Genomic DNA, 72,089 nt, shown 5'->3' on the forward strand with positions numbered 1-72,089 from the left:
GGAGAATTTGAAAGGAATGACGTAATGCACGCTCCGGCTTGTTCAGTTTCGCTTTGTCTGCCATTACTACGCCAGATGCTTAGTGAGCAACAACTGAGCAGGATCTTCCAGAAATTAAGAAAAGACCAGCTTCTAGCACTGCCACAGCTCCAGCACAGACTCCACCAGGTAAAAGAAACTTAAATCTTACTTGAGCGCTTCTAAACGAGCGAAGACGGAGTCCCCCTCTTCCGTGCACGCGAGCCACAGGGACGAGTTTTTCACTAAGCTGCATTACGCCCAAGGCCTGTAGGGGGCGCTGTTTCGCATAAAATGTGCAAACTCCTTAAGGCACCTTTAACGTTACCTCAAGCTCCTGATGAAGGATGGACATCCCATAACAACCACGTCTCCTCAGCCATTCAGGTACCCAAATCCTTTTCTTTTTTTTCAGTTTCAGCACAGAAGACAGCGCACACAACTGCAACAACTTGCTGCCTGCTCGCCGTCTTGTCATGCACGCTGTGGTTGTCAAAGGAACGCGGAACCTTGGTTTTTCGTTGTTTACACTCGAGCACGTCGAGCCGTCACACGCCGACTGACGAAGGCTGGGCAATTTTATCGATTCTGTAATATAAATCGATATTTTTTTTCGCCAGAAAGTATCGATCTTTCAGCCGCAAGTATCGATAGATTAAGTCTCATTCAAATCCCGCTTGTTCCGTCCGGCACTCTGCTCGCTGCCCCCTCCCCCTGCTCCGTCTGCTTTGCAGGAAGAGCAATTAGGTCAGCCAGCCACTGGTGTCTCTGCAGCACTTCTAGTAAGTTACCCACAGAAGAAGAAAGAGCAAGAAGGATCGAGAAAATGGCAGAGAATTTAACTCCAGCGCCGCCGTGTCTTAAGCCCGAGCGCCCCCCAATTGGGGGCCTGGCAGCAAACATTTCAGAGATTGTCTAATAATATGGATTATTTCTGACAGAATGTCATGATGCTTAAACAGCAGAGCCTGGGCTAACCAAATATATCAGCCATTATAACATTAAGGCTATTATAAGGCTAAATGAATTATGAACCATATTCGTGATCGTGTCAACCCACTCGCCGAAATATTGATCGTAGCGCAATGAAACATGATACAATTCACACAAACAGCCTCAGACGAGAGCTGAGACTCCGCTGATTACAACCATAACACTCAAAGCCCTCTAAAACCACAGAATCCGCCAGAAAATGCCACTAAAACAGCCAACAGCAAGATCGCGTTTTCAAACTGCGGTAAAAAAAATCGCCTCTTACCTGGACTTTTGTCCATATAGAGTCCGAATTATGCGGTTATTGTCCATCGGGATCACTTAGCTTAGCCACTTAGCCACCTCTGACGTCAATCCGAGCGTAAACTGACCCTCAGTTAGCCTCAAGGAGCTCTGTGATTGGTCAGCGCCATACAGTTTGTCTGCGCCATGACGGTGTTTTGCTTGTTCTGATTGGCTAACAGAGCTGTCAATCACATGTCGGTGACCCCTGCTGCATTCTATTGGCTCAGACGAGTCTAGCGACGTACAGGGTGTCTGTATTCACGAAGCTGCTGCCAGGGCCGGCGCGGGCTTCTCAGGCACCCTGGGCAAGCCCGACGCGAACGCCCCGTGGTAGTGTCGCGGGGGGGGCACAGTCGCCAATAGTTGTCGAGGGGCGCGAGCGAGCGAACCAAGCAGTGCGCTGCTCAAACGGCCTCATCAAGCGCCCCCTATGGCTCGGCGCCCTGGGCAAGTGCCCCGGATGCCCAGCCTAATTGCCGGCCCTGGCTGCTGCGGAGCTGGGAGCCTGTATACAGAGGAGGCTTTACGCACGGAGCGTCCTGCTGAGCGTAAACAGACGCTCTCTGTGAATTTCCACTGCAGTCACGCCAGAGACTGCTCTGTTTGGATGTTTTGAACCTCAGCAGTGATATAAAAGTGAAAAATAAAATTTGGTACATTAGAAAATTCAGATTTCACAAATGGCACCACAGTGTGCCCAAGTGTGCCATCGCCTGACCTGTCTGTACTAAAACCTATCAAATGTTGTTCTGCTTCACTTTCACAGAGTCAACCTTTGCAGAGAGTGTTCACATATTTGTCTATGATCTGATGGAGGTTTAGAGCTGCAGCTGGATTTTTCCAAAGAGATGATCACATTGAAAGTGCTTTTTTTTTTAGGCGAGACTGAACATTTTTCATTTGTGCTGTGTTCCATCTTCAGTCACACTTAACCAGTAACATAAATACTGATATTTACACATCTGGACAAATCTTACAAGTGTTCACTTTATGAGGAGACAGTAACCACTCAAATAGGCCTAGTTATTACAGTGTTACACTCTTTTAGTTTGGTATGTAATTTTCGAGAAGAGGCTCTGAAAAATAGCCCAGGGCTTAAAGGGTTACATCAGATGTTTTAAAAAGTTTTAAAAAGAAGAAAGAAAGTGTTGATTTGGACAAAACTTTTGCGGTTTGCAAGCTGTGTCACACAAACGTCAAATACTCAGGAAATACAACGAACCTACGGGCGCACCTCAAACGTCACCAGTGAGTTAAATGTGTTCAAATGGCACATTGTTACTTGAATTATTGGCTGTTTTCGAGTAACCAAGGTACTATGTTTACTAACTGGGTGGCTAGAGGGATACCCTCAGAAGTTAAATGTGAAGTTAAAAAAAACTGTAAAAGAAACTGTTCAGAACAGGCCACTTGCTGCAATTTTCAATGTGCACTGGAATGCTGTTGCACTTTATTCACCTCACAAAGGCTTGCAAGCCACAGTTTGCACTGTTTCAATTAAAAATAAATTTTCTCGCCACGTCTTTGATTCACTTCGTGCAGCATTTGCAAGCTGTAGACTCTCTCTGCATAGTCAGAGCCATATATTGTGTATTTGATGCATTCTTTTTTCAGTTCGGTTAAATCAATCCAAGTCAATGGAACAGTAACAAGATGTCACCAAAATCACACTTTCCCCTGAAAATCTTGCAGAAAATGATGTTAGTTTAACAAATCGTATCGAGTTGCATCGAATCGTATCGGATCATATCGTTGGCCGAAAATCGTGATATATATCATATCGTGAGCTGAATATCGTGTATCGTATCGTATCGTCAAATGAGTGTATCGCTACAGCCCTACGACTGACGCCGTGGTTGTCAATCTTGACCGGCAGCAGTCGTACAGTATGAGTGCACATGTCGTCAGGTCAGATAGAGCACGAGTGACGAACCCAATCGCACAGTGGGACCATTTCTCCGACAGTCAGATTTCTAAAATCGCACAGTGTCCGCACAGCATTACATGCTGTTGTGTCGACCTCAGCTTCCAACCCTGCAGTCTCCACAATCCGAAAGGTTTGCTATCCACACACTCAAAAACTGAATGGCAATGAACCGGAGCCGATCAAATGGGGAAGAAACCACGAGCAAACAGCCAGGGAGTGGTATGTCACACACAGCGCACGCACAGCGAGCTGGAAGTGGAGAACTGTGGATTTATTATCAACCCCTCATTCCCTGAGTCGGGTGCCACCCCAGATGCCTTGGTTTATTGCGCTTGCTGTGGGGAGGGCTGTCTCGAAATAAAATGACCTTTCAAGCACCGGGACCACAACCTGCTACAGGCCTGTGAGAACAAGAACTTTTGTCTACAACTGACTGATGGAGTTCTGGAACTGAAACATACACACCCTTACTACAGACAAGTCCAAACCCAGATTTTTGTCACCAAGTCACAGTTCTGTGACTTTGTTGTTTGGACAAACAAAACGTGTGTAATAGCACGTGTCCTGCCAGACGAGCACATGTGGGGTCAAGTGTTACCTGTGGCTCAGGGTTTTTGTTTTTTTTTTTTACAACGTTGTGCTGCCCGAGCTAGTGGCCCAACATTACACACATGACACCACACAACACAGCATCGCACAAGTCACCCCTGCTGCAGATTGCACACAGACATCCACTGTCAAAAGAAAGAAAAAGACACGCTAAGCCAGGGGTGTCCATCAGCAAACATATCTGACACTTGTAAATTCTGTACATATGCATACATATTTTTGTGGGTTGTTTTTGTAAGTTTCATGCCCATGTTTTTTGCACTACTGTTTTGTCATAATTAACTCATTAACCGCAATAAAAGAACTACAAACAAAAGATTCTGCCTTACCTTTGAGGAACTTTGAACGACGAGGTTAAATGGGAAGCAAAATATCTGTTTACAGAATGTAAAGGCAAAACTATGTGCTTGGTCTGCTTAGAGACCCTATCTGCAATGAAAGACTTTAATTTAAAGAGGCTGTATCATGCTTTTTTAGCTAGTCCAAACCCTAGAAATGGCATTAACATGGTAATTAGGGGTGTTTAAAAAAATCAATTCGACAATATATCGCGATACTACGTCACGGGATTCTCGCATCGATTCAAAACACGTCCATATCGATTTTTAATTATGTATTTTTTGGGTAAATATCCATTGCAGCTTCTTTTTGTGTGCTGTACTTTTACTCCCGGCCACTAGTTGGCAGCGCTCCACACCAGGAGCTTTGCAGAGCCACCAGTCCGGCAGAGCAAGAACAGCATCTCGCGAGAGCTATCCCAAGTGGCTTCTTTACACTACGGTCTTGCGGTATTTTGTTTACTCATGGTCTTATGGCGGGTGAACTGGAAGACGCTCCGAGGAGTATTTACAAATCAGAAATATGGACGCACTTTGGATTTTACAGCAAGGACGGAGGTAGAGATAAAAGCCACGCCATCTGCAAAATGTGCCTCTCAAAAGTAAAATACTGCGGGAACACCACCAACCTCCGTGCTCACGTTGCAAGGCACCACCAGGACGTAGAGGTAAAGGGAAAACAAGCGACTTCCTCGTCTCAACTTACTCTTGAACAAGTAACTTCAGCCAAATTTGCCTCAAGCTCACCGCGTGCTGCAAAAATAACACACTCGGTGATCTACTACATGTGTAAAGACATGCGCCCTCTGAGCACGGTGGAAGGAGATGGCTTTCGTTTCAATGTGAACACTCTGGAACCCAGGTACACAATACCATCCCGCCAGCACTTCATTGATGTCGCTTTGCCCCGCTTATACAAAGAAGAGAAAACAACTGTTCTGGATGAGCTTCGTTTTGCTGAGCGAGTTGCATTAACATGTGATGCCTGGACATCTAGGTCCACTGAGTCATATGTAACAGTAACAGCACATCACATTGACGAGTGGAAGATTAGTTCTCACGTGTTACAAACACGACCAATGTATGACAGCCACACGGGAGAGAACATTGCTGCTTTGCTGCGTGAAGTTGTGGCTGAATGGGGGCTGAGAGCAAAAGAACCCGTGGTTGTTACTGACAATGCTCCCAACATGGCTGTAGCTGCTCGACTGGCAGAGATGGATCACATTAAGTGTTTTGCACACAGCCTTAACCTGGCATCGCAAAAAGCACTCAAACTACCAGCAGTGGCGAGGCTGCTCGGCAGAATAAGACGTGTCACTGGATTCTTCAGACACAGCACCACTGCAAGTCACCAGCTCCAGCTCAAGCCCAACTGCAGCTACCACAGCACAGACTGATCACAGATGTGATCACCAGATGGAACAGCTCCTATGATATGACTGAGAGGTTTTTGGAGCAGCAGCCAGCTATCGTCGCAGCACTTCTTTCCAATGAAGTGAGAAAAAATTAAAAGGAAGTGTTCACTCTGACTGAGGCTGACATCACATGCGCAGAGGAGGTACTCAAAGCACTGAAGGCAATGAAAGATGCTACCAAAGTGATGTCTGAGGAGGGCATGCCAACTCTGTCAGTCATTGCGCCACTTCATGCCAAGCTTGTTATGGAAACAGAGGAAAACTCTGAAGATTCACAAACTGTTAAAGACATCAAGGCTGCAATAGCACAAGATCTGTCGAAAAGACATGCCAATGATGAGACCCTGTACATGACATCTGCTGTTGATCCACAATTCAAGAACCTGCCCTTTCTGCCTGAAGAAAAGCAGAGGCTCATCTACTCCAGACTGACTGATGCTATCGTGACAGAAAAGCAAAAGCACAGTGTAAGTAAATAAAATATAACCTTTTTAGTTGATTGTATTATGTAATGTGAATTTTAAAATCTTGTTTTATGTTTTTTAGCAAGAACAACATGAAGAGGATCAACCTGCTCCCTCACCAGAACCTGAGAGTCAACCCATTCCCGACATGCCACCCGTGAAGAGGCCCAGAGCATCATGCGCTTTAGCTGATCTCCTTGGTTCCACATTTCCTACTCAGAAAAATGACACTGAAACAAAAAGAGATCAGGAAGCTGCAGAAGATGAGGTCAAGATGTTTAGGATGGAGTCCCCCTTGCCCCTGAATGGTGATCCGCTCAACTGGTGGATGGAACATGAGGGAGCCTATCCTCATATTTCCACTGTAGCCCGTCGATTCCTCTGCATCCCGGGCACAAGCGTCTCTGCAGAGAGAGTATTCTCTACAGCAGGAGACATTGTAACGGCAAAAAGAAGTGTGCTGAAAGCTGAGCATGTTGACCAGCTTGTGTTCCTTCAAAAGAATCTGAAGAGAAAGCAGTAAAATTCTGATCATCTTGTGTTCCTTCAAAAGAATCTAAAGAGAAAGCACTAAAATTCTGTTGTGTTCCTTCAAAAGAATCTAAAGAGAAAGCACTAAAATTCTGTTGATCATCTTGTGTTCCTTCAAAAGAATCTAAAGAAAAAGCACTAAAATTCTTTTGATCATCTTGTGTTCCTTTAAAAGAAATAAGAGAAAGCACTAAAATATGTTGATCATCTTGTATTCCTTCAAAAGAATTTAAAGAGAAAGCACAAAAATTCTTACTGAAACACCTTAAGTGTTTTTTTTTCTTGTTGTAAACATCTACCTCTGTTAAGTTGCACTAATGTTAGGTTGCAATACAATCCATCACACAGTGATGGACCTGACCTCAAAACACCTTGCTGAGTAACAGTCACACAGAAATGTGACTACGTGCACACAAAGTGAGCTGTATCGGACGCAGACATTCACAAGAAACAAACTTGATGTTCAAGGGTAAATAACTCTGTTAAGAGATTAAGAATTGTTTTTACTTTGCCACTAGTTTCAACGAAGTGCTGTTTTGAGAACAAGACAAATACTGAACAGAAGTTATTTTGTTAAACTACTGACCAATTTCTTGTGGCACAATTCAAAGGAAAATGAGTTTTTTCATGAATGTATCAAAGCCTCCTTCAGGGAGTGATTTTTTTTAATTATTTTTAAGAAATAACTTGCATCTGAAGTAACTCACTACTTGTGTAGTTTTTTATGAGGTACTTTTTACTTTTACTCAAGTAAATATTTTTATGAGTAATTTTACTTCTACTTGAATCATAATTCTATGAAGGAACAGTACTTTTACTTGAGTACAGTTGTTGCTTACTCTGCCCACCACTGCTCATGACAAACTTCGTTTTTCATCTGCTCTGCTCTTGCTGGTGTGTGTGTGTGTGTGTGTGTGTGTGTTGGGGGGGTCGCGGGCGGCAATCTTGGCAAAGACTTGGTATTTTAAGTTATTATACATCATATTTGATTAATTGTAAAATTATTGTAAATTATGCTTCTTGAAAAATTCTTGCCAAAAAAAAAAAAAAAAATTCCCTTTCCCCGGCTGGGGGCAGGATGATCATGACAGGGTACTTTTGAATTCATTAATGTATTTTCCGCATAATGTGATTAACCGCGATTAATTGCAGAAAGATTATGCGATTAATCGTGATTAAGAAATTTAATCGTTTCCCAGCACAAATTTTTTCATTGATAGGTTTTTCTTTGCAGTGCCATGCTGTGTTATTAGTTATTAATATGCATGGACTAAAGTCAAAAATTCTTCCGCTTGTTCACTTGGGGGCGACAGTAGCTCAGTTGGTAGAGCGGGTCGTCTTATAACCGGAAGGTTGGCGGTTCGATCCCCGCTCCCGCAGGCGTAAAACTGGCGTTGTGTCCTTGGGCAAGACACTTCACCCACCTTGCCTAGTATGAAAGTTGTCGTTGTGTCCTTGGGCAAGACACTTCACCCACCTTGCCTAGTATGAAAGTTGTGAGAGTGAATGGTTGGTGGTGGTCGGAGGGGCCGATGGCGCAGATTGGCAGCCTCGCTTCCGTCAGTCTGCCCCAGGGCAGCTGTGGCTACAATAGTAGCTTACCACCACCGAGTATGGTGTGAAAGGGTGAAGCGCTTTGGGCTCTGTCATGCAGGGTAAAAAGCGCTATACAAGTGTAGTCCATTTACCATTTACAAGCCTCGTGCATACATCTGTACCTGTACTTTGTCGCAAGTCCGGTTTTAACCCATCTGAGCACCTGAATGTCAAACATGTAGACCAAAGCCAGTCAATATGGTTTATGGCCCTAACACAGTATAATTAACCCAGGGGTAGGGCTGCACTATTATGGCCAAAATGATAATCACAATTATTTTTGTCAATATTGTAATCACGATTATTCCCCACGATTATGCATTGTTAGGTAAAAGGTTTTTTTTTTTTAATTAAACAAGTCTTCCATTTGAAGACGTGTGTCTTCAGCACTTCAAAGTCGGGCGTGCATGCGCACATAAACGAAGTATTTTAATTCGAATCTAAACAACTACATAGGACCACTTCAATGTTGTGAACGATCCGATTTTCCTTAGAAACGAACATACACAAGCACCGACTAAGTATTTACAAATGTTTGACCAGACCTCTGTTCTGAAAAGAGCTGGACTATGACTTTGGAACCTGAACGCCTCACAGCTGAGCGACTGTCACCTGCTGCATCCTGAGAGCAACACGATGATGACTGAACAACAAGATGAAGATAAAACAACAAGAGAACAGTGAACAGCCAAGCTAAACCCAGAAATTTAGTACGCATAATCAAGAAGTTTTGCTCGCGTTTTTCTGGAGGATCTAAAAAATAAGACACATGAGCGATTTGCCTGCTCTCTTGAGACAAACACCCCAGAAACAAAGCAACAAAACAAGGTTTTCCACACTGCAAACAAGATGCAAGGCTGCTATAAAATGGGACCACACTCCACTGGCTGACTGCCTAATGCCTACTATCTGACTCACTCAGCCCTAGTCTTCATGCAGGCCAGTGGCGGGATGGATTAAGCACCGAGCCCAGTAACCCGGTTGACTATTAGCAAGCTAACAGCCACCTGGACAGTTCTGGAGTGCCCCCGAGCAACAGCTCTAACCACTTGCTGCACAAAAAAAACAAACTAAAACAAAAAAGGGTCGATGTGGACATCTAGTGGCCCTCATTGCTTGTGCCTGGCAGGAATATGGTTCCCAATCAGACTACACAGCCTTCACCAAGTCAGCAGAGCAGAAAACAAATCTCAACAGGCTGTGTGCCAATCGAAGCTGTTAAAGGGGCTGTATCATGCTTTTTTAGCTAGTCCAAACCCTAGCTTTGGCATTAAAATGGTAATAGTTTATTTTTGGAACTAAGGAAAAGTCATTTTGTGTGAAATAAAATACTTTCTGGGGCTAATTCTGAAACCCGGAAGAGAAAACTCTGTTCCACTGAAAATCCCGCCTCTCCCCCTGTGAACTTTGACTGACAGTGTACTTCAACCAATCGGAGCTTCAAAACAAATATGTTATGCGTTGGCGTCTGTAAGGGTTAGCCCCTTAACTGTGCCGAACACCTCCTTTTAACGCTTAATCTGGCTGCACATAAACTCTCCCTGGGAAACAAAACATGCATAAACTAAGATTCCTGGACGAGCCCCATTTGTTACTGCCAGGCCCAGGGCAGACAAGAGGGGAGACAAGGAAATAATAACCATGAACAAAAACGCTTTATTCAAATGAAATAGACCCCAGTCTCCTTAACTACATCAGATTATGAAGGATAGAGTCAGTCGTAGGCGGATCGGTGCAGCGTCTGCAGTGATGCGGTCGTTGTATCGGTCCATTGTGGTGAAGAGGGAGCTGAGCCGAAAGGCGAAGCTCTCGATGTACTGGTCAATCTACAGTCCCACCCTCATCTATGGTCATAAACTTTGGGTCATGACCGAAAGGACAAGATCCTGGATACAAGCGGCTGAAATGAGCTTCCTCCGTAGGGTGGCTGGGCGCTCCCTTACAGGTAGGGAGAGGAGCTCAGTCACCAGTGAGGAGCTGGGAGTAGAACCGCTACTACTCCACATTGAGAGGAGCCAGCTGAGGTGGCTCGGACATCTGTTAAGGATGCTTCCTGGACGCCTCCCTGGGGAGGTGTTTCGGGCATGTGCCACCGGGAGGAGACCCCAGGGAAGACCTAGGACACGCTAGAGAGACTATGTCTCTCTGCTGGCCTGGGAATGCCTTGGGATCCTCCCGGAAGAGCTGGAGGAAGAGTCTGGGGACAGGGAAGTCTGGGCATCTCTGCTGAGACTGCTGACCCGGTCCTGTATAAGCAGTGGAAAATGGATGGATGGATGGAGTCAGTCGTTTCAGCAATGTGTGGATGTTGAAAGTGGAGCAAACCCACAAGGGGCAGGGGGGTACTGCTGCTTCCTTTTAAGCCTTCCAGTGGCCCCGCCGTGTTCGCCAAGTAACTCAGCTCCTCCCAGCACCACCCTCCACCACTCCCAGAAGCTGCTCAAAGAGCAGAGTGAGACACCTCCAAGGGGAGCCGGAGGAGGAGGAGCTGACATGCTACCAATGCTTCACGATCATCCTCCATTTTATTTAACTTCCACACTTTTTCTGCCAACATAGAAAAATTTGTAGGTAATCTCAGTGGAAATTTTTCTCATGAGAAGGGCTGTGCAAGGCGGCGTGGCTAGTAAAAGAACGTCACTCTTCCACACAGAGTTGTGCAGATGCATCAAGCATGAAACATGCATTAGTGTCCTGATCTAACATGGACAAATGAAAAAGAAATTATTAAAAAGGCATCACTTCTCCTTTCCACAGCCTCTCTTCTGAGCTGCTCTCTCCGGGGATCAATCACAAATCACTAAAACTGTCTGCAGACCCTCGTTTTGTAGGATTTACACTTGCTGTTCTATCACTTTTAAATTACGGCCACAGTCAGATTGGTATTTCAGAAGATAAAAACCTCTCTAAAATAAGGGACTTCAGGATCTAACCTGGTCCAGAATCGGGTGAATCTCTTTAAGTCCAAGTGAATTTTCCTTCATGCACTCATGGAGGCTGTCAAGTTTCTTAAACTCAACACAGCAATGAGTCTTAGAAGATGCAAGTGTCAAACGTGAGCAGAGCCTGCTTCTCTCAAGGTTTGTAGGATCTTCACCTGGATCTTCAAAGATGGCACCAAAAGAACGCTTTAATTGTAGAATTTTTGAGGAGATCAGAATTCATATTGACCTCAAGCACCACAAAAAACAGCAAAACCTCATTGTATGGGCCATCTCAGAGAAGAATCTCATCAACTCTGACGTGACCATCCTGAAATTCATCAAGAATTATGGAGCAGCCTCAAGCAAAGAGAAAGGTTTCTGCCGTGTGGGACAATTTTCATCTTGTGTTGGAAAATAAGGTAATTATTTTAATATCCCTGTTTCATCCTGTTCCTCTCAGTTTCCACTTCATCTGTCTGAACTCAAATTAATTTCAAAGTGACTCTTAGTTAGAGCCATATGAAATCCGTGTTAACGGAAACGCGGAAATGACCAATAAAAACAGAATTGGAATAAAACGCGGAATATTGCGGAATTGGTCCTAATCTGGCCTGAAATTCAGTTTTCGGGAGAAAATGGAACCTTATAGTGCAAAGCAAACATGCCGGGGGGACCACCCAAGCTGTTGCAACGTGAGCGTGACTTCCACAATGCTGCTAACATGCTAAAGCTGCGTTCCCAACGCCAAATGCTTCCGTGATTTTGCGTCAAAATACAATTGAAAACAAATGGGAACGCGCATTCCAGCCGCGACGAGTGTCATTGTGTCAACATTTAAAATGGCGGCCAAGAATGAAAACATGCCCAGCACCTCAGGGATTTCTACTCAAACCTTCTACGGTAAGAGACTCCTGCAGGTAAAAAAAATATTTTGGCATCAAGTAACACCTAATAATCACTGTAGTTGTGAAAATTTCCAAGTATTGATTTTGGATTGGGAGGATATTTCCAGATGTCCACTGAAGTGGACTGTATGCGTCACTGGATTTATTTTCACCTCCATACATGCAATTGCTGACAGTATATCACTCGACAATGCTTCATCTGAAGTAGTTTTCTTTGGTCTGAACCAAAATGTTATGCTATTAGAATGGAAGCTGCATTGTATATATCAATATCTATGTTTTGTGCATTATTCATTGCGAGTAACAGTCACAATTTATATTTTACAGGCTAGTGCCGGGCGTGCCAGGCCCAGCCAGGCCTACAAAATTGTGGAGGAACTGCTTTCTGACTCAGAAGATTCACACTACAGTGACAGCAGTGATGAAGAGTGGTTGCCAAGTAAAAAAAAAAAAAAACTCTAGATCAATGTGAAAGTGCATCTGAGGAGGAAGGACCAGACGCAGAGGATAAGGAGGAAGAAAGCCCAGATGACATGGTAGCAGAACCTGATTTGGAAGCAGAGAGACCTGTTGACACACCAGCACCACCTGCAAAAGCAAAGAAAAAACAACAAAAAAGACCCATCTGGAAAGATGTTGCACAGAGATGGTCCAAGAAAGATAAGAAGATCATCACCATTGACAGACCATTCGCAGTGAAGGTGTACAACGATTATATGGGAGGGGTCGACCTGATGGACCAGATGATGGCAATCAGTGACGTGCAGTCAGGGTAGGCAGGGTAGGCACTGCCTACCCTGGGCTGATAGGAAAAAATTAAATCATTCCATTTTAATAATTCTTTTTTCCAATTTTCTTCAATTGCTTTATTATTATTTTATATATAATTTCTCAAATTTTAATTTCCAATATAGTAATATAGTACCTGTCGGCTTGAAAGTTACAGCATTTAGTGCTTTTCACAGCCCAGTAAAAATGACTCAACACAGACTCCTCCTTGCCAAGCAGAGAAGCTGCACAAGTAACTTCCCCTTGCGCTGTATTACAGTGAAGGACACACCCTCTCCTGAAGGCACAGCGCTGCTCTGCCTTTATCTGTCGTATCGTCGTAATGATGTGGGTTCGCGCAGGCGCAGTCGGTTTCACCATCTAAAAATCATGTACACAAAAAGGCAGATCGCTACGCTGCCTTTTTTACGTTACTCTGCTGTGCCAATGCTCTACGTACGTTCACGGAGAATTAGTGAATCGGTCCTTTTCAGGTGACGTCACTCTGTTGCATTGTGGGATTGAATCGCCATTTCGCAGGCCATGGTCTCACTCTGTGATTCACGTCTTTGAGTGCGGCATCATTTCTCAGAAATGGGAAGATCGTGTTGCGTGATAGGCTGCCATAATAAGTCGCATCGACGGAATGGGAGCAGGACAGAAGGCAAGCTCCGTTTTTTTCCAGTTTCCCACATGGAAAAGAAATGACGGGGAGCAGACTGAGGAAATAAGGAAGAGGCATCAGACGGCGGGGGTCGCAGCAGTGACATGAAAGAGCATCACTTTCCACTCCATATCTGCCAACATGGTTGTTTGCTCTCGACATTGTCATAAAGGCAAGTAAGCGAGTTTATTTGTTCTAAAGCAGTGTTGCTGAAAATGTGGTTTCTTTCTGAATGAAGTCACGTTAGCCGCTAACGGTTAGCACACCTGCGAACCAGCTTCACCAGCTGCGAACCAACTTCACTTGTGAAATCCAGTCAGCGGAGGAGGGCAGTGGAGAATCACTTAATGCTACATCTGTTAAAGGTGCTGTAGGCAGGATTCGGCATCTCCACCATCTTGCTTAGGTTTACCTAAGCAAGATGGCGATTTGACCCATCTAAGATGGCGATTTGAAACCCAGCACAGCCAATCCGGTCCTGTTTTCTCTGACATCATGAACTTACGCAAGTTAACCCCCTCCCACAACAACGTGCGACGAACGCCCCTCGACCAATCACGGTTAGAGCCTCAGGGGCTCTTCTGATTGGTCAAAGATACCTGGAGCTGTCGAGATTCCTTTTCAGCTCAGAACAGAGACAGATGGAAACGCTGCGCCCTCGTGGTAGTGCAATTATGCTACACTCCTAAAGGATTATCAATGGATACTCTAACATTTAATCCAAAGAAAACAGAAAAATTAGCACTGACTAGCAAAATCCTGCCTACAGAACCTTTAACTGTGATAACTGTGTGAATGGCATGAATTAGGGGCAAGAGGAGCGGCACATATGTGCAGTAGAGCTTTGAGCATGTTGTTTTTGGTTGTTGCTTTCAGGTGGTCTTTCATTAAATGTGTTGGGGTGTGGGCCCTGTAGAGAGAGAGACGTTTCAGCACCGCAGACAGCTCCGCGTCCGAATTGTCGTTTTCTCACTCATTTTGCGTTTCGATCACAAACAAGGAACGCGCTGTGTGGGCATGAGATATAAAGTTAATTGGGAGAGTCTTGGGACTGCTATTAAGTCATTGTTTAAGCTTTTTTAATGGTGTTATACGATCTTGATTTTGTTAGAGTAAGCTGGCACTTGCCTGCCTACACATATAAATTGTCATTGGTCTGTCCGTCGCAACAGTCCGTTGCGACTGTCTGCCTACCTAACCCTGGAGCTCACGGCACGTGCCTGATGGCAATGTATCCCCACAGACGCAAGAACAAACACTGGTACATCAGAATGTTCTTCCACTTCCTGGATGTGACCATTGTGAACGCCTGGCATCTCCTCAGATTCTCTGAATGGGAGCAGCATGGTCTTCTGCATTTCAAGGCATCTGTGGCTCGTTCATTGATAAATTCAGGCACCGTCTGCAAAAGGGGGAGACCAAGTGACACTTCCCCACCTCCTCTTCCTGTGAAGCGCAAACCTGTGACCAAGGTACCTCGCGAGGTTGGTTTATGGCCATTTTGTCTACTCCCATTTCGTCTACTCTGAAATTCCCATTTTGTCTACACCAAAACTCCCATTTTGTCTACTCCCAGTTCGTCTACTACCTTTGTGGCAAACATTCCCATTTCATCTACTTTTCTCTACTTCAACATTAGACCACCAAAATAACATTAATTATGAAAGTTGTTTAAGGAACAGGATATTTATTATGAAAACTGCTACAACAGCTACTTATCCCCCTAACCCTAACCCTGTTCTTGCTGTTTCTTCCCCTTACAATGTCGTGGCAGCTTGTTGCCTTTGAAAATGCTGAGGAACTCAGCCGACTCTGGTCCAGATCTGCAAATGTTGACGACTTCCTGGGCAAGGAGGAACGGCTGGCCCTCTTGTGCACGAGTGTGGAGGACCCTGCAGCTGACCTTAATATGACTTATGATATAGATGGTGTTGTGGTGCAGCTCCATAAAATGTCTGCAATAAAGGCACCAATCCACCGCCTGAAGCTGCCCACTTTTTCCACCAGGGACCTGTCACCCCACTTCCAAATCCTCAAGAAACACCTGCCATTGGTGGGGCTGACAGGCCGCCAAATGGCAGTCCTGAAAGACGCAATGTTTGGGGTGTGCATTGCCACAACTGATGGTGGCTATAATGTAAACTTCACATGCATGCCTAAGCGCCTGTCAGGAATACCTGATCAGAGGTACTCCCACCCAACATGGCCCAAGACAGAGGCCTTGGAAATATTAAATGGTGTGGTGGAGAGATTCAAGGGCCTCCTGAAGGGACTCCCACTGAATGAAAAGCGACGGCCGTCGCTTCAGAAAAACATTCTTTCAGACTTGGGGCATGCCAAACTCTTGATTCAAGACCAGCAATTTGTTCTGGGTGTCTTCGATGAAGCTCTCAGCACGTCAGACAACTACCACTTTGACATTTTACTGACACTGCTGCGCTTTGGGCAAAGGAGTCCACTTGTCTATGTGGACAAACTTGTTCACATGGACGGTGTCAAGTGCATGTCCATACATGCGGCATGCAACGTGACGCCACAAGACGATACTTTTATGCTTCTGTGGTCCAGGGCGGGGTTGCAGGACCTTGCAGGGACACGAGGGAAACTATTCAGCGTGTTGGGCAAGCATGAGGCTGCCAATTTCCAATCGAAACCTGGATGGCCAGGCTCCTGACTTTGCTCGGGACCTCCGGCAGTTGTGTGTCCCTCCAAGGATCCAATTCATGCAACTGTATGCTGACTTCCCCCCATGTACACATCCACTCGCCATTCAAGCATCCGGTGTCTGGCACCATCATTACTGCAGGGCTGTCACACCCACAAAATGAAAACGCAATGATGATGTGCGCTCAAAAGTACATCGACCACATGGGGGACCTTGTTGACAAGGTCACCTGTTCTGTGGCCCTCGGATGGAGATGGTGGCCTGGTTTTGGGGGGAGTGAGGAGGTCCATGGAGTCCTGGACCCAAGGCACTTTTTCCACACTTACAGACTTTTGGAACTCCTCCAAAGTCAGCCCATGGTCATGCCTTTCAAGCTGAAAGAAGACATTGAAGAGGAAGACGTTGTTGGGATTCTACACATCGTCCTCCAACACTTTGTCCAGACTCTTCAAACTCTCTTCCAGTGCCATGCTGGCAAGGGGGGCTTTGACGCCTCCTGGAAGGCATATCAAACAGAGCTGGCACTGGAGGAGATGTTCTATGGCCACCCACTGTCTCCCTGCGAAACTCAGCTGAGTGCCGCACTGGGAACAAGCACGACGCGGCAGATGTCCCTCACCTACTGGAGGGGGTTCATCGGGCTGTCGCCCCATACAGCAGCTGCTGCATCCGCCAATCCTCCTCCGCTGTCCAACTGGACAAGGGACACCCTCCAAATGGAGAGGATCAATCGCCTTTGGCCAGTGTGTGAACTTTTGGACGCGGAGCCACTGCTGGTAGGCGAGGCATTGATCCTACTCTTCTTTCAAGACCGACACAAGAGAAACAGTGACATCAACTTGGACTGCCTGACAGTGGGCCACCCCCCTCCTGGGCCCATGAAGGGTGCAATGACAGTGGCCCACCTGGCGGAGGAGCTGGCAACCAGGGACTCCTTCCCAGCACCCTTTGTCTTCCAGCGGGCCAGGCAGCTGGTACAGGGTGCTAGGAAGGATGTCGCCAACTGCCTCAAGCTGGGCTTTGCTGCAATGCGAATCAAGTACTTCCCCGATATCAAGTACAGAGATGTGAAAAAGAGGAAGGTCCTCAACTGGAACTTCCTTGATTACAAAGAGCTGTACGACGCGAGCAGCACACCCTCCATGGCGGGCCTCGCTGGTGCACTGACAGGTGACGTCATCAATGAGATCGAGCGGCAGAACCTGTCATACCGCCACAACCTCGACAGATACGTGCAGTACGGGATGCCATGGATGGAGACGAGCCTCACCCGGCTCCCAAAAGACCTGGGGCGTGCAAAAACATTGAAAATACTCACGTTCCTGTTAGGCGTGGGCATGATAATGAACTCCGACTATGTGTGTTACAAGGAGCTGGGCAGGCTCCTGACAGAAATGGATTTCTCCCAAGCCCAGCTCCAGGCACTGAACATTCAATCACGATTCCTGTTGCCGAAAGTGTACAACCTCTCCGTCTGGCGCCTGCATGACCATGTACCTTACCATATGGGCCCTCCTCCCCAACCTCCCACACGAAGAATTTTTCATGAGAGGGAAGACAAGCAGCAGCCACTGGACGAGGATGTACAGGCTGCCGACCCTGACGAGGTCCAGCCAGACACATCACGGGGGGTGTTTCTAGCTGCAAACACAAAAAAACACTGGTCAGCAGCTGAAAGGAAATGATTGACACCGCGCTGAAAAGGAAAAATGCCCAGCTGCCCCAAAGATGCCGGATCGACCTCCAGCTGCTGTACAGTCCAGCGCAGAGCCTGCAGTGGCGCATGGAAGCGCTCACGCGTCACCTCCAGGTATAGAGAATTACTGAAGGCTACTGGAGCACTGCAGCATCTCTAGAGGTGCCAATTACAGATTCAGGTAAAATATATCCTCCATCAAAGTACAGAAAACCATGTATTTTTCGTTTCCAAAAATTAATTTTAGAACGAACATATTTTCTGAATAAATACCTTTGTCCTGTGGAATGAGCAGGGTAAGGACAGGACCGTGTGGGAAGGTGTCAGTCCTGATGCGCAGCCGGGGAGACTTATTTTACCAATTTTAATATGTTCTTGATTATTACTGACGGTTAATAATACAACTATTTTGTGTGTGTTGGTGTGTGTGTGTGCGTGTTTATCAGGGAAACGAGTGTGAGTGGTGATGCTGCGCAAATGCGCACTGTAAAAAGTTAAATAAATTTTAAAACCTGATTTGAGGCATTAACAAAGCAGACATGAGGCATTAAAAGGTTCGCTTTAGCATTACTGCCACGTCATCACCAATTATTTTCGACCGTGTTGTTTCGGTGACTTTTTTCTTTCGGCCGAAAGCCGAAAATACACTTTTGAGTCATTTTCGGCCGAAAAATTTTGGTGGCCGAATTTTCGGTGCATCACTCCTCATTACACTACAGAGCCGAAAGGAGACGTTTCCAGTGTCTTTGGAAAATGTAAATTTATCGTGCCTGGAAAACTTACCAACCTCATTTTTTTTAATCGTGCGATTAATTGATTTATTGACTATCGTGACAGGCCTACTTCCTATTGTAACTTTAAATTCACATGCTCTACACATACTAGCCCTCAACCTTATGTTAGGCTAGAAATATCATTGTATTAAAACTAAAGTGGGCTATCAGTAAATTGACTTAGCGAAGGGGGGCTTGGAGATGCAGGGGGCACACTTTGTTTTGCAAATGCTCTGGAACGGGAGGTGTGGTGGGGGAGCCACACGAATTTCTCTGAAAGAGGTCATTGGAGAGTACAAGAGGCTGCCAGACAGAATCATTGTCCCTGTGACTGTTTACAAGACGGGGGGAGTAGACACAGTGGAGTGCTGCAGCGAGTGCCGTACGGGGGGAACACACTGAACGCGGAAGGGTCGAGCACGGAGTTTCTCGCCTCCCATATTAACTCATCTGACTGCCTGCACACAACGCGCAGGGGGGCGCCACGGCACCGCTAACCGAACCTGTCCTGCGCCCCGAGTAGGAGAGCCTCACTGCGCTCCAGCTGAGCATAAAAAAAAAAAGACATGTGCTTTTAGCGGTGAAACACGGTCTATTACTCGTTATTTGCCATATTGAACTTGGCCGAATTATCAGAAAAATCACGAGGAAAATGCTGGTATGAGGCACAAACTGAAATAAGGAGCGCAAATGTGAAGAAAATGAAAGTGAAACTTAAATCACGAATTTTGTCGGTGCAGCGTTTCGGCCAGCTGGGCGTTTTTCAGGCGCTAAAAACACGCAAAATAAAGTACATTTCCCTTCAAAACACAATCAGGCTTAATAAAGGTGAGTATGAGGCAAAATTCGGCGTGACTGAATTTAGGCAGATAGATAGAACGAAGTTTGAGGGAGTGAGCGCTCATAAGAAACTTCCATTTTTCATCTGCTCTGCTATTGGTGTGTGTGTGTGTATGTGTGTGTTGGGGGGCAATCTTGGGAAAGACTTGGTATTTTAAGCCATTATAAACCATGTTCGATCAATTGTAAAATTATTTATGTAACACACACATTTTGAATGGAATCGGCAGACTTCAAATGAGCCATTTTAATCGCGATTAACTCCAGGATTGGGGTGCGATTAAGAAATTTAATCGTTGCCCAGCTCTAATTAGAAATGAAAAAGAACATATGACTCAAATCCCTTATTTGGAGTTTTTGTGCGACGGCAACAACGACCGACGCAACCCACTTCCGCGTCGGAAGCGGCGCGTCCTGTGTGAACCAGGCGTTTGTCGCCCCTTGTCGGCGGGCCTGCCCAACCATGTGAAAGACTCCCTGTCTGTCAATGATAAAGAATCCTTTAAAAAATTCCTGGATCCAGACAGTGATCTGGATCATCACCAAAATTTAATCAATTCTAAGTTAGCCCAAGACCCACCTTTCCACAAAGTTTCATTGCAATCCGTCCATTACTTTTTCCGGGATCTTGCTAACAAACCAACCAACCGACATGATTACATAACCTCCTGGCGGAGGTAATGAATTAATGTGGCCTGTCCTACAGGTCAGGTTTTATGTTTGTTTTTTTTGTTTTGTTTTTTTTCCAGCGATAGAGAAGATTTGATTCAGTGACGCTTGATGCAACAAGCTCGGCAACACCAGAAGTCGACGTGAGAGGATACCAGTGCTGAATACCAGGCGGCTTTTCAGAAAACGCTGAATTGATGGATCCAAGGAACCCGAAGGCGAGCCAGAACCAAGAAAAGGAATTCAACTGAACACACCTCCCAAACTGCGGTGTGGTTCCACACTGGCACCATTTCTGTAAGTGGCCTTTGAGAGATACACGGTGATTCTTTAATTATTTAAGCAACTTTACTGCATGTTCAGTATTTAACATTTTCTCATTCCTCTTTCTCAGGAAACTGTGAGGAGGCTCCACAAGGCCCAGAATGATTCCAGTAAATGTTATGATGCATATTAAGGTGTGATTACAATTTTGTGTTTGGGTTATATTAAATTCTGAAAGTGTTGTTTCAGCTTGACCCAGTCAGCAGGCCATTCCCTCCTCCTAATCACAGACTCATTTGTTTGCCATTGTGTCTTCACCCCACAATTCAAAGGTGACCACCTTCTTGCACAGGAGGTTTCACTGGCCCATCCAAATGTGGAGCCTGAAACTATAGTTGGTGAGTTGAATTGTCTTGTGCCACTAAAACTAACTTGGAAGTTACATAAGTTTTCTTCCTTATATGCTGAGCTGTTCTACTATATGTGACCAATTTCATTAGTCATTGAACCCTTTCCTCTTCAGCCTGCTGCAAAACCTATTTTGAGACACTCCGGCTAACTTTCAGGGGCCAAGAGAATACTCCTGAGGAGAAGGGGAGGCGCGGGGTTGCTGCAGCAACTAAGCAGGAAGAGAAGAGTAAGTAAAGACTGCATCTCTACATGCTTTACTTTGACTCTGCCCAATCTAATTTGCTCAGTGCTAAAATGTCCATTTTCTGTGATTTGGCAGCTTTTCAAAGCCAGAGGTGGTGTTGTCCGTGGCAACGAAGAGGGCACATGGGAAATGGCATCCATTGACCGCATGTCAGAGGAGGAGGACGCCATCTTGGATGGAAAGCCTGTATGGGTCCGGCTTCCACCTCGAAGCTAGGAGTTGTCAGCGCTGTGTGCTGCGCTGCAAGGCAGACTGGAGGCTGATCCAAAATATCCAGCCTACCATCACAAGAGAGTCGCTGGGGATGTGTTTCGTGCTGCACAGGAGTGACCTGTTTGTGGCTCTGCGCTACTGTTGTACATACTTTATATTTTATTGTTTTTTACATTGTGTGTTTGTAGATTAGATTGTACATATTGGTGTGATTTTTTTCTACAGTTGTACATACTTTATATTTTTTTTTTCATTGTGTTTGTAGATTAAACTAAACACTGGTGAGATTTTTTTTGCAACAAAATAAATATGTATGCTCTGATAGTGTTTCATTCTTATTTATGATATAGTGTATAATAAGATTACATTAATAACTACATTAAATTATCATCATAAATTAAACTATAATAAAGTTGATATGCATATCGAATAATTCCCCCTACATACTTGACCAATGGTGGAAGGACCAGTGACTTCAAAACAACCAATCAAGTGTAAGAATAAGGCCCAAGGTGTGAGATGCTAATGCCCCCCTGCAAGAAACCGGGGGGATTATTCTGCATGGCAACTGACCATTGTGGAGCTCAAGAGGTGTCAACATTTCACACCTTTTTAAGGCCGTATGCGAGCCCTTAAGATGGTACGTATTCAGGCGTACTCAGGCTCCTACATTACAGCTGAGATACGCCTGATTACAACTTCATATGCCTGACTGCAGGAGGGGTGTGTTGCTGTAATCAGGCCTGAATACAGGTCTTTTCAAGCAGTACATGGTTGGTCAAGTGATGCAGGAAGTACTGAGACTGTTTGGTCACTCAGAATATTTCAGCTACTTATTTTGTGAATGATAAAACTGCATGGCAGTCGTTTATTTTGTTTTATTATTGTTTGTGATCTGCAGCAGCATAGCAAGTACAGAGTGTTGGGGATGCCACACAGAATTTTCTCAGTAATTGCTTTTGAATTCTAAAATTCCATGGCAGTTTTTTTGTTTTTTATTACTGCTTGTGAACTGATGCAGTACAGAGAGTACTGAGAATGTTTGAATAGGTTGTCAATTGAAGCACTGCAGTCTGTTTAGTTTTGCAATTGAAACACTGTCATTTTTCAGTGAAAAAGAAGAGCCCAGAATGGTTGATGGAAGAGAGAAAAATACTTTGAAAAGTATATTTAATTGTTTTTACATAATTCAATAAACATTGAATGTTATATCACTTGATCTTTTTTGATTTTTTTTTTAGTATTTTAGTTAAAATCCACAAAGGCATGCAGTCAATCTGAGTGGACATGTTCATAACTCCTTTAATATTTGGTGTATAAAAACAACCAAATCAGTTCTTATTTTTATGTCTAAAAACACATAAAAACAGTAACATTTTTTTAACTCAGTATATCATGGGTCATGCATCAAAGGGTTACTATTCATATTATTTTCTGAAGGTTAAATGTCGCATTTGTTCGACAGAACTGTCTTATTTCAACAAAAGCACCTCTTCAGTGCCGAGACATTATTGGGCCAAGCATGAAAATGAAGTCCCAGATACACCCAGGATGAATTCACGTATTATTTCACTTTATTGTATGTATTTATTCATAATTCTATTTTTTTTTTTTGTCGTTTTACCAGTCCTCTGCCTCTTTTCTATCTTCCTGATGTAATGTTGTCAACCTTCAACAGTCTTTCAGTAATCTATGTATCTGGAAATCTATTATATGCCTATTGTATGATTATCTTCTTGTCATTGTGCATTTTACCAGCTGTTTCAGTCCATCCACTGTCCGTAATCAAACGCACAAATGAGCACCAGCCAGGACCGTCTCCACAACAGCCGTCTGCACCCACTTCAGGCATGTTCAGCATTATTTCTGTGTTGTTTTTTGGAAATCATATACTAAAATGCCAATTTGTTGTTTTTTAGATAACCTTTGGCAACAGTTTGACATCAAAGTGGGCAGGCAGACCACAAGTGTCACAGCTGATGCCATTCAGGAGGTGCAGAGGTAGCTGGCAGAGGGCAATATTGCCAGGTCCCAAGATCCTTTGACATACTGGAACAACCATAAATGCAATATACCCAAACCTCTTCAAGCTGTCCTTGCAATTTCTCTGTACTCCAGCCTCACCTGTGCCATGTGAGCAGGTCTTGTCCACTGCTGGAAAAGTTGCACCCACAAAGCAGGCTTAATTTTAAAACTTTGGAAAAACTTGAAATAATACAATATAAAATACAATGACCTAAAATATATTATTGTATACACGAGGTCATTGAATCAATGTCAGTTGAATCTATCAATTAGGTTTGCCTGTAGGGATTCTTTAAAGAATACTCCGAAGATTTTGGACCCACGCCCTATCCCGATCATTTACAGAGTGAGATAAGCTCATAAATACCTTTTTTGTGTCCGTTCGTCCAGTGCCTGGCTAACAGCCAGAGATGGGATACTTGGACTCGAGACTCGGACTCGACTCGGACTCGAGTCACGATTTTATGACTTTTTGACTCGACTTGATAAAATCAAAAAAAGACTTGGACTTGCTTGGACTCTAAGCTCAGTGACTCTAGACTTGGACTTGACTCGAATCCTTTGACTCGACGAGTCACGTCAAGTCATAATAGTCATTTTAAAAGTGCGATGTATAAATCATTTTTATTTTTTATCGCTTCATTTCATGGGATCGCAGTGGTGAGGTGCGCCTGCGGCGGGAGCGCTTGTTTCGTGTCGCCTAGAGCACGTGCAACGGGCGGAGTTCGTTCACTTCCGCATTGACGGGAGCGCTCGTTTTCAACACCCGCGCATTCCAAGCGCATTCCAAACAACACAACAGGTCGGCCACGATTGTTTTTAATAAACTGGTTTCAACACTGCCCGCCTGGAATGCGCGCATAGGCGTCAGTTTAGGGGGAGACTTTTGCCAGGGACGTTTTTTTCTCCACTACACACAAATCCTTCACGTGTAGCCATTTTAACCCCGGTTATTTTCAGTAGTATATAACATTCCGATGCTCCCGAACGCACCGTCCGCAAGCATCAGAGACGCAAACAGACGTTCACGAGGATTAAAAAAACAAAACAAAAAGTGCGGCTGTTCTAAATGTGCGTCTGTTCCAGTGGAAGCTCCGCACAGAGCAGATCTGTCTTCTGTAACACCTGTGGTGAGTTTGAAAACTTGGTTGCTCGTTTAACCCTGTGAGTATCCCATGTTATAAACTTTATGCAAGAGGCGGTAGTCTGTTTTGAAATGTGGATATGCCCTGAAGAACTTTACTGTCAACATGCTAACAGCAACATTTTGAGGCTGTTTGGCCTCATGCTAGTCTCAGCTAATGTTCATCATCAACATACTTTTCGTCCCCGGGGGACCTGTTGCTTTTGATTAAAAAGAAATGCGAGTTTTATTGAAAGATGTGAATAGGGATGAATTTCATATTTTTATTTTTGAACTGTAATGAAGAAGAATGCATCACAGATGCTTTATTTCATTAAGGAAACACAATTTATTTTAAGATAGGTTTAAATGTGCACACTTTAGTGAAGACTTTTTCTTTTAAATCTGCCCCTTGGTTCAAATCTCACTGGACATTTAACACTGAACATAGAAAACACAGCTAAACATACTCAGACACTGTCTTTTGTCCCCGACAGAACTGCAGCTGTGAGGACTGGAAGTCCTACAGGTCCAGATTTGTAGGCTAAAAGGTAACATCATCATTTTTAAAAGTGCCCAAAAACATTGTCCTGCCGTTCTGAAGTGCTAATGAAGACATGATATCTGTCCTCCTTGTCCGTCCTCCCAGCTTGTCTCTGTGGACATGGCAGACAGCCACACTGCTGAGCCTCTCCTGGGACATCGTGGAGCAGAGCCTCGTTTTCAGACGCCGCAGAGAACTGAGGCTGCTCTCTGCTTCACAAGAGAACACTGAACCACCTGCAGGAGCCGGACCAGGGTCTGACCAGGGTCTCCACTGGGACCTCCAGCAAGAACCAGGGTCTCCTGATCAAATAAGTACACTTTGCACTTCCATACTAACTAGTAATCTGTAACCTGGGAGATAACCGGACTATTATTTTATTGTTTCTTTCTTCTTTCTTTCTTTCTTTGTGCAGACGTCACCTCTTCAGTCACCAGTTCTGTCAGCTTTGTTTATTTCTGTTGAACTCTGCTCCTGGACAAATAAAATAATGGAAAACACTCCTGAGACTGATGGTTCTCTGTGTCTAACACACCTTGGATGTTCAGTGATGTTTGTTCTTGTGTCGATGGTACAGTTAGTATTTTAATATATTTCTTTAATGGTGGCAGAGCATCTTTACCAGGGCAGAGACATGTCAGTATGTGTAGATCTGGTTCATTAGCTTGATCAGTCTAAAGCTATCTGAGGACGTCTGATGGTGATTCTTTGGATTAACAGACTGCCTCCTCTGATGTCGGTTGCTTTTCTTTTTGAAATGTTGAAATGTTGATTTGTGATTAGGTCTTTCCTCATATTTTATAAATGAAAGAAGGAAACAGAGTGACTGGCCGTACGCAGGTTGTACAGGAGGCAGTAAACGCAGCACAGCAGAATTAAAACTTCCATGAAACACCAGAGAGCAGGAGAGGAAGAGGTCATACCATAACCTGGAATATCCACTCACGGCAGAGTTTTGCTCCAATAATTAAAGCTAATAATAATAATAATGAGGATAATAAATTTTTCCAGCCTCCCAGCAACAAAGGTAAGATAATAAGGCTTCATGTTGTTCTTCCTCTGCTGATTCACCAGGTTTTTGTGACAAAGTTGACAAAGAGTCATCAGACAGACTGATCATTGGTGTTTCTGTTGTGGGCTGCCTGACTGTGTTTTTGTAATTTTTCCATTTACTCCTGGAGTTGCTTTGTGTAAAATGTTCGATTTGAGTGGGAATGGGATAGTTAGGCTTGAAGCCAAGATTGGTCCAGTCACAGATATAATGTTCTGGTAACAGCCTGTGTTCTAATGTAACTCCAACTGTCCTCCCGAGGTTTATTCTTTTATTCTGGAAATGCTTTGACCTTATTCCTATTTGTGATGAATAGAGTTAAGTGGTTTGTTTCTGTGCTGTCCCTGAACTGTAAATCCTGTTGACAAGTAGCTTATGTATCTGACATGTAGCTGATTTCAACATGAAGTTCAGCATTGTTGGGTTTGTAACTCACATAAAAGTTTGAGGCCAGAGGATTTTATTAAAAACATGACAATCACCTACAATGTGAAATAATTCTCTAAGCATCTGAAGGCAGTCACACCAAAAGTAAAATCAGTTATAGTCATCATCTCAAGCACTTCTCAAAGCAGTGGTGACAGGTCATTGGGGGCAGGTGGAGCACAGCACCTTTATGCTGTGTTTGACAGATATGGTGAAAATACCCAATCTACAAGCTCGCTTCTCAAAAAGAGTATTGATATCTCAGTCCAAAATTTCCTTAACCCGTTTGGCCCGACGGACCCGGTACCGGGTCCAACATTTTTACGCTCCACTTCAACATGTGTAAAAAGTGACTAAAATGCTGTGAGGATGTTTTCTTTCAATTGTGTCTCAAACAATAAGCCTTAATCTCACTAACTGAACGCTCAAACTGCACTTTGATGACCGAGTGTTTGATTTATAACAACTTTAAAATTCGTATGCAACATTTCGACACGCCCCCCTCACCCGCACCTGCTGACACAAAACGCTACAGAACGCACGGTCCGTCTGCTCCATCCCAAAATATTTGGTATCTTGTAAAACTACAAAAGCTGCTCTTTAAGATGACACCAGGCAGAATATTCTCTGAGCCGACCAGCTCCCGTCAGCGGCAAAACAAACCAAAAACTGATCTTCACATTTCACAGCCAGCACCTCAGATTGCATGATTCTCACACACTTCATTGCCCAATCTCAAAGCTATTCACACAAAACACAACATATTTTATTTCCTTACCGTTTTGTGGTCATTTTCCACCTATCCAGGCTCTCCTCTGACCAAAATTGACTTCATAATCCTCTAGCGAAGTGAAAGAGCGTCGTGCGCCACAATGTTTATATGCTGCCTCATGTCGCCATCTTGTGGGCTCGTCGTTCACCCTGGGAGCTCAAATCACGTTTGTTGATGTTCTACGTCTCGCGAGCTTTCCAACGATATGTTACACGTGACTGGGGGCTCATCCAGCTGGGAGACAGCTTCAAACATAACCCCACGAGCGCCGCCGCCATCTTGGATCGCAGGTGCGCCGGTGCGCACTGCAGAGTGAGACGCACGCGGATGGCAATTAGTGATTGTTTCTGATATATTTGGCAATTTTTTAATTCTGAAACATGCACATTTATCTTCATTGAGCTTTTTTACAGCTAATTGTACGTTGTTTTTGTTTTTTTCTTGATGCGCATTTTGCAGATATTATTGTTTACATATTTCAAAGGGTATAATTTTTTGTTTTCTCAGTGATATAATTGGCTATTTTTGTATTGATTATATTGTTATAAATATATTTCAGTTGGAAGCTAAATGTTATGGTTCAGCCATGTATAAAAATGTATTTCATACTGTGCACAATACTGTGCACAATTATAAGTTTCTCCACAAAAAACTATGCAGATTCTGATAATATAGTGGCTAAATGTCAGAACCAAAGGGTCCTTTGTATATATACAGACCCTTGTAGTGGAAATTAAAGGTATTTTAAAGTCAGATTCCTTTCAAAGAAAGAAAAAAAACACTTAGTGTAGTTTGGCACAGGGTGGTCTCCAAGTGGCCAAATGGAGGGTTCGCCTGGTACTATCCAAACTGAACCCTATAAAATCTATGTGCTTTGTGCTATTCTCATGAAACTTGGTACAGTTGTAGTCAAGGAGTTACTGAACACAAGCAGTGGCATCATTATGGCTGGCTTCATTGTCATCATGGAGTTTTTCAATGTGGAATCTGAAAAAAAATTCGGTGAAGGTAAAAATTTCATTTTTTTCCTCTACTTTATCAAAATTTTCTCAGGCATGTTAAAATTCACAGTGTTTCTGACACTGGAACTATATTCTCTAAGGTCTTAGCTATCAATTGAGACCAAGATTATGCATATTGTCCAAATAATGGTGGAGATATTGTTGATTTAAAATGGATAGGCATTTTTAGGCGAACCTTGCCACCAAAAACCCTAGGGTTTAGTGCCTCCCCAGTTTTTTTTGTTTTTTTTTTTAATGACTTGTTTAGGACTCGAGGAAAAAAGTTTAGGACTTGGACTCGACTCGGGACTCGACTGTCTTGACTTGGGACTCGACTCAGGACTTGACTGTCAGGACTCGGGACTCGACTCGGGACTCGAGTGCAAAGACTTGAGACTCGACTTTGACTTGCAAAACAAGGACTTGGTCCCACCTCTGCTAACAGCTGTTAGCATCGTAGTTAGCTTAGCTCAACTACGGCAGGTGAAGAGGAGACAGAGCCAGACTGAGAAAGTGGACAAAATACTCCTTCCAGTGGTCCAGGGGATGGCGTATTAGCACGGGAAGTAAATCCGAATGGTTATAAAACTTTTTAAAAGACGTGTTTTCTTTTCAATCCCTTAAAATAGCGTTTTGATACACACAGATCTGCACAAGCACAGTGCGCTCCGGAAGGATATACCAGGCGCACAGCGGCTGAGTCTATGGCTTCTACTGCTGTGCTCCGATATATCCTTCCGCGGAGCACTGCGCATTTATTTGGTAATTGTCATAGGGATACTCAAGTGCAAGTGCAAGTAGAAAGTGTAGATATTGAAAGAGTTCATGAAAATAAGTTTCTTGGTGTAGTAATAGATGACAAAATAACCTGGAAATCTCACTCAAAACATGTACAGAACAAACTGTCAAAAAGCATCTCAGAACTCAGCAAAGCAAAACATATTCTGGACCACAACTCACTCCACATTCTCCACTGTTCACTGGTTTTACCACATTTAAATTACTGTGCAGAGGTTTGGGGCAACACTTAAAGCTCGTGTCTGGAGTTTTGAAAGAATTAGCTTTTTTTAATGCAATGTCTCGAGGTTCCACCCTCCCTCTGCTTTCGTGAGCTACCAAGCCACGAGCCTTTAATTGTGCGCGCTATTGTCTGTCGGGTGAAAATGAGAGCCTCCGAGTCCTACAGCATCCTCCATGTTTAGCTGTTTACGGTGGATGTTCAGCAGACCGTGGATATATCCGAGGTAAGCGGGTGGCTGCTGCATAGCTAACTCACCTCTGCCTGGGCGAGTGCGCGTGCTCTCTGGCTGCACGTTGACTGACAGCACGACAAGGCAGAAGCTCTAAATCTATTGGCCGACGCTGACCGGCACTTTTTCGGATAACACTGGGATCTATGAGACGAAGGCGGAGCTCAAATAAATTTTTATATTCCTTTATGCCAATATATTACAGTATTGAACCAGACTGACACATTTAAGCTCTGTTGAAAAATGATACATACATTGAAAACGAACGAAAACTCCAGACACGAGCTTTAAAAATGCACACTACAATCACTATCAATACCGCCGGAAGGATAATTCATGATGCCAGTTACAGAGATCACACTAATAGACTATTTTTGAAATCAAATATGCTAAAATTCAATGATCTGGTTCACTCTCAAACAGCACAAACTATGTACAAAGCAATAAATCATCTGCTTCCTGGAAATGTTAAAAAATAGTTTTCTGTTTTGTGTGTGTTTTTTTTAACAGAGAAGGGGAGTATAACTTGAGGGGGGTGAAATATTTAAAACATCCTAATGTCCGCACAACACTAAGAAAGTTTTCTATCTCTATGTGGAGTGAAGCTGTGAACGGGTTAGGTGCGGAGTTCAAGCACTGTCTATGCATCACCCAGTTCAAAAAGAGTACAAAAGCATGGTTTTCACAGGGTATAGGGAGAATGAAGGGTGATGATCATGAGGTGTTTTTCGCAGATCATTTACTTGTTTATCGTCTCTGTAAACATGAACTTGTGCAAATATGCATATTTATGAGGGATTGGTATATGTAAATACACAGAACCGCTGACTTAATTACTGATGAAGGAGAAGGGGTAGGATTAAATAAGCATTTGCTTCATCCTACTCCTTTTCAGACATGTGGACATTGTTTTGCTGTTTTGACTGGTTTTGATTTGGGGTATTCTGTTTGTTTTGTTTTCATTATGTCTGAAATCAAAGGAATGACAATAGATATGAGTCACGGTGATGTTTATTGAAAGAGGCAGTATGGACATGAGTACTGTTGCCATGCCAGGCCAACAATAAGCAGCTTATCATGGCTTGTGACTGTCTGCACTCCCCTGTCAAGATGAGACCAAGGTGTAGCCCCGCCCCCTCAGTGACATGTCAGGACCCCAATGTTACTGTTTCAATCATGCCAATATGAGCGCGTGCAGCAGCAGAGGCAGCTGGGTGACAGTCATGATCCGACTCTTAAAAGGTAACACGCTTTCAAACTCTATAGTAAATGCTGTCGAACACCAGGACAGCGATAGGTTTCAGTCAGATTTTCCACATCAGCTGTTGCCAGCAGTAACAACGGACGCTAGAGGCATTTGGTCTCCAGGTAACACTGTCACAGCTTGATATTGAACACCGGGTCTCCAGTGTTTTTTGTGCAATTTTGGTGTCGTTACACTTTCTTAGAATGACTAAGTACAAAACAGTTCATTCTTCTAGCGTGTCTAATGACTAGATGACGTGGTTACGTATTCTACCAGAAGAATAAAAAACAAAGATTTTATTTTAAAATCACTTATTTTGGAACACGTATCTACTTCCCTTCTGGCACCCGACTTGCTTCTGTTGAGACTCACGAGGAAGTAGGGCTGCACGATATTGGAAAAAACTGACATTGCGATTTCTTGGGGGCTTGCGATATATTGCGATATATATTGCGATATTAAAAATAGAAGAATTTTCATCTGATGACCTGAATAGCTCTATTTGGGGAGATGGCCACTTGAGAGAAATACGTGGTGCTTCATACCGGTTGTCGAGCATGCGGATCATTTTTTAAAATCCCTCTTTAACGATCCACGGTGTTCAATGGCACCATGTCTTTTGCTAGGTAAAAAGTTATTGCATCCGTGATTTGTCGATGCTGTTTGGAGTTCCTATCATACGGTGTTATGCCGGCAAAGGCTTCTGCAATTGTTTTTTGAGACGATGAAGTTTCACCTGGGGTCTTTGGTTTTGCACTGGAAATACAGGAGCTTGTGATGGCGTTTCAAATAGTCCAACAGGTTTGACGTATTACCTCGTGTTGAGGCAACCACGACGAGGCACTGTCGGCAGAGGACGTTGTTTTGCTCCGTATCGTCTTTTTTTTATAGCCGAAATATATCCAAATTTCACATGTTGGCCTTCTCTTGGGGACTAAATCCTCTGTCGCTTCATCCTGCATGTCGCCTGTGTTCAGAGTGTAGCCCGAACCCCCCCTCTCTCTCTGTTGTGGAGGAGGGAGGGAGGCGGTGAGTGCTGAGCAGGAGGGAGGGAGAGAGTGGCTGTGCGGAGCATGGAGCAGCTTGCTGCTTTTATGAAGCAAAACAAAAGTTAAAAATAATAATAATAATAAAAATATTGCACATCCTGCGATGTGACTATTGCACATGCGCACATTGCGATGGCAATGTTCAAACGATATATTGTGCAGGCCTACGAGGAAGTGCTCCAGTGTGCGGAAAAATGGATCTCTGCAGAAAGTTTCCGGACCGCCAGACGGGCTCCGTAGCGGCGCCAGAGCCGGACCGCAGCCGCACCGTGGCTGGTGTGAGCCACACCACTGAATTTAATGACTACTGATTGGATGCGGTGTCCGGACCGGAGCCAAACCAGAGCTCCGCGCATGTTACACCATCACACACACAGCGGAACCGACAAGCGGAATCATCAAGGAGACAAACAATTCCATGGAATCAAGTCACTGGGAACCGGTTCTAGATTCTCATCCCTATGAGTGTGTCTGGGCGGGTATCTCCATACACACTCTGTTAATAACCAGGAACAACAAAAATCCTTCAGTAACCTAATGTTTAGAGTTACACTGAAAATACTGCTTAAAATCACAGAAGAAGAAGCTGGGTAAACTACTCTCTTGCCTCCATACATCCATTTTCTAGACCACTTTATCCTGTTCAGGGTCACTGGAGACAATCCCAGCTGACTATGAGAGGGAAGGACACGTCCTGGACAGGTCTCTAGTCCATCACAGGACAAAAGGAGAGAGACATTAATATCTTGGGACAGTTTCAGGTCATTAATTTGCCTCACTTGTATAGTTCTGGACTGTATGAGGGAGAACATGCAAACACAAGGACTCAGCCGGCATTGAACTCATGATCATCTCGCTGTGAGGTGAGAGCACTGCTCGATTCATATTTTTGGAAACCACTAGAATTCAAGAAAATACAAGATAAAACATAAAACTAAAAAACTGAAAACCTCACACCTCACAATCAACCAACTTTGAGTGTTGGAGAAGTAGCGAAGGAAATATGAAGCTCAGCCTTTTCAACATGCTCGGCCTTGTTCAAGGAGTTTGAACGATTCTATTTGGGAGTTTGTTTTCACAGTGAATGAGTGCAGCAAGTTCCTACCGCCACCCTGGATCCCAAGAGGACGGGAAAGGCTTTAGGAGCTGAAATCTGATGAACAGGAGGATCCTGCGATGGATGAGAGGAACATGATGAGGAGCAGGAAGCAGCAGGGAGATGGAGGCTGGAGCAACACAGTTCAGTGTGAACAGCCTCAACAAAAAACACAGAAGAATCATTCAGTTCCACAAATCAACACCACCACACTCAGCAGTAAAAATGTTACGCAGTTGGAAATGATGGGCCAACTCATCCTCCATGCAACATATTTATTTTACAAAAAAAACTGCAAAACAGGAAAAGATTCATTAATCGGAGCGCACTCGGTCCGTGATCTGTAACACTGCCGCATCACGACTTCTTCTGCACAATATCAGAAAGAAAACTCACAATGTAACATACTAGTACTGTAAAACACAAAACAGTAATCATGAAAACCTTTATCTTAGTCAATAACATTGTAGCCACATCTTACCACATATATCACAGTCTTGAATTGTCAAAATCACGACATACATTTTAATCAATAGCAAAACTCCTAATCAGCTCAAATCAGTTTTACAGTGCTTTTAACCATTGTACTTATTCACCGTTACATTTTCTTATTGAATTACTCCTATGAACTGTATTTATCATGCTCAGCCTATTTCAAATCAATGCTTTTAACTGTAATCCTGTTTTTGCCATGAATGACATGAACACAAATTACAACACTTTCTCTTATTGCTAATGAAAGACCAGTACTTCTAGGGCTGAAACGATTCATCGAATAATTCGATTATAAAAAAGCTTCGAATTAAATTCTATTGCTTCGAGGATTCGTTTTTCAATTGTGTACAGTGAAACTACCGTGAAACCGCTAGCGTGTAGCGCCCGGAACTAAAGCGCAGCACGTTTCCACACGACAGTGTAAGCCGCACGGACATGTCGGAGCAAGCAGATGGAGCACAGCGCGGTGAAACGACGCGAGAAATGGATAAAGCTGCGTTCACACCGCCCAATGCTTTCCGCTCCGTTCAACCAGCGACGAGACACAGACGCGTTTTGGGGCGTTGAAGAGCAGAATGAAGAAAATGCTGGTGAAAAGGAGGAAGGACAACAAAGAAAACGCCAGAAAATGTCAAAAGTGTGGGACAACTTTAAACGAAAAAAAGGGAAGAGCTCGGTGCAAAGTTTGCACTGCCAAGCGGAGTTGGTGTACTATAACAGCACCACGTCGATGCGAAAAAAAAGTGACTGAAATTGTTGTTTTGCACTCCTTCGAATGCCCTTTAAAATTTTAGGGCAGTTGTCAGTTTATAAAGGTGAATGTGCTGTTTTGGACTCAGCCTGAGTATTATTATTTTTGTTTGTTTTTGCACAAGACAGATGGCAAATTAATATCAATAGGAATTGTTTGATAATACTGAGTATTGCCTGCCGTACTTTTAGTGTTATTTAATAATCAGCTTTCATGTGCATTTTAATTAAAGTAAGGCCTAACGCCGGGAACGCACTGGACGCGGAAGCGTAGCGGAGGCGCCGCGTGCACCGCGCACGCCGGCGCTTGGCTGTTCGCACTGGAGGCGTATCTGCTGCCTGTGCTCTCCGCGCTGGTCACACATCGACTGCACTCGGCTGGCTCCGTCTGCTCTCGGTTTTCACGTTTGTTCCCTCTGTCTCGCTCTGCCAGGATGGATGTGTGTGTTTTGGTGACTGGTGGAGAGACTTTTTCTCCTCCTGTCCTCTTTTTTTCTGCATCACATGAATCTCTGTCGCTGTGTGTGTGTGTGTGTGTGTGTGTGTGTGTGTGTGTGTGAGTGATTGGGTGCGTACGTCTGTGTGTCCGTCTCTCTTGTGATTAGACCCAAGTTACAAATTATAGACAGACGAGCAACACCGTCCGTAACGAATCGTCATTTAATTTATTTTGAAAATTGACCGGATTCTCTTGCCTTTTCTGTTTCCAACTTCCTGTCTGGTCAGATCTGCTTGATCCAGCTTGACATATGGCGCTCCCGGCGCTCGTGGCTCGCGTGAAAAATAAAACGGAGCGGGCGCGCTGCTGAGCGCGAGCCACGGCACCTCCCTGGGCGTTGTGTGCGGCCAGTCAGATAGGTTAACATGGGAGGCGATCAGAAGCACCGTGCGCGGCGCTTCCGCGTCCAGTGCAGTGTTTCCCCTACCATTATATTAGGGGGGCGCCCCGCCCTCCCAACGGCAACCCCCGCCCCTCCTAGAAGGTGTTATGGCAATTTTATTTAATAAAGGGCTTCCGCCGGTGAGTTCGTTTTGGTATCTTTTATTATGCTGTACAGCAGGAGAAGTCACGCAGTCAACAGAGTAACAGAGTGAGTTCTGCCCTCGCAGGGGCGTGCAAGCCTCTAATAACTATCTGCTACGATCACTCCCAGGGGCCTTGACTGCACCCAGCCATAGACTGGACACAGGAAGACTCCCACGAGTGCCGCAGCTGCTTCGCTAAGATTATCAGGAAAAGTAAATTCTAGACAAAGCATTCATGGTTCCCCACACATCTGAGTGTGTGAGCTACGGTTGTTTACAAAAATACCTCTGTGAGCACTACAAGTGAGAAAAAGCATGCATACATGAGAAATTTCCATTACATTCCCCCCTTTTGATTAAATCAACCACGGTTTAATCAACTTCAACACATGGGAGATGCCAACAGACACCCCACATCAGTCAATCAACCCCAAATCATCAGCATCATCATCATCAGAATCATCAGAAAGGTGAGCGAACAAGGATGCAAACAGTTCAGTGGAATGAAGCAAAGTATAATGAGCCAAAGTAGCTGTGAACATGCGAGCAACCAGACAATGGACCAGGGGAATAATGCAGCAGGAGAAAACCCCCAGAATCGACAGGAAAATAGCAAGCATGCCAGCAACCTTAGTAAGCCAAGCTCGCCAGCTGCCCTCAGTCAGCCATCCCAGAAGTCCCATCCAGACAAGGGGACACCCGTTTCCTGAGAGCTCAATTCAGCAAGCAGAGAAGACAGCTGAGTGTCTACGTTAGTCATGTTCTCTGAGATGTCAGGAACCCAGGAGCAGTGCTGATCACCTATGAGAGGGCAAACCCCCCTTTCTTTTCAAGAAGGAGGTCCAGGGCCACTCTGTTCTGCAGGCCCAGGACACACATGGCCTTCTGCTCCTCCATGAGGAGGCCAAACCCATCAGTAACAAGACTAGTGAGGCTCTCATGCTGGTTATGAATGGTGCCATGCCAAGGGAAGACACCTCCTTAGAATGCTGCTGAAAAGGAGAGGGAAAGGGAAAGGGTAAGGGAAAGACTAAGACTAAGGGTAAGGGTTAGAGTGAGAAGCATTAGGATGTCGCAGCTCTGAGCCAGTGCTATTCCTGCCTGCATGCAGAAATGTGTAGAGAGAATCCTGGAGAGGAACAGGAACAAGGAACAAGGAACGGTAAAGTGTTAGTGGAGGCAGCATAAGGCTTAAAGCACAAACAGTACAGTTGGCATCATGTGACTCTGGAGCTACCGTAGGGGCAGCTCTCCACCACAGGCTGTCCTGGAGTCCTGTGAGGTCCACCATACGTCTGCAACGAAGCAGGGGGACCACTGCGGTTTGGGCAGCAGCACCCTCAGGAGCAGGAACATCTTCACCGTTGCCTGGTGGAGGGTGGACTACCTCACACAGGAGCTGATCTCAGGGATTATTCTGCCCTGTGGCTGGGAGATCAGCTGTTGGAGTCAGGGTGGTGCTGGGAAAGGCTTACAGTGACTCGCCTGGCTCCAGGTAGCTCGCTTTGCTACCTTAAAGACAGCATGAGTCACCAGCAGGACCTGGACCTGGCCACTGCCTGGCCTTCCAGTGTTTCCTGCAGAAGTCCTTCACCCGGATCCAGTCACCTGGGATCAGCCAGTGAAGAGTGGAGAGGCCCTTCAGCCAGGAGGGGAAGGGCCCTGTGATGGTCTGTCTGATCTGAAACAGAGCAGCTTCACAAAGTCCACCATCAGGTGGTCACAGGGTACTCAGGTGGCGGTGAGCAGCATTCTTCACAGCGTTCTCCTCGCCTTGCCTTGTGAGCTGCACACACCAAACACTCTATAGTGCTGTTCTGCCACCACTGAGAACCTCCCGGAAAACCACAATGATGTAACCTGTTGGGAATGATAAGACCTGATGTACCATTCCCCCCTCAGAACCACCATGTACACCAAGAATATATCACATCAGAATAGGTTAGTCTGTTAATCGAAACTCCGAGCGAGAAAAAAAACTGTCCTCATTCCCCAGAAAGTTGGTGAGAGTGTAAAGGAGGGGCTGTGCAGTCTGAAGAGACAGCTCAATGAAAACAACCTCAAACACAAGCTGCATGTTATCAACATGTCCTTCAACGCCGTCCATTCCCCCGGCGCGAATCCCAAACAACCTGAGCCTGGTGGTCAAAACAGCACATCGTGAAGCAAGCTGCTAATATAGAAGGAACATTATCATTTTACCAGAACTATCAGAACCATAACATCACAGTTTGTTCAATATCAGAAACAACGAAATGACAGGTCGAGACAGAAAAGTGAAGAAAGACTGCAGGGCCCGGGACGCTTCCAGTGCATCTGGAGTCCAGGAAACCTGCAAACATGCAGTCAGAGACCTAATGGGAGCAATAAAATCAAAATCATTTGGAATAAACTGTCGACAGCAGGAATACATTCCCAGGAAAGAGACAACCTGTTTCCTGGTGAGCGGATTCGATGTGAAATCAGGTGTATCATATGGACCGTCCGTCTCAACTAAACACCTTCAGCAGTTATTCACGCCGTAACACATCCAATACCTGTAACCACTGTCATCATCCAGGACGTGTTAATGTGACACTTGGCCTCAGTGTTACTCAGCAAGGTTTAGCTGAGCTTATTAAGCTACATAATCTTTGTTCAGTCCACAAATATTCCAGCTAAAACAGATGGAGGTGGAAGTTCCATCTGTGTCAGTGGATCTTGAAACTGACATTTGATTGAGGGTTCTTGTAGCCAATCATAAACAAACCTTCACTTAAAGGTCTAATACACGATTTTCTCGAAAAGACGAAGCCCCAAGTCTGTTACTCACTTTTTGAACAACGCCATGCGCCAGACCATCCGCCCGGCTCTCCTGCTTCTCCCAGGAAACGCGGAAGTGTACGAGCGCGAACTCCTCTTCTCCGGCGTGCACGGCTCTGTTTACAGTTTCTGCGATCCGCCTCGCTCATAAATAAAGCTTTTTTCCCGAAACAGTTACAGTTTCATTATGTCAGACTCGCCATCGGTAAGTACTAGCTCAGAAGCTCACCGGCTACATAAACACTCTGAATGCGCATGCGGAAAAGGGAGAAGCTGATTGGGCGCAAGCACGTAGAACCGCCTTACGAAAGCAGCTCGTCAGAATGATTGACAAAAGGACCCACCAATTATTTAGGTGATCCACCCAGAAATCAAAATCATGTATTATACCTTTAAATAAGTCAATCAATCAATCAATCAATTTATTTTTGTATAGCCCAGTATCACAACAACAGTTGCCTCAGAGGGCTTCAAGATGTTACATTTGTCGGTAAAAGTAAAAACAGTGAATAAGCATAATGGTAATATGTCAATATTTACAGTAACGAGACAGAACGAAGCAACCACCGCCTTCGACCCTCACATCCGGCAAGAAAAAACTCCAAAAACCCAGTGGGAAAAGAAGAAATCTTGGGGAGAACCACAGTATGGAGGGATCCCTCTCCCAGGGACGGACAGCTTTGGCAACAGCTAGCATGAGACAATAAGAAGTAAAGCCTAGGACAATGTTGAGGACAGTCCGTTGGACGGTCCAGCACAAGAACCACGGATCCCAGCAGTAGAACCGAAGCCAGTCCACGGGCAGGACCGACAGGGGTGTCCTCCCGGTAAGTTCTCTTGTGTGTTTAGCATTGGTATATTTTCTCCATAATACGTACAGATAAACATAAAGTTCACAATATTAAAGCATGACTTCTTAAATAATTTCACTAAGACGATGAGCCTCACAGCCTGTGGTCAGAGCCACAGCGCTGTGGGGGAGAAGTGACCCATAAGGGAGGCAGCCTGCTGCCTCTTCTTTCTCCCTTTATCAGGATTGATCAGTTCTGTTGACCCACTAATATTTCTCCCTTGAGAGTGACGAGACACAATCATCACCATTTGAAAGTTGATAAAATAACTTTGGGAATTCCAATTACCTCTCTTTTTCTCTGTCTGTGTGGTGTTGTAAGTGTCCGTGTGTGTGTGTGTGTGTGTGTGTGTGTGTGTGTGTGTGTGTGTGTGTGTGTGTGTGTGTTCATGCTCTGACCTCGGCGATCAGCCAGCAGTCAACATGTCGTCATCACGTCGGAAGTTTCCACGTTCGTAATCAAAACCCCATCGCCTCCACAACCTCCTCAACCGCCAGCCGCCCCGCCTCCAGCCTCTGGAGCAGCTCCCTCCATTATTGTGTTCACTGCTTCCACAGCCACAACAGTTTCTCCTTCTCTCCTGCATTAAAAAAAGTCTCAGCAGAAAGAGAAGAACAGAATCACCGCACATGTCCTCACAGGCTCAGGAAAAAAACAATTTCTCCCTAAATCTGTGTCAATCTGAGTCCCTCTAGTTGTGTGTGTGTGTGTCAGTACTTCCCGCTGCCGTGAAGCTGTTCCCCTCAGGTCGGTGTGGTGCGGCTGGCAATGGAGGATCGGGATTGTGGATCGGAGCAATGGGGGTACCTGCAGGAATTTTCTAACAAAACAAACAAATGCTTCCCAGACAAAAAACAAAACAAAAACACATTAGGATATTGTTTTCTACTAAACAATATGATCGGTGCATCTTCAACCTCACATCATCAGGATGCTGTTTCTCAGGCCTCTGCAATTGTTTCCTGTTCAGCTGTCCTCAGCTCCTCAGCTGATAAAGATGCAGCTACTGAATGAACTGTTTGTTTTACAGTTCGCTTGGAGGGTGATATGTTGAGAGAGATGGCGAATATTGGAGGATCAGCAGTCGGCTGAAATCACGCGTTGTCGCACGAACCGTCCCAAATCATTCCATTGCCCATCGCGGGCGTTTGGCAAGGGAACTTTGGAAATATTTGTGAGAACCTGAAACATTAAACAAAGACATCTGGACAGTAGACAGACATACAGACGCTGCGCACTGAGTCCTGTCAAAAAAATGTTGATATAATCAAATCACTGTCAAAGTCCAGGAAAAAAACATTGTTCATAGTCAACATCACGTCCTGTATGCACAGTGCATATAATATGCACTGGGGTTTGTCTGAAGTTTTAAATTTGCGGTTGATGTGAGCACCATCTCCAGTTTGATCATCGACTGTCAGTCAATCAGAGTCATCGGGCAAAGTTTAGACAATAAGAACATGTTGCATCTCAGTGGACATGGAAAGCTTTCTTCTATTACCAGGAGTCAACATCCAATTCACCGTCCCAGAATCAACCAAGTTTATAAAAATAAACTAAAATAAAAATCCCACAGGTTTCCGTGTTATCTTGAGTGTGAGCATGGGAAACCTCAGATGTACATCAGTAATTGTGCATGAAATACAATTAATCAATGTGTTGTTTTTTGTATTCTTTTCAAGCTCTGCTACTCTATCCTGACCCTGTGCAAGCTGTGTATCAGTGCAAAGCGCTTCTTCATTGCGGTTAGCGGGTTGTGTGTTGTTTTGCGTACGTCACCCATGCCATCAGTGGTGATTTCATCTTCTCAGTCAGAATTTCCTCCGTCAGTCGGATGAGAATTCAGCGTGACCCGGTGTCCCCCCTTCTTGTGCTCCTCTGCCTGGTTCTCCACACCATCGTCCATGTCCACAGTTCTTATGTGGGCAGTTACGGACCCAGTGTCCAGTCTGTCCACCAGCTTCACCCTGGCGCCCTCCGTCCCCGTCAGGGTGGTTCTTGTAGCTTGAGCCCTGAGGAGAGTTGCTTCGGAAGAACCATGAATGATGTTGTGCTGTTGGCTCGGTTTTTACTTCCATCATTCATCCAGGAGGTGGTGCTTTCCAGCGCCGATGTGTTGGGAGTGTCTGACAGACCAGACCACTCCTTCAGCAGGAAGCCGATGCAGAGGTGGAGTTTGACACGTCAGAGAGGGTGGGAGTAGAGTAGAGCAGAGGCCATGATGGTTGGATGGATGTTTGAAGGGGAGGAGTCCAGTCACTTTCCTCACACATCCGACGTCCAGTACGAATCAACCTCGAAAGAGAGCAGATGGCACGGAGACACATGTATCTGTAGTAAAACCCTTTCATGTCCCTCATGATGTTTTCTCTCCCTGTTCTCTCCCTAAGCGGATGTCCCTCTGCTTTCTATCTCTGCTTCCAGCTTCACTCATCCAAAGTGACTTCTCAATCTTATTTTTATCCCTGGTTTTCCTGTTTCCCAGTGAACATTTTAGCAGAACCAGTCACTGTCTCATGCTCAAACTTGCCCCCTTTGGGGAAACCATTCACTCAATTCTCTCACACGTCCCACACACTCGGGCCCATACTTTCCTGACATGTCATTACATATTGGGGTGTCTGGAGGACTCTCCACTAGGAGACCAGGTACCTCCAACCTGTCTATCAGACGTACTCTGACAAACAGATGAGCCTGGGCAAAATGACTCCTCTCCCGTCCGACACCGGTACAGGGGACAAATGACCCCTTTCCGGTCTCCTAGTGGTCAACAGATCTGTTATCCATTTTCAATTGGACGTCTCCAACGGCCTTTTCGCCTCTACGGTCCCAGCCCAGACCCGAGGGTGCAAAAGTGCTAAAAAAACCCTCTCCAATCTCTCTCCCACTCCAAACACTAAACACTCTGGGAGGATTGAAGTTTTATGCTGTGTATTATAGTGACCCAGTCACTCGCCCTCCAACCAGTCCAATATGGAAAGAACTCACCGGGTGCTTGTAGGAGTTTCCCCGAAAAGGAGGGAAACCAGTTCATGGATCCTAGCGGTGGTCCAGACGGTAGGCTCAGACCCAGTCCCCATAGAGTCCGTCAATGGCGGCGGGGCTGCAGCAATTTGTCCGCAGGATGGCCAATCACCAGGTCTCTGTCCTCCGCCGGATTCCACTCGTAGGATCCTGTTCGTGACGCCAACTGTTATGGCAATTTTATTTAATAAAGGGCTTCCGCCGGTGAGTTCGTTTTGGTATCTTTTATTATGCTGTACAGCAGGAGAAGTCACGCAGTCAACAGAGTAACAGAGTGAGTTCTGCCCTCGCAGGGGCGTGCAAGCCTCTAATAACTATCTGCTACGATCACTCCCAGGGGCCTTGACTGCACCCAGCCATAGACTGGACACAGGAAGACTCCCACGTGTGCCGCAGCTGCTACGCTAAGATTATCAGGAAAAGTAAATTCCAGACAAAGCATTCATGGTTCCCCACACATCTGAGTGTGTGAGCTACGGTTGTTTACAAAAATACCTCTGTGAGCACTACAAGTGAGAAAAAGCATGCATACATGAGAAATTTCCATTACAAAGGTCAAGTTAAATTAAAATAATTGTTACTTTTTTACACGCAAACTTTAGTTTTCCTGCATAAAGGCCGCTCCACATGCTGTCCTTATACGAGATGCGCCACTGCAAACTAGTGTTTGTGCCCCGAGTAGGAGAGCCTCACTGCGCTCCAGCTGAGCGTAAAAAAACAAAAAAAAAAAACATGCGCTTTTAGCGGTGAAACACGATCCATTCCTCATTATTTGCCATATTGAACTCGGCCGAATTATCAGAAAAATCACGAGGAAAATTCTGGTATGAGGCACAAACTGAAATAACAAGCGCAAATATGAAGAAAATGAAAGTGAAACTTAAATCGCGAGTTTTGTCGGTGCAGCGTTTCGGCCAGCTGGGCGTACATTTCCCTTCAACACACAATCTGGCTTAATAATAAGGTAATAATAAAGGTAAGTATGAGGCACAATTCGGCGTGACTGAATTTAGGCTGTCTTGGAGATAGAATCGAGCTTGAGGAAGCGAGCGCTCATAAGAAACTTAATTTTCAAACCATTTTTCATCTGATCTGCTCTGCTCTTGGGGTGTGTGTGTGTGTGTGTGTGTTGGGGGGCAATCTCGGTAAAGACTTGGTATTTTAAGCCATTATAAATCATATTTGATCAATTGTAAAATTATTTATCTAACACACACACATTGTGAATGGAATCAGCAGACTTCAAATGAGCCATGTTAATTGTGATTAACTCCAGGATTGGGGTTCAATTAATTGTTGCCCAGCTCTAATTACAAATGAAAAAAGAAGAACATATTAAGACTCAAACACCCCCCCCCCCCCCCCCCCCCCCCCCCCCCCCAGGATGGGGCCAATCCTAGGGGAAACACTGCAGTGCATTCGGGCCGTTAGCTCTCTCTCAGGTATTTTATTTATTTTTTTATTTAAATAATTTGTGAATTTAAAGTGCAATGTTCATCCTAGCAATGAGTGTTCCTGTGAAGTTCATTAACTGTTACTGCAAGCATTAATAGAAGTTCATTTTTTTGTCCGTGGTGAGTTTTATGCTTGCCAAAATAAAACAAAAAGAAATGTTGAAAAAAAATATATATATACATATTATCCAATTAATCGATTAATTGTCCAAATGAATTGATAGATTAATTGATTAAAAAAATAATCGATAGCTGCAGCCCTAAGTACTTCTTCAATCCAAAATACACATGTGAGCAATATGGACTTCCAACACAGTTTTACCACTTAATAAGCACTAATACTGGTCCACATATATACTTTTTAACACAGCTTTCTGACTGCAAATAGTTCATTTTGCACACACTTCTCATGACATGACACATTCACTCCGTTTCACATAAGTTCTGGCCACAAACTCATGATCAAACCACAGTTATATGCATCTTTCATTAACCCACTTTCATCACATGAACTCAGAACATACATGAAACAGTTCTATGGCTCATCGCCACCATGTGCCACGGACTACACGTCCGCCATCTTACATGCAAAACGTGGCGAGTTGCCTTTACCAACTGAAACGTTTTAAATTCAGCTTTCAACTCGATAACCATTACATTCTAAAGCATTTAAAATCTTCCCCACCTGTTGTCTAGTACCTGTATAGATTTTACAAGCCAGCTTACCTACAAAACAGAAAAAGATTCATCAATAGGAGCGCACTCGGTCTGCGATCGAACACTTCCGCGTCTCACTGACTTCTTCTACGACGTCAGCTACTGATGCACAAAGTACCGAGCGCCCCCTGCTGGAAAACCCATACAGCACTATATTAGGGCTACATTCTGCAGATTGACACGTGTTATTATCTAATAATCTTCATCTCCGTGGCTGTTGTAGAGCGTCTCCATAAGCTTTCAACATTTCCATGTTATCATTGCTTATTCTGTATTTCAACCCAGAGGTTCACTCACCTTCACTTCCTGCAGGACGCTCCCAGCAGGTGTTTCGGATTAACTGGTCCCCCTGCTAATTGGTGACTGACTTCTTCCAGCATCTCTTTGTCGCTGCAGAAAGCCGAAGTTAAAAACTGACCTAAGTCCGGAGCTGTCCTTCAAAAGTCCGTTACACCGCGTTTACAATAAAGTTTAAATTGTTGTACCCCTTGTTAGTCCTTGTGTTGGATAATCGGACACGTGCAGGACGTGACTGTCAATTAAGAGCAGCTGCACGTGCTCGTCCAGATTCTGCTACGTCACTGAGGGGGCGGGGCAACAACAGCTCACAACTTTATTAAACAAGGGAAAAATGCAAATAACAGGACGGAGAATTAAAGACAAAGGAGTATCTGAAAGAAGGACTGACACAAGAAACACACAATAGCAAACAAAATAAAGGAAATAATCAAGATGGATAATCTTTGGAAAGAATCAGTCATGAACATCCAGTCAAATAAAAAAAAAAAAAATCAAAAAATAGTTTCAGTCTCATCACAAAACAATGATTAGTTTTGATACCAGATCTCAGTCTTCAGGCATTAGATGGGTTCACATCATTTAAGATCTGAAAGTATTGCTTCTGCTTTTGGAGCTCAGGAAGATGAATGACAGGACAGCTAGAATGAACATATGATAGCTCTGAGGATTGCTTCGGTCCCAGATTTAAACATTTTAGGATTGCTAAATGTTATATTTCATTCAGGCCGAATTCCTCATGCGATCAGAGACTGCCATTACCACCCAGGAAGTAAACTACAGACCAAATACCTTCTGTAATCCAGCTCTCCTGAGACAACGATCTGCTCTGCAAATCCATCTGTCATTGCTTTCACTGTTTCCCGCACATTTAACACACTGGAAGAACTTGGACCAGTCTGGATGAAACTCTTCATGGTGGGTTTGGTTCACTCACTGTCAGAATCATCTGGACTTGATGAATGGATGAAATGTAATGTGACATCCTGCTGTGTGTTCATTGGCACCATCTCCTGTTTCAGTGAGACGCTGATAGACATCCTGCTTCTGTTTCAGTCACTGGTTCCAAATAAATTTTTACTGTTAGTAATGAAGACATGATTTGATCAATGTAGTCAGTATCAGACATGCTGGAGACAAATTTCATACAAGTTTTCAGACATTGTGTTTCAGCAGGCAGGTGTTACATAAGAGCAAAAAGCATTTTTCCCCAACAGATTAGAAAAAGTGAAAAGTTAAATTACTCATTAAAAGAAACAAAACCCAATGGATTCATTTCAACATCCGCCCAGAGGATTGTCATATTTTTCTAAATAAAAAGCAGTAATGTAGAAAAAGCGCATTTCATTTTATTCCTGAAGCTCATTCTGTGACCAGGGGACTGTTGGTCAGACTCTGGAGTTAAACACTACTAGAAAACACACTGACTGAAATCTTTTCATTTCTTGAGTCAAACCATGAACAAATGTTCCTGAAGCTCCGTGTCCACAGGGTCTCAAACAGGAATGTTTCCACTCCACTGGAGGAGATCTGGTGGTTCTGGGCTCAAGCTGGCACAGCCACATCGGCCGCACCAATAATGCTGTGATTTCAACTTAATGAATTTGGCTATCAGTAATAATTAATGATGATCAAAGGAAATAATTAATTAAAGAATTTCAGATGTGATTTTCATCAGATAACCTTGGGGCACCACGTTTAGGAGGAAAAGATAGCCAGTTCATTGTAATCAGTCTCATAAACTATTAATAATCTAAATATTGATCCAAATTCCAAATTAAAAATTTATATTTTCAGTCACATTTTATTTGTTTATGATTTGTTGAAGAAAAATATTTTGGTTGATTTATTGGCACATAAACATATTTATTGACCCTCTTTGAGCTACACTTGAGTTTTAACTAACTTCTATTACACATTTGAATTTGAGTTGTTTTGTGTTTATTTTTACAAAGGAAGGGTCAGAATTTGGAATCACACCTTTTTTCATTTCATCCAGTCACCAAATCTGTTCTTGTTTTCTCTTTTACTTTGACCACAAGGGGGCAGGAGAGGTAAACGTCAGTTCTCCTGGTTCAGGGCTCCAGGTATCATGAGAGAACTCGGGCAGCTCGGAGGGAGTGTCGCAGAGCTGAGCGCAGGTGGAAGAAGGACAAGCTGCACATTTCTTTCCAAATTTTAAAAGACTGCTGGCACAAATATCAGAACACCGTTAAAGGCACTAAGACAGAGTATTTGTCAAACATTATTCTGGAGAACCGCCATGACCCACGTGTGCTGTACAGAACGATAGACTCTGTTCTCAATGCCCCACAGCCTGTCTCTGTAGAACCATCCTCTGAAACCTGTGAGAACTTTCTTCAGTTTTTCATTGATCAGGTTGTTTCCACCAGGGCCCTGGTTTTAACACCTGACCACGATCCCTCTGATCCTGTTCACTGCTCTGGTGTATTTGATGAGTTCGAGCCAGTGACCTTATCATCCTTACAGGATCTGGTTGCTCACATTAAGCCCTCAGGTTCACCCCAAGATGCCGTTCCCCCTCATCTCTTTAAAGACATTTTTCCCTGCATTGGTCAGCTTGTCCTTGCTCTCATTAACAGCAGTCTGTCCTCTGGTGTTGTCCCTGTACATTTCAAACATGCAGTGATCCAACCCCTTCTAAAGAAACCTGGCCTGGATCAGGCTGTCCTGGTTAATTTTAGGCCCATCTCAAAGCTGCCCTTTACTTCAAAGATTCTGGAGAAGGTTGTCTACCTGCAGCTGAAGAACCATCTGGATAATCATAACATCTTCGAGGTCTTCCAGTCTGGGTTTAAACCCATGCATAGCACCGAGTCAGCTTTACTCAGGGTTTTTAATGACATCCTCCTGGTAAATGACTCTGGTGACTATGTGGTTTTGGTTCTGCTGGACCTGACTCCTGCATTTGATACTGTGGACCACAATATCTTGATATCCCGACTGCAGCACCTGGTCGGCATGAGTGGTTCTGTACTGCAGTGGTTCAGGTCCTACCTGACAGACAGAGCTATGTGTTCGTCTGGCCAGCTCTGAATCCTCTTCCACTCCTCTGTCATATGGGGTTCCACAGGGCTCAATCCTGGGGCCACTGCTTTTCTCTATCTATTGCCACTAGGGTCCATCCTGAGAAAGCACGGCATCTCCTTTCATTGTTATGCGAACGACAGCCAGATCTATGTCACATTAAAAAAGAAAGAAGCTTTCACACTAACGCCTCTACTCCGGTGCCTGGAGGACATTAAAGCCTGGATGGCCCTAAACTTTCTAAAATTTAATGAGAGGAAAACAGAGGTAATTGTGTTTGGTCCCAGTGATTCCTGTGAACCTCCACCTGCTGACGTGGGCCCCTTGACTTCACACGTGAAGGCGACTGTTTTGAATCTGGGTTTTAAAATGGACCGTGATTTTAAACTCGATTCACAGATAAGCGCAGTGGTAAAGTCCAGCTTCTTCCACCTCAGGAAGTTGACCAGAGTGAAAAGTATTCTTGCACGTGAGCACTTTGAAACAGTAATCCATGCCTTCATTACGTTTCTGTAATGCACTTTATGTTGGAGTCAGTCAGTCGTCCATCGCATGTCTCCAGTTGGCCCAAAATGCTGCAGTGCGGCTACTAACTGGAGGACGTAAGCGGGACCACATCATGGCCTCCCTCCACTGGCTACCTGTGCATTTTAGAGTCCATTTTAAGGTTCTTTTGTTTGTTTTTAAGTCCCTGAATGGTCTCGCCCCGCCTTACCTCTCTGAGCTGCTCCATCTCTACACTCCTGCTCGGTGCCTCAGATCAGCTGACCAGCTGCTCCTGGAGGTGCCGAGGTCCAAGCGTAAGCTCAGGGGGAATAGAGCTTTCTCTGTTGTGGCCCCCAAGCTGTGGAATGAGCTGCCACTGTGCATCAGGCAGGCCCCCTCACTGTCCATTTTTAAGAAAGATCTTAAAACACATTTTTATTCACTGGCTTTTAACTCAGCCTGAGACTCCGCCCTTGGTGTTTTTAATGTTTATTTGTCTCTTTTTATTGTTGTTTGTTTTGTGTTCCTTGTTCTTAATGTGTTTTACTCTTGCACTTGCACTTATATCTGTGTCTCTGTACAGCACTTTGTGCCAGCTTTAGTTGTTTTTAAAGTGCTATTTAAATAAAGTTGAGTTGAGTTAAATGCTGTTGCAATTAGAGTTGGGATAATACACACTGCAAATGATAGCTTAATGATTATCCTTGGCTTGTGTAGATAATTGTCAAAAATATCAGGGCTCCTCATGGCTATGTAAAAACCCTAGACATTGAATAAAGTAAACACATCGGTCACTGTCAGCGCAGCTACAGCGATTCTACCAAAGTTCTGTTTCCACTAAAGACCCAGCTCTACCATCAGTGAGGTAAAAAGATTCTCTCTCTGTTATTTTGAAACGCTGTTATGACTGCCGTTTGGTCAGAATCAGTTTTTTATTGCTCCAGGAATTAGCATTTGCTTGTGACAGGGACACAGTAAACCTCAGGAGCTCTTTCAAAAATGACAACAACCTCCGTTTGCATGTTGGATAACACGAGACCGATGCAAAGTGACACAGCAGAGTGTCCTCCCAGGCAGAGACTCGGCCACAACTTCTACTAGCACAACGGTGACTATGACATGATCTATATCAAAATAAATGAATAATAGTAAAAGTCAAATGTATTATATTTCCTTATTTCTTTCAAATTAAATGAAGTGGACTTATGTTGGCTTTTAGTGAAAGATATCTTACTGAAGTAAAAAGATAAAACTGAAGTGCAATTTTATTGTGACATAAAATTTCATTATTGTCCCATCCCAAGAGTAACTGGATTACAGACATACTGTTTTGTGCAAGTATCCACACATCCCATTAGAAGATACACTCAACCTTTTTACACACCTTTTACATCTATATATTGTTTCCATCACACCAGGTAGGAAACACATATGATCACTGACAGAACATTTACAAAATATTTAGGTGGGAAAAAATGTATTTCAGGTTATTTTGGGGACTTGTCTGATACAGTGTTTTTGTAACATAATACCTTAAATATACCCATCATTCTTTTTCCTCAGATGCATCAACCAGTGCTGGGAGTGAAAGTACTGCGCAGCCACACGGCGAGCTCCAGGCTGAACCTTCTGCCTCCTGTCTTCCTTTGTCAGACCAGGACTGTGCTGGAAGCCCTGTTCTCCACCCGCCATTCCAGTGTCATCGAGCGACACAGTGTTCAACACCATCCGAGCTGCATCGAACACTCTTACACTCTGACCATCTCTGTCTCGTCTACACTGGTCTCCCTCTGGACACTTTTAACTTTTTGGCAGATCAACTAATAAAAATGATGTCCGAGACCAGATCCTGATGACACTCATGAAGCTCCGGCAGAACCTCGTGCAGGAGGACCTGGCTGACAGGTTCAGTGTGTCACAGTCTGGAGTCAGCAGGATCATCTCTGCATGGTTGGACATCATGGAGGAGAAGTTGAGGTCATGGAGGTAGATGCAGTGATAAGTTTATCACTTCAGACTGTGGCTTCCTGGACTGCCTGCGCCCTGGTGATGTTGTCATGGCCGATCGGGGATTTGTCATCTCAGATCTGCTGCATGAACGGCGGGTGAACCTCGTCATCCCAGCCTTCACTGAGAAAGGGAGGCAACTTTCAGAGGAGGACACAGCCCACGCCAGGTGAATTGCAAATGTTCGAGTTCGTGTAGAGCGGGTCATTGGCCGTCTGAAAAACTACAGTACATAATCCTCTCTCAAACTGTGCCAATAAGCCTGGCACACAAATTGAATTAAGTTCTAAGAGTCTGTGAAGCTCTGTCCAATCTACGGGGAGAAATTGTCCATGAAAATTAAAAAGATGACTAGCTTGAAAGTAAGGTGTGGGTGGGTGTGTGTTTGTGTTGTGTACTTTTTATAAAGTATTTTGATATCTGTACACCATAAATTGCATTCTAAATTTTTGTATGGTAAGTCCTGCTGTGAAGGACTGTTGTGTTTGAGCTGTAGCATTTTCTATCATGATGCTGCACCACCTGCTTCACTGTCTTCAGAGCGACTGTGGTTTGAATGTCGGGCACTGCCAGTTTTTTTTCCTTTTCTCCGATTTTCAGAATGATTGATAAAATGTTAGATTACCTGATCAGTGATAGTACTTATGAATTGTCGCATACATTTTGTTTACTTTTTACTTAAAGTAAATAAATAAACCTATACTTTATTCAGATATGCAAAAGGTGGTACAATTCAGTTACATGTTTCAGGCAGTAGTATGTCATACAATTTAATTTTTATGGAGTACCTAGTAAAATATGACACATTACAATTTTGAAGTAACTCGCCCAACACTGCAGCATAATAATTTGGCACACCGGATTTAGATTGTGGATTGTGTTCAGCGACACTTTCTTTGTTTAGCAGTAACTCATCAACTGAAACACACATTATAAGACATTCAATTTTACACTGTTTGGATTGTAAAAGAAGGAAAAATAATTTTATTTGTCATATAGAACTTTTGTTAAACCATTTTTTCTGCTATGCTGTATATGACCTTTGATATTCAAGCTGCACCGTCTAGTGGACTGTTCAAGAATTGTGAATTCAGTAAAATATCTCTGCTTTCTGACTGTTTTGTGATCTTTCAATAATTGATGAATGCACTACTACATTATGACAGCAAACAAATGACAACAAGAACACATTTAAACCAATAACTAGACTCATAAAAAGGCCTTCATTTGAAGGACTATTTTTATCACATTTCATTAAACTATAAACGATTTCAAGCACGAGTACCTTCCATCTGTAAAAGGGGCTGACAACTGATTAAATTAATCCAATCTATGGAAGTATTTATTATTAATTGTGGAGAGCCGACTTTACCACTGTGCAAATATTGATAGGCTTCAGTGCTCTTATAATTCCTTATAGCCGGGCCATCCACGCCAAGAGACAACACGAAATAGTTGAAAATATCGCCATACATATGACCGATCACCACCTGATGGTGAGTTGGATTCACTGGCGGAGGAGGAAACCAGACAGACTTGGCAGAACGTTCTGTGAGGGTCTGCTGGGAACGTCTGGCAGAACCCTCTGTCAGCAGGGTTTTCAACTCCCACCTCTGGGAGAGCTTCTCTCATATACCGAGGGAGGCTGGGGACATTGAGTCAGAATGGACCATGTTCTCCACCTACATTGTCGAAGCAGCTGCTCAGAGCTGTGGTCGTAAGGTCTCCAGTGCCTGTCACGGCGGCAACCCCTGAACCCGGTGGTGGACACCGGAAGTAAGCTGCCGTCCAGCTGAAGAAGGAGTCCTATCGAGCCTTGTTGGCTCGTGGGACTCCAGAAGCAGCTGACAGGTACCGGCAGGCCAAGCGAACTGCAGACCGAGTGATTATGGAGGCAAAAACTCGGGTCTGGGAGGAGTTTGGGGAGGCCATGGAGGAGGACTACCGGTCGGCCTCGAAGAAATTCTGGCAAACCGTCCGGTGCCTAGGAAGGGGAAAGCAGGTCTCCACTAACACTGTTTATAGTGGAGGTGGGGAGCTGCTGACCTCAACTGGGGATATTGTTGGACGGTGGAAGGAATACTTTGAGGACCTCCTCAATCCCGTCGCCACGTCTTCCATGGAGGAAGCAGAGGCTGAGGTCTCAGAGGTGGACTCGTCCATCACCCAAGCTGAAGTCACCGAGGTGGTTGGTAAGCTCCTCGGTGGCAAGGCACTGGGGTGGACGAGATTCGCCCCGAGTGCCTTAAGTCTCTGGATGTGCAGGGACTGTCTTGGTTGACACGTCTCTGTAACATCGCGTGGCGGTCAGGAACGGTGCCTCTGGATTGGCAGACCGAGGTGGTTGTCCCCCTGTTTAAAAAGGGGGACCAGAGGGTGTGCTCCAACTATATCAAATCAAATCAAATCAAATCAAATCAAACTTTCTTTGTATAGCACTTTTCATGATAATAAAAACAACGCAAAGTGCTGAACATTAAAAAAACAGTCATAAAAACAAAAGAATAAAAACCGCACCATCAATAAATATACACCACACACACACACACACACACACACACACACACACACACACACACGCATGCACGTATGCATGCACGCACACAAACAGTCATACACCCAATTTTTGCCCATAGCAAAGGCAGAGGAGACATGGCATGGCCCTCAGCATCATGAGAAAACACTACTAGTGGGGCCGTCCACGCCAGAAGAAGGCGAAGGTCATTAATACTGGGGCCCCAGCGGTCGACCCCCAACCCCGTCAGACCAAGGGGACCCCGCACAGCGAGGTGTGGAGACCCCCAGGCCAGCCAGGACCTGAGGACTCGAGCGCAGTAACCCCAGCAGAGGACCGAGACCAACTCCCAGACCCAGTGTGAAGGACCCCCCTCAAGAAACACTGGAGTGAAGCAGCTGAAAACCTAAAAAGATATGATACAAAGCAAATAAAAAATAAGTAAGATAAGATTATAAAATAGAAAAGTAGAATAAATTAAAAGTACATAATAAAAATAGAATGAATAAATAGGATAAGTATATTAAAAATTAAAATGACCAAAAATAAAAATGATGGAGATAAGAACGATAAAAGGTTAATTAAAAGCCAGATTAAAAAGATGTGTTTTAACCTCCCTTTAAAACTATCAACAGTCTCTGCGGTCCTGAGGTTCTCCGGCAGGCTGTTCCACAGGCGGGGGCCGTAGTGGCTAAAAGCCGCCTTGCCATGAGTTTTTGTTCTTGCTTTTGGAACACACAATAGGCCGCTGCCAGAGGACCTCAGGGCCCGCGAGGGTCGATAGGGTAAAAACAGATCAGCGAGGGTGCAAGGCCATTAAGACATTTAAAAACTAATAAGAGAACTTTAAAATCGATCCTGAAGCAGACAGGGAGCCAATGCAGCGACTGTAAAACCAGTGTAATGTGGGCCTGCCCCCTGGTCCTCGTCAGCACGCGTGCAGCTGAGTTTTGTAACAGTTGTAGGTTTGAAGCGTTCTTTTTGGGAAGACCAGAGAGCAAGGCATTACAATAATCTAATCTACAGGAGATAAAAGCATGCATTAGCACCTCTGTACTCTCCTGAGAGAGAAACGGGCGACTCTGGCTATATTCTTCAGATGATAAAATCCAATCTTAGTTATGTTTTTAATGTGTGGAATAAAACTTAGCTCAGAGTCAAAAATCATGCCCAGGTTCTTAACTGATTGTGCCAGTTCAAAATCTAATAATTTTGGTAAAATTCTCTCCCTCTGGCCTTCTGGACCAATAACTAACCTCAGTCTTGTCCTGGTTGAGCTGTAGGAAATTCACTGCCATCCATGACTTGGTGTCTGAAATACAGTTAAAAAGGGTTTCTATTGGCCCTGTGTCATCAGGAGACACGACGATGCACAGCTGAGTATCATCAGCGTAACTATGGGAACTGATGCCGTGTCTCCTGATGACGTCCCCAAGTGGAAGCATATAGAGATTAAAAAGTATGGGACCTAAAATTGAACCTTGGGGAACCCCACACCTAATTTCATGGGTTCCTGAGGAACAAGTATCCAAACTGCGGTCGTTGTATCGGTCTGTTGTGGTGAAGAGGGAGCTGAGCCGAAAGGCGAAGCTCTCAATTTACTGGTCAATCTACGTTCCCACCCTCACCTATGGTCATGAGCTTTGGGTCATGACCGAAAGGACAAGATCCCGGATACAAGCGCCTGAAATGAGCTTCCTCTGTAGGGTGGCTGGGCGGTCCCTTATGCTGCGTTCACACCGGACGCGTCGCGGGCGTCGGCGACGCTTGGGACGCCTCGAAGCTGACGCTTGTAACGCTTCAAGCACGACGCTGACACCAGGTGGTCACAAAGCTCGCGACGCTCTTGACGCGCGTCAGTTTATTGGCGCGCGGGAGGCTGATTTCTGTTTCCAGCTATGGCTGATCGTATCAGGAGAGTGGCTCGGCTTTATTTGTTAAATAAAGCCAGACCGCGTCGTCGTCGGAAAAGTCGCTATTGCCTGGTCTGCTCCTCTCTGCTCTGACTGCAGCGGGGAGCGCTGCTGAGACTGACCGCTTGTGAGCGCTTTGGGACGGGGGAGTGGCTCACGCAGCACCCGCTGCTCATTGACGACAGCAACGAGACGTCCTGTCACGTCTCCAGAGCACCAGAAAAGGTCGCTAGATTTGTCGCTAGTTGCTTTTGACAAAAAAACATCGCCAAGAGGCTTTGGAAAGTCGCCAGATTTAGCGAGAAAGTCGTCAATTTGGTAACACCGGCTGACCCGCATCGGTGCTTGGATCACTCGTAGTGACGTAGCGTCGAAAGTTCAGTTTTCCCAACTCTCAAAAAGCGACGCTCACGACGCTCCTGACGCCGGGGACCCGCCTCATGGGCGTCGACGCTCGAAACGCTTGAAAAGCGACGCTCATGACGCTCCTGACGCGCTGCCCCGCTGCCCGCCACTCCACGACGCTCGTCCACCATAGACTTTGCATAGAAAAGCGCCGCTCGCGACGCTTGCGACGCTTGCGACACGTCCGGTGTGAACGCACCATTAGAGATAGGGTGAGGACCTCAGTCACCAGGGAGGAGCTCGGAGTAGAGGCGCTACTCCTCCACATCGAGGGGGCCAGCTGAGGTGGCTCGGGCACCTTTTTAGGATGCCTCCTGGACGCCTCCCTGGAGAGGTTTTCGGGGCATGTCCCACCGGGAGGAGACCCCGGGGAAGACCTAGGACATGCTGGAGAGACTATGTCTCTCGGCTGGCCTGGGAACGCCTTGGAATCCCCCCAGAAGAGCTGGAGGAAGTGTCTGGGGACAGGGAAGTCTGGGCATCCCTGCCGAGACTGCTGCCCCCGTGACCCAGTCCCGGGTAAACGGTGGAAGATGGATGGAGATTTTACATTTAAATCTGAGAAAACTAATTTCTATTATCTAAAAAAAAAAAAAAAAAGAAAAAAAAAAAAACTGGAGCTCCACTGACAAAATAATGAAATGTGCATGTTTTGTTGTTGCAGCTTTTTTTTATTTGTTCGTTTATATTTGTTTTAGTTTTAGTTTTGCTGGACAGAGGCAACGATTTAGTTCATAATTTCTCTGGATGTTGATAACCTAACTTTGTCACTAATAGTGAATCGTTTGTTTGTTCGTTGCGTTTATTCCTTTGAAAATCACTCTGACTGCTCTGTTTACCGGAGGAAAATCAGCCATAGCTTCTCCACACCGCGGGGAGGAGGCAGTGAGCCCAGTTGTCCTCCGCCTACCCATCATATAAAAGAAGAAGAAATACTGTTCTCTGATTGGTCCATTTCACTCGGTGTGTGACGTCGTTTCCAAAATGGCTGCCACGGGAACGGTATAGCGCAGATTTTTGAAGTTTTTGATTACTTCACTGCAGGAGCAGATTTAAACGTTTATTATTGTGATTTATGATTATAAACTGCTATTGTGGCCATTCCAGAACATTATTAATCTCACCCTGTCTTGAGGATTATACACTTTATGTGTTGATGATCTTAGAGACTGCAGACAGCAGTTGGCTGAGTTGTTAGTCTGTTTTTCTCTAACTCTGCTGCAAATAGTTTAAAATCCATCCACTAATTGCTTTAATTAGTAAAATCTAGTTTGACATGTTCGCAGATTTTTAGCTCCTGGTTGACTTTAATGTCACTCGGACACTGAGCAGAGAATCATTCAGTCAAAATGAGGCATCAGCTGAAAAATAGACACTTTCTGTTTTTCGGTCCTGTCAGGGTGGGTTTGTATAAACGTGCATAATGCAACAGTGAGACGAGAAGATTTGTTTTTTCCCGTTTTTTACTGTATTTTGCCATCTAATTTTTTCTTTAAATTTGGCTTTTTGTTGAAATTGTAGTCAGATAAGCATCCCGCCTTCATACTGCAGTGTATTCATATTAATAATAGAAACCCAGTAAGTAGCATTTAAAGTTGAAATTTGTAACGGAATAAGAACGGCAGTGACATAAGTGGTTTGGAGCTGCGTCTCCCCCCTCTGGTCTGTTGTCCCCTCTGCTCTGGTGGATCAGCTGTCTCTTCCTCTCACAGGTCAGGACAGCATCCTGGAGCCTCTGTGTTTCCCGGAGCGGCCGGCCTGCAGCTGCAGTGCTGTGGGGGTGCAGAGTGGGGGCGCCGAGCTGCTGGTCTGCCTCTTCTGCTCCGAGTCGGTCCCCACACAGCAGAAAGACGCTCTGCTCAGACACCTCCTGCTGGAGCACAAGCTGGTGATCGCCGACGTCAAACTGATCGCAGACCTGGCCAAGTAGGAGCACTGTGTGCACAAAGCACACACCTGAACACGCTGAAAGATGGATTTATTAACCTTTATTTACTGGAAGGTTGGGCACGTCTGACAGTCTCCATTACTTTAACTTATAAATCATTTTTGTTTGTGTCAGCAACTTTATTTTAATCTATCAAATAACTGATGGACAGCAGCGAAATGAGGCTTATTGGATTAACAGAATAATCAACAAAATGAAGTTAAATGCATAAATTTAGGAATCCCAACTGAAAAATCAGATCAATATTTAGTAGAACTTCATTTAGCTAAAATAGCAGAAACTAAACGCATCTTACATCCTTATACCCGTTGCAGGCCCTGTGCGGTCTCTGCTCTGATCATCCTCTGCTGCTCCCATCAGGTACCTGCTGTACTGGAAGGGCCGGTTCATGGAACAGTCACTCACTGACTTCTGCAGTGTGATCAAGACCAACTCCACCGGCCCGGTCGGTGAGTGAAGCTCTGCTTCAGCTGCCGGTGATGAAACTGAAGGGAAATTCAGAGGTTTCACATTCAGTAAAACAGACTAACAGAACCTGCATTGGTCTTCATGCAAGACAGGGAAGATGCTATTGAGGAGTCCGATTTGACAAGATGAGCAACTGACAAGAAGTTGTCGACATTGCAGAGAAACAGGAGGAGTACTTCCTGCTGTGTGACGTCCTTCCAGAAGATCGACTCTTCAGAGAAAAGCTCCAACAGAAACGACTGGTGGGGATCGCTACCTGGATGGTACACGACACTCTCAGCATGATGAGCATGAGACTGAAAAAGCCTCTTCTGCAGGAGGAGGTGCTGGAGCAGCAGCAGAGGGAGAGAGAGGACAGCAGCTTCCATCGACTCTGCATGTTCTGCAACGAGGAGTTCACCGGGAACAGGTCGCCTTTCACACACAACCATTTTTACCTTCTTCATCAATGGACTCTTCTTTAGAAAGTCATTCATTTGTGAGCGGCGTGTCTCCAGGTCGTCCATGTTGAACCACATGGCGCGAGAGCACTCCTTCAGCATCGGACTCCCTGACAACATCGTCTACTGCGACCAGTTTCTGGACACGCTGCAGAACAAACTAGACAAGTAGGAACCGTCTCCCTGTGTCTCAGAGCGGTCTGGCTCTGTCACTTGAATGAAAAATGTGGGTTGCCTCATTTTTAACGTGAACTGTTTCGTAACAACCGACGTTTTCAACAGGCCACTTCATTTTGAAGCAGCTTGTCCACAAACACACCTGGTTAAATGGAAGATTACAACCATGTCAGGATGAAACTGGAACTTACATTTTTTTTTTAGATTTGTGAATTAAAGACAATGGTAAAAGCAACTCCAGGACATTTCTAGATCAGTTTCTGCATTATGAGGGTTTTCATAAAGCGTTGGTGAAACTGTCGGTTGACCAGTTGCTGTCTGTTGGCTTCCTGCTGTCCGTCAGTCTGCAGTGTCTGTACTGCGAGAAAACCTTCCGAGATAAAACCACGCTCAAGGATCACATGAGGAAGAAGGCTCACCGCCGCATCAACGCCAACAACCACGAGTACGACCGCTTCTACGTCATCAACTACCTGGTGAGGGGGGAGGGGCCAAGGGGGGGCTGAAGAGCAGTGGACGGTGTTTTCTTCTTCTCACACTCTTGTTGTGTTTCCCTGCCAGGAACTGGGGAAAACCTGGGAGGAGGTGCAGAGCGAGGACGACCGCGAGCTGGTCGAGGACGAGTGAGTAATCCTCAGAGGGGTGTCCAACATGAGGCCCGTGGCGTCGTTCTGGTCTCGTGTGGAATCCAGAGGTCAGAGCTGCTCCACTGGTGAGTCTCAGCTGACGTGTCTGTGTCGTCCTCAGTGATTGGTCGGACTGGCGGGCTCACCCGCTGTCTGCTGTGTGTCTCTTCTGTGAGCATCAGTCGGAGACGATGGAGCAGATCTACACACACATGAAGGTCAGCCGCTGATAGATCTCTGTTCTCAAACCCTGATCAGATTTTTTGTGACGTCTGAACCTTTTTGGGACTGGGGTTTTACCGGTTTCTGGTTTTGTGCTGACTGCAGGAGAGCCATGGCTTCGATCTTCACCGCCTGAAGACAGAGCTGAGTGAGTAACCACTGCCACTGGGACAGTTTGAGTCCACAGTGGAGGAGGACTCCTCTCTGTTGACGGATCCTCTTCGTCTTCTTCCAGACCTCAAGTTCTACCAGCAGGTCAAACTGGTGAACTTCATCCGGCGTCAGATCCACCAGAGCCGCTGCTACGGCTGCCAGCAGGCGTTCGACTGCAGAGCCGACGTCCTGCGTCACCTCGAGGCCGAAGGTCACATGATGGCGCTGCCGGAGGCGTCCGCCTGGGACCAGCCTCAGTCAGTAGCCAGAGCAGAGAATAATGATTCAGTCACAGCAAACCTGAACACTGGCAGGAGAAATTAGTCAGTCAATCAATGCTCGTCTCTTCCAGGTACTACTTCCCCACATATGAGAACGACGCTCTGCTCTGCACGCTCTCCGACAGCGAGGAGGACGAAACGGACACGACGGAGCACGGCGAGGACGTCCCGGTGATCGCAGAGGACATCTCCAACCTGAGAGACATCCGGCAGAGCAGCGTCCTCGGCCAGCTGCTGAGGAGCCGAGCGTCCTGCAGCTGACGCTCAGCTCAAACCCTCTACATGCACTTTCAGCCGTCTGACCTTCATTCAAGCCCTGAAGATCCCAACGTGTGGTCGCAAATCGAAACAAGCACACATCCACTGACAAAGGCACATGTAAATAAAATAATCAGTAAATGCTTTGATGGTCTCAGTGCTTCTTAATCTGTCTCCGTGTAAACGGTGGAAATTAAGTCACCATAATAACAATCCAACTTGGTAGACTGTCAATACGAATGTCTGTGTTCTCTCATTGTTAATATTTATAGTTTATTGTTCTCTTCATAAGTGTGTGTGTGTGTATAATCAACAGCATCCACTGCCGGCCCAACATGAAAATGAGACCTTTCTCTGTCATTTCCATGGAAACACATTATTTTCAACTTTTCTGAAACGAACATGCAAAAATGAGAAGCTGAATCCCTCCAGGAAATCCCAGGACATCCTCCACCTTGCATGTCTCTGGTCGTGGTGGATGGATCAACAATAATAATCAATACTATTATTGGCAATGCTTGATCCAAGAGAAATGTGGTATTCTGCAGTTTGTCACCTCACGCAGAGACTGAATGAGAAACAAGTTCAAGCTGGATTATTTGTAATAAGAAAAAGCCTGAGATGCAGAGGCAATGCGACAGATTTATAGTAAATCATAAAAATGTTTTTTCCAAAGCCAAACATATAATACAAAAAGTAACATCAATGTCATTATAAAGCCAATTTAAGGGAAAATACAATGAAATGTCAAAAAAAAAAAAAACTCCTCTCACCGTTTTATTATGGTTTTTTAAATTTGACAGTCACTTAAAAAAATTATCACACACACACACACACACACTCAGTTTTCTCTTAAATCTTCTAACCTGAATTTTCTACAATTTCCTATGATCATACATATCTGTGGATCAACTGTGAAGTCGTGTATCTCTATAAATCCTGAAAGGAATTTCTCAATCCTTCTTCCTTTTAAGTCTTGTATGAGTTTCCAGTGATTTATACCTCGAATCACTTGTCTCTCTGTAGATACAGCCAGTTTATGTCTTGAATCCGCTGTTTCAAAGATAAACACTTGTTGACTTCGTGAAAAGTGAAAATTGGAAAAGTAGTGAAATCCTCCAGATGATGATGATGATGATGATGAAGCTGCTCTCTCATTTGGCCGTCTTGCCGCCTCTCGCTGGTCCGATGTTCTGAGCTGCTCTGCCCAGAGAAACCTGCCGGATGGTGGAGCCGAACTGCAGCGTGCTGAGAGTTTCCACCACGTCCTTCACATCCGGACTCACGTTGACAAACATGCAACACTGCAGACACACAACACACACACAGCCGTCACTAAAACCCAGATTACAGAGCATCTTGTGAGTGAGTGAATCACAGCTTGCTGGGTCTGCTTTAGCTCGTCTCAGGCTTGCTGTGTCTTACTTTGGCATCTCCGCTGAGGCAGGGCTGCAGGAGATGAGTGAGTTTGGAGTTTCTGAAGGGGATGTGGAGCGCGTTGCACTTCAGAGCTCCAAACACCTGAGAGCAAAAGGAAACTACACATCAGTGACTCTTAAACGTTTCCAGAGACCGGAGCAGGTCGGTGTACCTGTCCCAGTGCTGTCAGTGACTTGTTGATGGCGGCGGCCTCCACCAGCCTCTGCCCTTCAGCTTCTGTCTTCGAGATCCGTTCCGATCCAGCAAGGTCACACAAGGTCAGCGTCCCGCGAGTCCTCAGCCCGGACACACTGTCTGAGATCTCCACCTCCAGCGCCACCAGCAGGTGAGAGCGGGAGCTGCGGCAGTAAATAACACGTTGTGGTTATGAATTCTTCTCTCAGTACAAAATGTGAATTAATTTTGGATTGTTAAAATATGATTGGAAGTTTTTGCTCTTTTTTTTATTAATCAGTCTTCTTGATACCTAAAGTACTCGTAGTCGGAGACAAAACAGTGTTTAAACCTAAACATCCATTTCAAATCAAATGTATTCAAATCAAACAGTAGACTCCAAATGAATGGCGTGTGACTGACTGAGGGAAGAATGATGCATGTAGAACTTTTGGGAAACACTCCAACACTCCAGTCTCACTGGAGACTCCTCTCTGCTTCAGGGTCATGGAGGCGCCGATCACATGTGGGAAATATGTTCAGAGCTTTCAAGGAGTTTTGTTTGTGTTGGAATAGTTACAGAATCCATCTAAAACATGCCGATATGTTCATAGATCTGCAGTGAACCTCTGCGTGTTCATCTTGGTGGAGGCGATCTTTCTGTTCCTTTCACCCATCTCCATGACGCCCAGGATGTCGGCCTCGGTCTGGACCTGGACTTGGGTCAGACCGGGGACTGCCACTGACTTCCCCTGGACTCGGATATCCAGTGAAGCGTCGGGACTTTTGGTCAGAAGGTCCTTCAAGGTCTCGTAAATCTCCAGCATGGACATCTGAAAACAGGGACATTCACACTCATTTATTTGGAGATGTTCAGTTCAGTTTGATTTTCAGATAAGTTCACCTGCAGTAAACACATATTAACAAGGTCTGAGTTTCATGTTTTGAAATGTTTAAGGCCTTACCTTCAGTGTGTAGGACACCTTCTCCTTTTCCGCACAGATGCGAAGGAGTTTCCGTACAGACCTGGAAAAACACACACACACACACACACACACACACACACACACACACACACACTCAGTGACTTGATTTACTTCCTAAAGACAGTTGAGAAAACAGACAGGAAACCAAACTATGAAAACTAGAATCCAATATTGATTAATTGACACACATTCAAAACATTATTTTTCACCCATCCGCCATTAAAATAACCAGTAACTGAAGAACACGTGCTTTAACATCAGAGTCTCCAAAATATCAGACAAATCTCAAACAGCTCCAGAAGACAATGCTTTATTTGTTGCATTTGACCAATAGAAAGTCGATGGATTCAGAAATCTGCCATATTTAGATCCCTTTTACACAACATTTTCAAGTAAAAACGGAAAAAAGTCAGTTCTGTTTTGTGTGTCTGTTTACATGGCAATGGTGATCAGAGCTACTGAAAATACTTCATTTTGGAAACAGTTGACATTTCTGAAATGCTGCTCCTTTGGCACCACGGCCATAGTGAATAGCTCTACTGCATATGCTCAGTAGGCAGAAAATAAGAACAAAGTATTCATCCACAGTAACTCCCAGTCCATATTCTCCTGGTCCTGGCAGTTCTAGAGCTGACAGTAGACAGCTGACCCGTCACAACTGGTTTAATGGACTCGAGAAACCTCAATAGCTCTCTGGAGATCCAGTGAGTCAGCTTGTTTAGGCCTCCAGTAGGAACCACTGGGACATGGTGGTGGAACTATCAGGGTTGCATGGCTGCCTAGGCACTGAAGATTGTTTAGTTAGCCTTCGATTTAAAGCTTGATGTTGGTCTTACTTGATCTAAATCAAACTGAGAAAGCTGTGACCTGCCACTGGAGAAAAATCTTTGAATTTATCAGACCAGATGCAGACAAAAACTTCAAGCTGCACTGAAAAGACTTTTGGATGACGGACTGATGGGTGAGTCGTGGGGGTGGGGTGGTAGCTCACCTGCAGGGTGTCACTGCTCTGCTGTCCTTGAGGTGAAGAAGCTTCCCTTTCCCCCCCTCTCAGCCTCTCTGGCCGGGGTTCCTCAGTGACCGACGCTCCGCTGCCCATCCCGACCTGCACAGACACACACTGACAACACAGAAGCATCCAGCAGCAGGAGGGGTGTGTGTGTGGTCTGTGACAGATGAGACGAGGTAATCTGAACAGCCTGGAATACATGAGCCCCATGAGAGATGATCTGAAGAGCAGCGATCCGTCAGGCAGGACGCGCCGTGCTGGAGGCTGCTGTTTGAGTAGTTTTAGCCTTTTTGACATATCAAGTCATTTCACCAGATTTTGTGTGTTCAGAGGTTTTTACAGTTTCAATATTTGAGTCATTTGACCTGTTTTAGACCCTGTTCACGTGACATTTCAAGAGGAGAAAAGATAATTGCTCTTTTATGACAATGTTTGGAATCGATGTCCGTTTACATGGAAAGGGTAGCAACGCGTAAAACGACGTAGTTAGTAAAGTAACTAGTTAACTGTTAGCTGCATAATGTGCAATTTTCATCTGTCCCAGGTGAAAGACAACACTCGTGAGAGGATCATGGTGATGTCTTGCTCTAAATCGGTGGTCCTGCGTCACACCGACAGACGACTGTTCTCATGGTCTCCTGACCAAAACAACCTGCCATGAAACTCTGAGTGTCAGAAAGTTGGGATGATGGTGACTGCTGCGGCTGTGGCCTTAGTCAGCTGACCAATAGAAATGCAGTTTGAAGTGACGCATTGATCAGCGCAGCTCGAGAACTTACTTCAATCGGATTTCTCTCCAAACACATAAATTCCAGAATAGCGAGGGCTCTGTTCATGTTTCGCCAGTTTCTCCTCTGCGAATGACGATGGAGCACGCCTTTGACGTTTCATTCTCCTGTAATCACACTGAGGTACATTTACACTGTGATTCAGCTTGTTTTCATCATGCAGTCTGCACACAGCAAGCTTCATGCTGTACAAGTTGTTAAAATAGCAGTTAGTAGCCAGCCTCAGATGCTCAGAACACATTGCTGTGAATTCTTCTGGGGATGAAGGGTCTTGCTCAGTGGGATTTGAACCTGCAAACTTCCAAAGACCCCATAGTCCCTGTGAGGCGGCAGTCCGAACCGCTACACGCCGTGATCCTGCTGCCTTTAAATACCTGAGCTGTGAGTTCAGGCTTCACTGAAGAGACAAGGAGACAAAGACACATGTCCAAGTGATTTATTCCCTCCCACAGTCTGACATCGCTTCACGTCCTGATTGATCTCCCAGGATTCTCCACCAAGATTTCTTTTTTACTTTACAACAACCATTTCTGGTTAAAAGAACATAGATGTAGTGGAGGCTAAACACTGTGACTGGGTTCCTTGTCTGCAATCGCAGAGCGCGCGTCGGTCAGAACGCATTTGAGTTCCCCCAAGACTTAATCCAAGGATGACACTGAGATGATATGTCCCTTTATGCAGCTTTAATGGTCCTCAACAGACAGGGTACATTTCTATTCTGTGAGTGTGTATGTGTGTGGTTCTACGAATAAACAGAAACAATAATCATTAATGACCCACCACACTTATCCATCATTCCAAACACTATACATGTATAAACAACTCCACACAGATAAACAAAGATAAACAAAGCCCAACACAGCATGAACACATTATCATAAGATCAACCAGAATGTGTTGTTAGCTTCTGTGATCCTCTATCATCATTCATTAGCATTGCTAATCAACTGTCAAGCCAGCACACAACTACAAACACTTGGTCAAACCAGCCCACAAGTTGTTTTGCGGTGCGCGCATTGATGGCACATTACGGTAATGGCGACAAACGACTCATTTCACAGGAAGAGCAACCTTCCACAAAACCCAAGGACTTCAGAAATGCGCACGTCAATATCACGTAGTCTTTCAAAGTAAAAGCATTTTACATGGTCGTATTTCAGTTACATTAGGCCAAAAGTGAACATTACAAAAAAAAAAAAAAACTGCCAGTTATAACTGGACCGTTCCACCTCAAACTAATAGTACTCCACCCCAGGATGAGACTCAGAAAAGATCAACTCCATCTGATGTGGAATTTCAGAATAAAAGCCCTCCCAAATCTGACACTAACTGTACTTTATGTACGCAAGGATTAGTAGTTAACGGAAAAACGAGCAGTTATAACTGGACCGTTCCACCTCACACTGAGTGTACTCCACCCCAGGATGACACTCAGAAAAGATCAACTCCATCTGATGTGGAATTTCAGAATAAAAGCCCTCTCAACTTTGACACTAACTCTACACTATGTACACAAAGATTTATGCTTTATGGGAAAAGTACCTGTTATAACTGGACCGTTCCACCTCACACTAATAGTACTCCGCCCCAGGATGACACTCAGAAAAGATCAACTCCATCTGATGTGGAATTTCAGAATAAAAGCCCTCTCAACATTGACACTAACTCTACACTATGTACACAAAGATTTATGCTTTATGGGAAAAGTACCTGTTATAACTGGACCGTTCCACCTCACACTAATAGTACTCCGCCCCAGGATGACACTCAGAAAAGATCAACTCCATCTGATGTGGAATTTCAGAATAAAAGCCCTCTCAACTTTGTCACTAACTCTACTTTATGTACACAATGATTAGTAGTTTATGGAAAAACTAGCAGTTATAACTGGACCGTTCCACCTCACACTGAGTGTACTCCACCCCAGGATGACACTCAGAAAAGATCAACTCCATCTGATGTGGAATTTCTGAATAAAAGCCCTCTCAACTTTGACACGAACTCTACACTATGTACACAAAGATTTATGCTTTATGGGAAAAATACCTGTTACAACTGGACCGTTCCACCTCACATTAGTAGTACTCCGCCCCAGGATGACACTCACAAAAGATCAACTCCATCTGATGTGGAATTTCAGAATAAAAGCCCTCTCAACTTTGACACTCACTCTACACTATGTACACAAGGATTAGTAGTTTATGGAAAAACTACTAGTTATAACGGGACCGTTCCACCTCAAACTGATAGTACTCCACCCCAGGATGACACTCAGAAAAGATCAACTCCATCTGATGTGGAATTTCAGAATAAAAGCCCTCTCAACTTTGACACTAACTCTACACTTTGTACACAAAGATTTATGATTTATGGAAAAAGTACCTGTTATAACTGGACCGTTCCACCTCACACTAATAGTACTCCACCCCAGGATGACACTCAGAAAAGATCAACTTCATCTGATGTGGAATTTCAGAATAAAAGCCCTCTCAACTTTGACACTTACTGTACATTATGTACACAAGGATTAGTAGTTTACAGAAAAACTAGCAGTTATAACTGGACTGTTCCACCTCAAACTGACGGTACTCCGCTCCAGGAAAACACTCACAAAAGATCAACTCCATCTGATGTGCAATTTCAGAATAAAAGCCCTCTCAACTTTGACACTAACTCTACACTATGTACACAAGGATTAGTAGTTTACGGAAAAACTGCCAGTTATAACTGGACCGTTGCACCTCACACTGAGTGTACTCCACCTCGGGATGACACTCACAAAAGATCAACTCCATCTGATGTGGAATTTCAGAATAAAAGCCCTCCCAACTTTGACACTAACTTTACTGTACATTATGTACACAAGGATTAGTAGTTTACGGAAAAACTAGCAGTTATAACTTGACCGTTCCACCACAAACTGATAGTACTCCACCCCAGGATGACACTCAGAAAAGATCAACTCCATCTGATGTGGAATTTCAGAATAAAAGCCCAAGGATTAGTAGTTTACGGAAAACCTAGCAGTTATCACTGGACCGTTCCACCTCACACTGAGTGTACTCCACCCCAGAATGACACTCACAAAAGATCAACTCCATCTGATGTGGAATTTCAGAATAAAAGCCCTCCCAACTTTGACACTAACTGTACTTTATGTACACAAGGATTAGTAGTTTACGGAAAAACTAGCAGTTATATGTGGACCGTTCCACCACAAACTGATAGTACTCCACCCCAGGATGACAGTCAGAAAAGATCAACTCCATCTGATGTGGAATTTCAGAATAAAAGCCCTCTCAACTTTGACACTCACTCTAAACTATGTACACAAGGATTAGTAGTTTACGGAAAAACTAGCAGTTATCACTGGACCGTTCCACCTCACACTGAGTGTACTCCACCCCAGAATGACACTCACTAAAGATCAACTCCATCTGATGTGGAATTTCAGAATAAAAGCCCTCTCAACTTTGACACTCACTCTACACTATGTACACAAGGATTAGTAGTTTACGGAAAAACTAGCAGTTATCACTGGACCGTTCCACCTCACACTGAGTGTACTCCACCCCAGAATGACACTCACTAAAGATCAACTCCATCTGATGTGGAATTTCAGAGTAAAAGCCCTCTCAACTTTGACACTAATTGTACTTTATGTACACAAGGATTAGTAGTTAACGGAAAAACTAGCAGTTATAACTGGACCGTTCCACCTCACACTGAGTGTAGTCCACCCCACAATGTCACTCAGAAAAGATCAACTCCATCTGATGTGGAATTTCAGAATAAAAGCCCTCTCAACTTTGACACTCACTCTACACTATGTACACAAGGATTAGTAGTTTACGGAAAAACTACTAGTTATAACGGGACCGTTCCACCTCACACTGATAGTACTCCACCCCAGGATGACACTCAGAAAAGATCAACTCCATCTGATGTGGAATTTCAGAATAAAAGCCCTCTCAACTTTGACACTAACTCTACACTATGTACACAAAGATTTATGATTTATGGAAAAAGTACCTGTTATAACTGGACCGTTCCACCTCACACTAATAGTACTCCACCCCAGAATGATACTCAGAAAAGATCAACTCCATCTGATGTGGAATTTCACAATAAAAGCCCTCTCAACTCTGACACTGACTCTACACTATGTACACAAAGATTTATGCTTTATGGGAAAAGTGCCTGTTATAACTGGACCGTTCCACCTCAAACTGATAGTACTCCACCCCAGGATGACACTCAGAAAAGAACAACTCCATCTGATGTGGAATTTCAGAATAAAAGCCCTCTCAACTTTGACACTAAGTTTACACTATGTACACAAAGATTTATGCTTTATGGGCAACGTACCTGTTATAACTGGACCATTCCACCTCAAACTGATAGTACTCCGCCCCAGGATGACACTCACAAAAGATCAACTCCATCTGATGTGGAATTTCAGAATAAAAGCCCTCTCAACTTTGACACTAACTCTACACTATGTACACAAAGATTTGTGCTTTATGGGGAAAACTACCAGTTATACTTTGTAGTTACAGGACGTAACTCCAGTTCTATGAGTAAGTGCGTGTTCACCTACGGGCTTTGCTATTGGTTTTCCTCTTTGGTGCAGCCAATCCACTGAGACAACAGAAAACTCAACGCACCAATCCACGCCGCGTGATGGCGCATCAGCACGCCCCTCGCCGAGGGTATATACCGAGCCGGCGGCGGTCTATTCTCCCTTCTTCTTCCTCAGCCCTTGAGACATCAAGAAGCCACAAGATTCTTCGGATCAAGATTCTATGGATCAAGACTGCATGGATTCACCGGCCCGTGAAAAGTCGCCAACGGACATCGGGTGCTTCACCTGCCGCTCCTGCGGCGCTCCGCTCATTTAGCAGGATCACCACGAGTGCTGCTTCATCTGCCTCGGCTGGCAGCATCACCACCAGCGGTCCTTCTGCCCGGCCTGCCTCGCTCTGCCAATTGAAGAAAGTTAGCGGCGAGCAGCCTTCATGGGCTCCACCTACCTCGGTTCCCGACCGCGAGGACGCCGCTGCCGACGCCCGCGCCTTTGCCAAGTATGACTGGGCCAAGGTCAGCGGCAGCATCAGCAGCAGCGTCTCGGTGTCGCGAAGGTCGACTCAACATGATGACTCCGTCTCCACCTTCTCTCGAGCCAGCCGCCAGGACGCCGCCCACGAGCCTGTGGAGCACCTCGCGAGGGCTCTTCATGTCTGCTGTCGAGCGCACTGGCCTCGCGCTGCCACCGCAGCCTCCGGAGCCGGCTCAGCGCGCAACACTCGGGCTAGCAACCCAGTCATGGACTCGTTCCCGGACTGCGGTGCTGTGTTCCGCTGTGCCATCTTTCCAAGCTAACGTGCAGCAGGATTGGGGTACGCCACTCACCGCCAAGGGGCCGGTGAAAGGCTACCGCGAATATTGTTGTGTGGACGGCTGGCCGCCGGTCTCTGGAGTACCTGCTATTGAGGACTCCGTCAGACTGTGCCTTCTCCCAAGATCCTCCGCCTGGCCTAGTGGAAAGCCCATGCTGCTGTCAGAGAGGGATAGGCGCATGGCGGGCTTCCTGGACAGAGGTTACGCTCGCGGCAATCAAACGTTTGCCCTAGCCAACAATATGACCTTTCTACTGGGCTCCATTGACAAGATATGCCACGAGAGATCCCTGTTATCCGCTGATGACATTGAGGAGATTCAGAACACGGCCGAGGTCCTGATGCGAATGTGCCGCACCATCGGCATCAATGGAGGCCGCGTCATGGACAATGCACAGCTTGCCATGAGGCACCTGTGGCTTGGTCTCTCCTCACTCTCCGAGCGGGACCAGCGAGAAGTCCTGAGGCTCCCCCTGTCCACCTCTTCTCTTTTTGGACCTGACATACAGGTCATCATCGAGCGCCTGGAGGCGGTGGCACGAGGCTCAGTGCAGCTTGCTCCGCACCTGCAGCCCTGCCATGAGCCGCACCCGCAGCGAAGAAGTTCTGCGGAGCAGCGGCGTCCAGCCCCCTGGAGTTCACCGGCACCTAGCCAGACCCGGCCGTCTCCTGCCGACCTTCCTCCCGGGGCGCTGACCAGCCAAGACGGTCCCGCGCTCCCGAGCCGCGGAGCACCCCGTCTGCTCGTCCTGCATCTGCTGTTAAAAATGTAAATGAAGGCCGTCAGGCCCGTTACATCTCTCAAAGAGCAGCAATCCTCCCCTTTTCCCGTGTTTGCATGACTGAAGCATGTCAAGCTCGACAGGGCCCTTTCCTCCCTTCTCTCACTACGTGATTGTGGAGGAGGGACGTGGTTTGCTCTCGGCTGCAGGAGAGAGGGAGGTGGGGAAGCGGCTCAGGGAGCGAGGGCAAAAGTGCAGCAGGTGTTGGCGATTGATTGATGACTGTCTTCCCTGCTAGAAGTAGTGTGCTGGAGCAGCGCGCGGGAGAGAGGAGCACAGCTGCACTGGCAGCAGGAGACTGGAGGAGCCAGCGCACGCAAGCCAGAAAAGGCTGGAGTCTGGGACGACCAGGATGGGAACTGCACGGAGTGGCAACAGGTAGAGAAGCCCGCCAGACTGAGGTGTGGGCTTTGGGCCCACTGACGTGCAATAAAGGACGTTTGAGCTCACTGGCTGTGGAGTCTCCTGTGTCTAGCTAACCCACAGTGGAACGTGTGTGCTACAGTGATAAAGCGGCTTAGAATGGTGAACGGAGCGCCAGACGCGCCGCGCCGTCACCGGCTCTCCCTCCACGATCCCGCCGTGCTGCGGCCTTGGATGCAGGGCACAGCAGCGAGCTTGAGCTGCTGGCTCTCCCGACGTGCGCGTCACGCAAGCGGAGCGCTGCTGAAGTTCTGCCGGCATCACTCATAACGCTCCCAGCTGCATTTCTCCGCTGGCTTCTGCCTGTGTTAGCACAGCGAAGTGTCAGAGCGGTGGAGATATACCGGCCCGGGTCCCCGCCGTTGAGCGCCTCGGCCCCGGCATCACCCTCAAACGCTCCCAGCTGCGTTTTCCGCCGGCTTCCGCTTGTGTTAGCACACTGACGCGTCAGAGCGGCGGAGCTGTGTCAGCCCGGGTTCTCGCTGATGCGCGTCCCAGTCCCGGCATCATTACTGAGGTCAGCGGCTCGAGAAACTTGGGGATCATGTCTCTGCCGGGTTTGTCCCCAACAAAGCGCTGGTCCGCGGCCCTGAAGCAACCACCCGCGCTAATTCATGGGACACCCCCTCCACTGCCCTTTCGCCGGGGGCCCCGTCTCCCGAGGCTGGGAGGACGGGTGGGCCATCCCCGCAGGCCGTGGTACAGCCACTCACGCTCCGCTTCCAGACGTGGTGTGCTATGTTGGGACCGTTTTCTCCCTGGTTGTCCAGGACGCTGAGAAGTTGCTATGCCCTGCAGTTCGCCTGTCGTCCGCCTCTCTTCAACAGCATCCTCCGTACGCGGCTCGCATGCCCTGCTGGGGCAGCCGCTCTCGAAGCAGAAGTGTTCTTCCTTCTCCGCCGGGGTGCGGTACGGACCTGAGCGGGGAGGAGGTGCACTCGGGCTTTTATTCCCCCTACTTCTTGGTTCCCAAGAAGAGCGGAGGTATGAGACCCATTCTGGACCTGCGGGTCATGAACGCTCACATAGCCACCAGGAGATTCCGCATGCTGACGGTCAAGCACCTCCTGGAGAGCATCCACCCTGGGGACTGGATGACGTCGGTCGACCTCACGGACGCCTACTTCCACATATCCATTCTGAGGGGAGGCACCGAACCTTCCTGCGGTTTTTCAATACAACCGGCTCCCCTTCGGCTACTCTCTCGCTCCTTGCACCTTCACCAAGTGTGTCGAGGCGGCGCTGGAGCCGATTCGTCGTCATGGTCTGAGGATCCTCAACTACATCGACAACTCCCAGATAGCAAAATTCTTATGGCCCATATCTGGCCCATACCTGACATGTTCATATGGCCCACATACCGCGTGGAATGATGGCACTTGGGAGGTCTGCTCCTGTTTGCCAAAAGTGGGCCACAACCAAGCCTTCACAATGCCAGATGTCAACCAAAAACAGGCCAAATCTATCAGAACTCAACCGAATGTGGGCCACTAACAAAATTCTTTTGTGCATAGTGGTCCAAATTTGGGTGAGTGCTGATTTATTTGGTCTCTTCTTGGCTGACATTTGGCGCTGCTGGTTTTGGTTGTGGCTCACTTTTGGCAAACAACTGTGGACCACCTTTGTGCCATCATTCCATATCGTATATGGGCCAGAATAAAAGTGTACAGTGGCCCATATTTGGTTGAGTTCTGGTACATTTGGCCTGTTTTTGGTTGACATCTGGCATTGTGAAGGCTTGGTTGTGGCCCACTTTTGGCACACGGGAGCGGACCTCCCCAGTGCCATCAGTCCATGCAGTATGTGGGCCATATGAACATGTCAGGTATGGGCCAGATATGGGCCATAAGAATTTTGCTATCTGGGTTGGACCCGGTCTCCTGTGCTATTGGTGAAGTTTGAGTTTCTCCAGGCCCTGCTGGACAGCAGTCGCACTGCATCCACTCTA

The 72,089-nt window shown here is 45.4% G+C and overlaps 1 protein-coding gene across 1 annotated transcript; it reads left to right on the forward strand.

Annotated features, from left to right (window-relative positions):
- Positions 1-16,995: 16,995 nt before the first annotated feature.
- Positions 16,996-59,294, forward strand: LOC115391538 (zinc finger protein 277-like). The gene is made up of 12 exons (XM_030095811.1): positions 16,996-17,342; positions 56,233-56,514; positions 56,897-56,985; positions 57,164-57,246; positions 57,322-57,413; positions 57,502-57,612; positions 57,965-58,097; positions 58,183-58,244; positions 58,369-58,465; positions 58,575-58,617; positions 58,705-58,879; positions 58,975-59,294. The coding sequence occupies exons 1-12, from the start codon at positions 16,996-16,998 to the stop codon at positions 59,162-59,164; spliced, it is 1,704 nt and encodes a 567-aa protein (XP_029951671.1). The 3' UTR covers positions 59,165-59,294.
- The last annotated feature ends 12,795 nt before the right edge of the window (positions 59,295-72,089 follow it).

Source organism: Salarias fasciatus, chromosome 7 (assembly GCF_902148845.1).
Source record: "Salarias fasciatus chromosome 7, fSalaFa1.1, whole genome shotgun sequence".
NCBI classification, from domain to species: domain Eukaryota; kingdom Metazoa; phylum Chordata; class Actinopteri; order Blenniiformes; family Blenniidae; genus Salarias; species Salarias fasciatus.

Bases quoted from the DNA above. Each gene is read 5' to 3' on its own strand.
- LOC115391538 (XM_030095811.1), top strand. From the start codon at position 16,996: ATGACAGTGGCCCACCTGGCGGAGGAGCTGGCAACCAGGGACTCCTTC. The intron at 57,414-57,501 runs GTCGCCTTTCAC...GCGTGTCTCCAG, and splicing joins GAGGAGTTCACCGGGAACAG to GTCGTCCATGTTGAACCACA. The intron at 58,466-58,574 runs GTCAGCCGCTGA...TGCTGACTGCAG, and splicing joins AGATCTACACACACATGAAG to GAGAGCCATGGCTTCGATCT.